At 39.3% G+C, this 72089-nt stretch overlaps 1 protein-coding gene across 2 annotated transcripts; it reads left to right on the top strand.

The window, feature by feature from the left end:
* Positions 1 to 36013: 36013 nt before the first annotated feature.
* LOC134227190 (uncharacterized) lies at positions 36014 to 67186 on the top strand. 2 transcript variants are annotated; one of them, XM_062708514.1, is made up of 5 exons: positions 36017 to 36207; positions 50957 to 51061; positions 66610 to 66698; positions 66765 to 66954; positions 67019 to 67186. In XM_062708514.1, the coding sequence occupies exons 1-5, from the start codon at positions 36102 to 36104 to the stop codon at positions 67117 to 67119; spliced, it is 591 nt and encodes a 196-aa protein (XP_062564498.1). In that variant the 5' UTR covers positions 36017 to 36101; the 3' UTR covers positions 67120 to 67186. The 2 variants fall into 2 exon arrangements, with proteins under 2 accessions (XP_062564499.1, XP_062564498.1); XM_062708515.1 differs by lacking the exon at positions 50957 to 51061 and having other exon boundaries at positions 36014 to 36207.
* The last annotated feature ends 4903 nt before the right edge of the window (positions 67187 to 72089 follow it).

Genomic DNA, 72089 nt, shown 5'->3' with positions numbered 1-72089 from the left:
GGACGCAAATGCGACTTTATTTGCTGTTTTTTATACGATATGTGGTTTACTGGGCAAGCATTAGACATCCTTCTTAACCTTTGTCCTTCTTAACCATTGGATTTCACATTTATCTGATCTACCGCACAGTGGAAAAAAACATTATGCTTTTTCAGTTTGAGAAAAAATCTGGATTCTAGATCTGGAAAATTTGATTTATAGGAAAATAAAGATTTGTTTTCAAGACATGCTTTTTATATTCGTGATTTATTAAGCTGTCGGAGATTATAACGAACAAAACTGCTGGAGCAATGAAAAAAAACATGCATTCATGCGGAACTAAATTTACTTAAAGCCGGACATAACGCCGTTGAATAACGTTGGAAAATTATTGAATCTTTGAGTGTGGAATCCCAATATTATCGCATGGATGTTGATCTTTATTGCGGCGAAATTGGAATAATCTTACCATTTGACAATCATATCGCAACCGTTTATCAAGAGATTCTGAGGAAGGTCGAATATACATTGATTTTATTTTCATAAATTCATAAATAGCATTGGGGACGGATTTTATTTTATCATTTATCGACATTATTTTTACGTATTTTCCTAGTGTGCGATGGTTATGACTGCCTGAACAATGGTTGAAATAAAAATCTTGTACAGTTATTAACAAACTGTAGTTTGACAGATTGACTTATTGAATAAGAGTCCAATTATGATTCATATTCAGCAATAAGATTATTTATGTTATGCATTGAGTGAGCCATATCTAACAAATCAAGGATGGCGCGGATGGCAACGTTACCGGCGGTTACCGGCGTTACCGGTGATCAAATGACAGCAGTTAGAGACCCGATATAGGAAAATTTTAAAATGATTATATGAAAATAGCAATTGCTTCAAAATACGTTCATTTGGAGATCTTGATGATGTTACCTTCTATGCGTTATTATTTTCGAAGAATTCACATGTAGCTGAATTGAGGCTTAATAAAATGCTTATTAAAGGTTTAACGAATCAGTTAATAAAGTTGTTTTTCAAAATGAGATGTTGTAGTTGTATAACTTCGCCAAAATTGTGTGAACAAAGCTTGAACAGAAGTTGTGATAATAAATAGTAAGACATTCAACACATCGCTGAATTAAATCATCACACTGATGTTAGTTCAATTAGTGAATGTTTGTTGGGATGCCATTCTCCTCTCGGGCCAACAGCGAGCCAAATGAACATTAATTTTTACTGCCGAAAAGTATCCGCGGCACCACCTAATCTGACCACCTTGCCCACAGCCAAGTTCCAACCTAGGTTGGTCATTCGTTGCACGCAGCAGGAGAGCCAGGCTGCTTTTGTTTGTTGAAAACTAATTCAAGAAAAGTGCTGGTCGAACACTTTTCCGTCACGATAACTCGATGCGGGCAGACAACAGGTTTTTCCACGGACGGACCGTGACGACACCGTGTTCGTGCCACTTGGTTCTGAACGACGATGATGCGGCGACATACAGGCAGGCAGGCTACTCACCTCCGCCTTTCAGGAGGAATCAATTATTTTAATTAGTTCAAGCAGAGTACCGTAGCGATGGTGCGCGCAGATCTGTCCAGTGGCAATAGAGGGAGTTCATTTTGTTAAGTGATTTTCCGCATGTTTGACTGCGAAATGACGCACGGCGAAACTTGCACAGAGAGTGAAACTGTTTTGTAAACTTTGTGCTCAGCAGTTTACGAGAAATAAAGCAAAGCGTTGGCAAGTTCAGATCTTAAATGAAGGAGTCGAAGCAAATAAAAATAAACATTCTTTTCCAGTTAGACGCTTTACCATCGTCTCATACGAAGGACAGACCTGTGATATTCGTAGCATAGTACACTTTGGAATAAAACTCGCTTAACTTTTCAAACGGACCTAAGTAACATTTTTTCATGAATTAATTTGAATAGCGCAATCAAGAGAACAACATGAAAGCATTTTATTGCAGTACTCAAATTAATTCATGAAAATATGTTACTTAGGTCCTTTTGAAAAGTTAAGCGAGAAATCTACATGCTATCCGCGTTTCTCCTGGTTGACCCTAGGTTCGTTCCTCTCTGTACAAATTTTTTATCTTAGATAGATTACTTTTCAAAGCTAGCCTAGTATAAACTTTGAAAATATGAATAATGATTTGTTTGAATGTTATTACAAGTTTGGTCTATTTCTAAGCACAAGACGACAAAAAAACTATTTCAAGGGTATCTGTGATGAAGACAGTAATTGGCTCTGGTCAAGAATGTGATAAAATAAATTATATGCTCCGTTTTCCTTCTCACTGATCATATATTTATCTCATCGCGAAACAAATAAATACGGCACCAATTTCGTCGCTTCTTTTTGCTCACATGCGAGCCACTACTGAAAAAAAAAATCACCAAATACCTTCTCACTGCTTTGTTCTTCGTAGTATGAAAATCGGAGATGAAGTCCAGGAGCAGTTACCCTAGAAAACCACCAAATTCAACACACAAAACAATGTGTAGCGGTTATAATTAGTAGCAAACCATATTGAACATTTCTCGACTCACTAAACAAGGATAGTCTTTATCAAATGAGTGCATAAATAGAAATGCATATTGCTTTGTGTTCTTTTTACGAATCCCCACAAGACAGTCGAAAAGGCGCTTGTTTCGGTTTAGTAAAATCCCGATCAATTATCAAATTCGTAAATTGCGTAACGCTGTAGAGGGAGGTAGGGTGCAATCGTCACGCTTTATTATAAAAATGTGTATACCATGCCTTCAATAGAACACTGATTTAAAAAGCGGGGTCAGTTTCATTTGGATCGTAGAGAAGAATGTTAAGAAGAAGAAAAAGTTATTCATGCGAGAAGGTATTTACGAATAAATTCTTGCAGAACTAATTGATGTTTAGTGTTATGTCGCTTATACATAAACTGAAATACCAGGTACTATGCATATGTGATGCAGAATTACAAAAGGAGCTTCTTCTTCTATGGTTCTACATTCCATCAGGAACTTGGCCTGCTTTTCAACTTAATGTTCTTGTGTGTCCCTAAATGGCCGGAACGAACTTATGACAGGAACTCTCTGTGGATGCGTGTGCACACCACGGAGATCTAACTAGAAAAGGCAGAGTCATGGCTTGCTGCTCGCCGATTGACACGCTGAGCTGTGAAGCTATAAACACGCGCTGAAGGCATTTTACTCAAACCCCACAGTTCTATTAGCATTTCCTCAGTTCTTATTTGAAAGCCATTTTCTAAGCACGGCATTGTATGAGTACGTATCTTGTGTGGCAGTACAATGGATACACCATTCAAAGGGAGTCGAGAATGTTTCCCACTCGAAGAAATCATAGACCGGAAAATCGAACTCGCCATCTTCGGATTGGCAATCCTACGGCTTTGCTCGCAAGGGTAACTGAGCGATTCCAAGCAACAGCATCAAAATTTAAGAAAATTTTTAATTCATGATTTTCTATTGAGTTGAAACTTTGCACAGTTTTTCAATTTCATCTAAATCGTCATTTTTCGATATCAAATCTTCATATTGAGTCACGACTAACTTTTCAAAAGGGTGTATGTGAAAATGGTTCAAAAATATTCAAAAAGCTGCACAGCAAAAACGGATTGTTCGATTGTTATGATTTTTTCAGCAAAGTTAGACAACTAAATGGTGATTCTTAAGAAAATGTAAACCGTATTTTTTTTTTTGCGTTGAAAAATATCATTTTGTTACAAAAACTCAAATATCTCAAAATCCTATATTTTTACGAATGTATTTTTTTAAGGAAACCGGTCAATTATACTAGCTATCTACCAAAAAAAATTGATGATGGTAAACTAAACAAAAAAGTTATGACATTTCAAACATTTCACAATTTTCACATCTAATAAAAAAAAAAAAATTTCCGTGTATTTTTTTTTTTCAAGAATCGCAGTTTGATGCTGATTTTATTGCTAAGGGCCTTGCGTGAGTTAAACAAGTTGTTTGTATGATATTCCATATTTATGTATTCATCGATATTATGTATATTATATGTATAAATATTATATGTATAAATAAATACAAATGAATTAATATTATCCTAAGTATTAAATTAAATGTGGCAGTTACACAATGTTGTTATAGAAACTCTAAGAGTTTTGGGTTTGAATTTTGGTATGGGTTATGATATCATGAAAACAGTTTATTAATACTTATTTTTTATTTATTTTTATTCAAATTTTTTAAAATATCGAACACTTTTGAATTATTATCAGCACAGTTTGAGTATAGTTTTGATTTAATTTTATTTTCCGACAATGGAATGAAACAGTGAAATTTTTGGGTTCCTTGGATCGTTTTCGCGTTATTAAATTGCTCGCTGAGCTCTGAAGCCTTTATTTCGTACTCTTCAGTAGTAGTAAAACAAAATGATAATTTGGTTAAATCTTTTCTTTTCTACGATTTGCCCAATCAAAAAGTTCTTTCGCAGTTTTAATTGGATGCTCACGTTCTTTGGCTAAACTTGCTCTTGTGGCCATGCGCTTTATTGTTCCTCCAATAGCATCACAAGGACCTTTGCCATGTGATGTAGCAAAAAAATGCCATTCTGCATCAATTCCGTACATTGATTTAAATTGACATAGGCTCGAAAAATTCTTACGATTTTTGTACTGCGACGCTGCTCCATCAGACATGAAATATATCTTTTTGACTTCTTTATGCTTATCAACGCGTAAAAAGTTTTTTCAATGAACAAGTTTACGGATACTGAATCGTGTCTTAAATCTTCGGAAATTATAATAAAACTTAAGTGTTCAATTTGCGTACTTCCATTAAAATAAATAACGAATGGATGAATTGTAGCTTGTTGTACGTTCCAGTGATGGGACTGCACTTCATCTTGCAATACAAAGCTGTAATTTTCAGAAAAATCACAAATGACTAAAAATTCACCATTTTGTAATGTATTTTTCGTATTTTTTAAAAAGCTGGATTGTTCTGTTTTAATGAAATCGTGAGGGATTAAACTTTCTTATTTCAAGCAAAAATATGACACAAACTCATCTACAGGTTTTACAATAGTTTCTATGTCACACCTATCCGTGGTCACCCATTGCTCAAATGATAACTGATCAATATATTTTTCTTCAAACTCAGCGAATAAAGTATTTTCCAATGATGAAGAATCTGGACAATCCGAACAAGATCGTAGATAGCAATTTGATGTTGTATTTTCACACAAAAGACTACCAGTTAACATTTTAATATCCTTTGTTAAATTGATTCTTTTCAAACTATGTAAAATAAGATTAATATTCTCATGGGTTGTGCACACACACATTATGTGTTCCTGAATTGGAAAGAAGCTTACATTGCCTTGGCCGAAGGCTTGCAAATGAGGAAAAACCTATTTTAATATTATCGTGAATTTCCTTGAAGCGTGTGTACGCTTCTTTCAAAGTCGTCATCATTAATCGTTTTTAGATTGCTTGACGCTTTCCATCTTTTTTACTGATACATAATCTTTTTGACCAGGCATAGCTCGACTTACTTCATCATCTTCAAAATATTGAACTACTATTTCTTTTGTCTCATCTGTTAATGCAGTACTAGACCTAGTATTGTTGGTTGAAAGACAGTTATTCTTCAATTGTTTTGCCTCTTTTACTGTATTTCTATTGGTTTTGAACTCATCAATGGCATCCTGAATAGACCACGAACTTGGCAGCATCGACAAAATCAATAATTTTTCTTTCCTTGTCGTGGCTGCATTCGAGAACCTTTCCTTCACATTTATAATTACCTCATCGTAGTCTGTATTTTCCACATCATCAGGTCCTAATTTGAAGAGGTTTCTTCGTACAGCTTCGTTTATTTCACGGTATTTTTTCTCCGGGTAATAAACGTAGTCCATCTTACTCCATTTAATCGGAGTCACTTTTATCCCAGCTATGCCCTCGTTAAAGCGTTCGATGTTGACCTTTTGGATACACTCATCTTCCGATTGATTTGTTGAAACAGATTTCGCTGATGGTACGGTGGCAAGGCTCTCAGCACTTAATACTTCTGGTAATTCCTCAGTTGTTGTCGATACATCTGGCAATTCCTCAGTTGCTGTCGTTTTCGAACTTCCTGCGCTCTGCTCAACCGATGATATACAGATTGCTCTTTTGTCAACGTTTAGACGGCAGGACGTGCAAATGCGTAAATTTGTATTCAATGTGGACATTGGAGCATAACCAGTCGCTTTCAGTTTATCTATGGTGCTTTCGGTGAGATTTCGTAACTCTTTTGAACACTTTTTTCCATCAAACGGCCTACAACAGTTGAGAAAGCGGCTACTCATGTTGTTCGTAATATTTCAATAAACAAAATCACTTTTAAGTTTTTACTGACTAGTTTGGTGTCATTTGCTTGACTGAAGAAAAAAATTACTATAAGATCTTTAACAACCTTAGTAGTAGTAATTTTTTTGCTTTTTCGTGAGCATTGTCGTGGTATGTACCTATCATGCATTTGTTGTTGTTGAAGATACCCGTTTCCTCCCGATCATAAAGTCTATTCTCTAAGAGGTATATTTTTGCAGGTAAACTATAGACGTACACGTGTATATAAATCTTTGATTTTGCAGCTTTTGTCTTAAAAATAACATTTCTGATATGTTTCTATCAACGTTATTATCAACAGGTTTCAACACTATTAAAAGAATTTTTCGCCAGTCACGTGCAATGAAAATTATGACACTATCAATACTTTTGATCACAACACTGGATCGTGTCTAAGTTTCTTATAGATGCTATGAATAATTAAATCAAAATATCATGAAAACAACTTGTTTAAATCACGTCCCTTAACAATAAAATCTGCATCAAACTGCAATTCTCGAAATAACTTACACAGAAAAAAAATTTTTTTACTAAATGTGAGAATTGTGAAATGTTTGAAATGTCATAACTTTTTGTTTATTAGTTTACCATCACCAAATTTTTATGGTAGATAGCTAATAAAATGGACCGTTCTCCCTAAAAAATTACGTTCGAAAAAGATAGGGTTTTGAGATATTTGAGTTTTTGTGACAAAATGATATTTTTAAAGGCAAAAAAATTTTTTTTACTGTGCACATTTTCTTAAGAATCACCATTTAGTTGTCTAACTTTGCTGAAAAAATCATAACAATCGAACATTCCGTTTTTGCTGTGCAGCTTTTTAAATATTTTTGAACCATTTTCACATACACCCTTTTGAAAAGTTAGTCGTGACTCAATATGAAGATTTGATATCGAAAAATGACGATTTAGATGAAATTGAAAAACTGTGCAGAGTTTCAAATATTTTCGAAATGGTCGCTCAGGATCGACTGACATGCCCCCGTGGAATGCCTCAACTGAAGACCCAGAAGCATATATTATATGATATTTGTTTTTAAAATGTTTCGTGCTATTATGAATACTAACTGATTTTTTTTATCACGTAGGCCAATTTTCAATGTATAAAGCGATCTACCAAACCATTACCATGTTTTGCAACGCGTGAACATAAATCTCATCATAATTCAATTGTTATCGCTTAATCGGTTCACAAGTATCTTAAATGAAAGACTTTATACACATGAAAATTTTATCGCTGCAACATGCTATCCACTTATGAAATATTACTCATCCCACCCATCCCCAATAACAAGCCGAAAATTGCAAAGCCACAATTTGATAATATTCGACTCCTCTGGAATTTATCCATTCTTCAAGAACCCACATAGTAACTACACATTCCGCCAAGCATGAGATTTTGCCACAAACTCACATCGATTTTCCACTCGAAAACAAAAAAAAAAACTCGGTTAAGAACATTTGCATAGAGTAAAACGGGCCATAACAATAATTTATGGCATGCCTAATAGTACCGTCTCGGTTTGGATTATCAAACCATTCACATCCATCCATCATATTCGGGAACTCCCCACCATTACTTTCCATTTTGAATTGGATGCTTTCGTGGAACGCAAACATCCGGGAAATGTCGCAGTTGAGGGATGAAAAGCCTGAAAACGGAGACAAACTTCCGGGAGAACGGGCTGGTAGTAACCGCATGCGTTCGTTAACTGGATGGAATGTTCGGTTTCTGGAACTGCCTCTGCTCTGCTCGCAGCACGAAAGCAAACCACCTGTGCTCGTCAGCCGTTCCCATTCGGATGACTTTATAGTTTGCGGAACGGCACCTGTTATATCATGAAAATGGATCAAATCTTACATCCGCCACTCAATCGGAAGCAGATTTTGGTGGCTGGCTAGAATTTATTCGGAAATAAAGCTGGCTGTTATTAATATAGACTATAGAGTAACATGTTCAATATAGAGGACCTGGTGGTAGAATGACCTATCAACTTCAGGAAGTATCTAACCACAAGTTCTGCATCTCCCTGACACTCAAAAACACGACATTTTGTTTTAAAGTCTAACAGTAGAGCCTCTCAAGCTTCGTCTTCTTTTTATTGGTATTACATTCCCACACTGGGGCAGAGCCGCCTCTCAGCTTAGTGTTCATTAAGCAGTTCCACAATTTGTTACTGCGAAGTTTATTATTTCCAATCCGGGGGCATTCTCGAGTCCCTTCGTAACGCGCAGAGGGTTACGGCAAGGTCTTTCGTGTCTGCTATTCAACATCGCTTTGGAGGGAGTGACACGAGTGGTACGATTTTCACGAAGTCCGTCCAGTTATTTGGTTTCGCCGATGACATTGATATCATGGCACGTAACTTTGAGAGGATGGAGGAAGCCTACATCAGACTGAAAAGCGAAGCTAAACGGATTGGACTAGTCATCAACACGTCGAAGACGAAGTACATGATAGGAAGAAATTCGGAGACGCATAGTGGCTGGAAATCGTACATACTTTGGACTCCGCAAGACGCTCCGATCGAACAGAGTTCGCCGCCGTACCAAACTGACTATCTACAAAACGCTTATAAGACCGTTAGTTCTCTACGGACACGAGACCTGGACGATGCTCGTGGAGGACCAACGCGCACTTGGAGTTTTCGAAAGGAAAGTGTTGCGTACCATATATGGTGGTGTACAGATGGCGGACGGTACGTGGAGGAAGCGAATGAACCACAAGTTGCATCAGCTGTTGGGAGAACCTTCCATCGTTCACACCACGAAAATCGGAAGACTGCGGTGGGCCGGGCACATAGCCAGAATGTCGGACAGTAATCCTGTGAAAATGGTTCTTGACAACGATCCGACGGGAACATGAAGGCGAGGTGCACAGCGGGCAAGGTGGATCGATCAGGTGGAAGACGATTTGCGGACCCTCCGCAGACTGCGTGGCTGGCGAAGTGCAGCCATGGACCGAGCTGAATGGAGAAGACTTTTATGTGCAGCACAGGCCACTCCGGCCTTAGTCCGGGAATACAATAAATACTTAGCATTTCTCCATTGTAAGCTGCGGCAACTGACTGCCCAGGTGTTGACGAAACTGCAGAGCACATACTGTTCGTATGTCCTCGTTTCGACGTCGAAAGAAGAGCAATGCTAGACGTTTGCGGCCGGGACACAACTCCGGATAATCTTATCCAAAGGATGTGTCAAGCGGTGGAGAAGTGGAACGCAGTCTCGACTGCAACCACTCAGATTGCCTGCAGCTTGCAGAGAATCTGGCGCGCCGAGCAACAATCGACAAGCATGACTAACTTGTGATTGGTTAGTTAGAGCGAAAGTGCCGAACGCGAAGAAATGTGTGAATGGTCTGCCCATGCAGAGGTAATGGCGCAGCGGGTGGCAACCGAGATCGTCACCTCGAAGCATGGCAGAAGGGTGAATGAATAGGTGTATGTATGGACTGCACACGCCGCGCTGGGAGTAGCGCAGGAATGTTGGTTCCTACGACTACTGATACCCCGCGGCGTGGCAGAGGAGTGTGGGGGAGCATCCAAGTCAGTCTCACATGGTACGAAAGGAATGAGTTGAGTCGAGTTGAGCTAGTCTCATATGGCATGAACGAGGTGATTCAGACTCACATGGTATGTCAGAAGTGGGAACCTAAGCGAAACGTCCCACAAGGGATGCCAGAGGGAGTGTTAGGTCGAATGACTCGAGTAGTATGTGTCAGCGCGAACTGAATGAAAGAGGTGAGCAGTCTCACATATGGTACGATAAAGGTGGGCATACAAATTAGTCCCACATGGCATGAGAAGGGTGGGCACAAAAGTTAGACCCGCACGGCATGAGAAGGGTGGGCACACAAGTCAGACCCATAGGAGCGTTAGCGTGTGTGCAAGCATGGAGTGTATGAGCATGAATCAAGGGTTTGGGTGGGCATACAAGTTAGACCCACATGGCATGAGAAGGGTGAGCACACAAGTTAGACCCGCACGGCATGACAGAGGTGCAACAGAGTATGTAGGGTGTGTTTGAGGGTGCGATAGAGCGAGCACCCAAGTCAGTCTCGCACGGGACGGGTGCCTGTGCGAGCGAGAATGAGCGAGTACGTTTAGTACTGCCATCTCCCAGAAGGTAGTTCCCGGGGGAATCGATGGTGGAGCCCAAGAGAGTTTAGTCGGTATTACCAGTATGGTAAGTGTGGGTTAGTGTGTAAATGCATTCTTCCTTGTAAAAAAAAAAGCTGCGGCAACAGGGAAATGCTGCAAATAATCTAGGAATTCACCGGACTCCCGAGATTCCTGTCGCTTTGAAAAGGTTGTTTTCCACAACTCAATTACGTGGTTCTTACTGGTTGGATTGGGTGCGATGTATTGCAACTCAAGTATCTGTGAACAAAAATATCGTATCTTTATACTTACTAATTCGTCGATGTTAGAAGGAAGTTCCATTTTTGGATGAGAGCCTTCGATTGCAAGTGGATCAGTATATGTTTCTTCTATACGGCGCCGTTTTATGACGCGTTCTCCAGAAGTTCTTGCCAAATATTCCATGCGATAGTGGATACGTCCAGCATGACGATTCGGTCCCCGAGCGTGAGCATGAAACAACAGGAAAAAATGACTGCATAACATATTGAGCTTTTATTTTACACATATTTAACCCTTAAATGCGCAATGTTGTTTTAAAACAACAAACCGAAAATACGTTTAATGTTAATGATTTCAATGGTTGTTTACGTTAAAAATAATTTCGACTATTTCTAAAAAAATCGCCTTGCGCCTTTAAGGGTTAAAACTTCTATGTGTCTATTTGTATGTGCATTTTCGAAAACATCATCATTCAATAAGAATAGATACGATACAAAATTGAGGAAATCATTGCAAAAACATTGTAGGGTAAAATGCCCAATAGTGGACCCCCTAGTAGCGAAATTTTGCTCTTCCTGGCATAAGGAGTGGACATTTTCAAAATATTAATTTTGCGTGATATCTAATGTCAAGCTCTGCGTCTCCTCTTCACGATACATACATGAAACACTCAAATTCTCGACGTTATTCGTTGAAATTAACATTTTAAAGTCTGACTGAATTCGCCCTATAGTAGACCCCCTGGGGGTCCATAATAGGAAATTGCTTCCCTATAGTCGACACTTCATTTGATTTGTATGTTCCGTTTCGGTACGTTCTTCTTTCCTATTATGGACCCCCCAAAATATTCCTATAATGGACACTCTCGTGTTTATTTTTTATAGAATTGTGAAAAATCATCTAGTTTTACTTTCCATAGCATTTCCAATGCATGTAATCAAATCATAGGACTGTAGGGTAGGTTCTCCCGATGGAATTTCATAGCAAAATGTTTACATTGTGCTGTAATAATGCAAACATGGCTGGAGGGTCCACTATTAGTTGGGGGTCCACTATTGGGCACTTTACCCTATGTCGTTCGTCGTACGCCATCATGCGCACTGATGTGTACCAGAGTCTATTATATATAGAGTTACGCAAAGAGTGAAGCCAAATCTACCTATTGAACTGTCAAACCGTCTACCTATCGAGCAAAGTAAACAAATGATTGTTGGTAAGGCGGAAGTATTGTTATCGCCTGATGATTATTATGGCGAATTAAAACTCATGAATTGAAATGTATTAGATTTGTTCTAGAAACAGCTTCAAAAAACTTCAATACACCCCCCAATAAAGTTGCAACAAGAAACTCACGTGTTTGAGCTCTGTAGGTGACTTTGGTTATCGAATTAAATAGCTTTAGAAATGATCACTCCCGTGAAGTCACTTGTAGGGTTGAACAAAAATGAAAGTTTTCAACATAATAACAAGAGCATCATTCATAATAAGAGTAAGAAGATCCTCTTTGCGCAACTCTATATAATAGACTCTGACCGATACCATTCTAATAAATGGTCCGGCGACTGTTGGCCTCTTTCAACACGAACCACCAAGCGAGTAACATCCTTTTTACAACAGCTCCGTATTATTATATCTCTATTAATCAATCGTTCCTCCGCGAGTATTCTCCGTTCGGTTCCGTCTACCTCAATCGCTCTTGCCGGTTATAATACGCACTATTAGCTATGCATCTGGGGACGGGAAAGATTGGACTGTCACTCATCAACCATGCACTGATTTCAAGCAATCGCACAGGATGTCGTAAAAATAGATTCCTTCGGGCGCGATCCTTCCTTCAGTAATTCCATTTTGGTGATGCCTTCAGTGGTTCGTGCGAAGATGTTTTTTTTTTCCAATTTCGTTTATTTGGTAGGCTCAGGCGTGTATAACACTTTACGGAGCCATTGTTCTTTGTGATATATACAATCAATATCATTTTATTATACGGTTAGTAAGAGGAGGGGTAGAAGCCAGCGTACTCGTGGTGACTCGAGGTTAGCTTACAATGTTTAAGGATGGACGGGGCTTAGGATTTGGGATCAGGAAATTTCAGCTTCTCATCCGGGCATTTGGCGTCAGTGACGATGTGGCGTGTCGTCGTGCTCGAGGAATGGTTCGACTGGGAGCATCTTCCGGATGGCAAGAGCTATGGAGCTCTACGGAACAAAAAGGCAGAGACAGAACAAAAAAAAAACTTTGAAGAAAGAATAAAAAAACAAAATGTTAGATTTTGATGTCAGAAGCACAAAGAAAACTATAAATGGCTTGCATATAGACAACATCACGATCTCCCAAAACACCGCGAACTTCCCTGAAGGGTTGTTTACCTCGGGCCACAAGGGTATCCAATAATTGCTCTCTGGAGGCGTCATTTTCCGAGCAGGACCAAACTACATGATCGATGTCATCATAACCGTTTACGTTTACTACATAAGCCACCGTCCAAGTTCGTTGTGTGTCCAATTTCTTTGCCAACTTTGAAGAGTACTCTGACGGACTAATGGGAGAAACTCGTTGCTCGAGTAATGTCTATCATAAACCTCACCTTCCTGTGCGCCCACCTTTGCCAGCGAGTCTGCCTTCTCATTGCCGTAGATTGAGCAGTGAGATGGGACCCAAACAAAGGTAATCTTGATTGATCTTTCGACCAAAACACGCATCTGCTCTCTTATGTTTGTAAGAAAGTAAGATGCGTGCTTAACAGGTTTCATCGACCGGAGTGCCTCGATAGAACTAAGACTATCCGAGAAGATGAAATAATGGTCTACGGGCTGATTGGAAATTATCCCCAAAGCGAAGTTAATTGCTGCCAGCTCAGCAACATAAATCGAGCACGGTTCCTGAAGTTTTCGGAAGGTGGTTGAAGTTACATTGAAAACACCGAAGCCAGTGGATCCGTTAATGCGAGAACCATCAGTGAAATATCTGTTGTTGCAATTGACATGTTCATATTTTTCTGAAAAAAGGAAGGGAATAGATATTTGTCGAAGATGATCTGGTATTCCTTGAATAGCGTATTTCATGGACAGATCGTATTCAATTCAGGAACTGTCGTTGGTGAAGTGAACTCGAGGTGGATTATAACACGGATGACAAAGATCTGAAGAAATGTAGTTGAGATAGACTCTAAGGAATCTTGAACGACAAGTCAGTTCAAGCATTTTATCGAAGTTATCTAAGACAAGTGTGTTACTTGTTCCACATTTGACGAGTATTCTAAGAGCACCTCCACGGGAGTCTCCATCTGGGGCCCTATCGCTATTTCCGGGCCCTATATAGGGCCCCACTTCTACACCGATGGTATCCAAACGGGAATGTAAAATAAGAACGCAACTCAAAATTAGCCGTGGGTTTCCAAATTTAGCGCCCCAGATTGGGTTGCTAAAGTTCCATACGAAACGTCACTTTGTTATTGATAAAAAATTGCAGAAAATTTTGTTTTCTTTTTCTGAACAATTTCGATGAAATTAAATAGCAAGGGAAATTTGTTCTTATCTATAGTGCCACAGTTGAACTTCGCGAAAATAATTGTAGTTCTAGTTGATCAGCTATAATGAGGAGCGATGCGCACCGGGCGGCGCCCGCTAGAGCTCGAAATATTCATGGATTTTTTTGCAAAAGAAAATTCTACTGTTTTTTTTACAGGTTATTCCAAGAAGGAGGTCTTCCAGGAATCCCTCAGAATGTTCCCATAATGTTAGTAATTATTCAGTATGTTCTCCAGCGAGTTCCTCCAGGAAATCTCCCGCAAGTTTCTCTTTTCTGTCGTTCATTTAAACATTTCTTGGTTTGGGAATTCATGTAGGATCTCTGGCAGATTTCTCCGGGAGTTCTCCAGCAATCTTTGTGTTCTTTTAAGAATTTTTAGCAGTTCTCCCAGAATAGTTTAAGGATTTCTCCCAGAATCTTTCGGGATTTTTGTTATTGGAATTGCCCAATAATATCTTTGGTGGTTTCAATTGAAAACCTAATTTTTTCAAGAGAATTGTTAAGATTCTCTCGGATGTTGTTACAACTTTTTTCTCCGCGACATCCTTCAGAGAAAACAAAAACTGTGGAAGCATTTCTGCAGGATTTTGTCAAGAGTTTCCTGTAGGAAAACTGATGGGAATTTCAGGAGTTTTTTTTTCGACTTCCTACTACTTTTCGACGAGTTTTTTTTCCGACTTCGGTGAAAAAATGTACTACGACGGATCTCCAGCTACCGCTGCGAGCAAAAGCGTAGAATTGCCTTCCGGAGATGGCGAGTTCTATTCCCGATTCGGTCAAGGATGTTTTCGAGTGGGCTCCTTGGGCATAGTTGTCACACAAAATACATACTCATGCAATGGCGGGCACAGAAAAGTTTTCAATTAATAACTGAGAAAATGCTAATAGAATACTAAGTTGAGCAGCTAGCCAAGTTCCAGTTGGAATGTAGAGCCATTGAAGAAAAAAGACTACTTTTAGCAACGCGCGGTGAGAACTCAATATGTTTACAAAGTCGCTATACCTAAAACAGAAACCACCGGTGGGAAGATGTGGCGCTATCCTAAAATAGCACTCGGAAGGGAGCGCTATAATAAGAATAGCGATGAGGACTCCCGTGGAGGTGCTCTAAGTGAGAGCTTCCAGTAACCGTGCTTTAAAGGAGTGACTCCAGTAAGCACCTCCAGGCTCATGTTATGCGTTGAATGCATGCAGCCAAGGGCAATACGCAAACAACGGTACTGAATTCGTTCCAATTTGATCAGGTGGCAATCAGCTGCTGAGAGGAAGCAGAAGGAGCCATACTCTAAAACAGAGAGAATAGTCGTTCTATAGAGTTTGATGAGGTCTTTCGGGTGAGCACCCCACCAGGCTCCGGAGATAGAACGTAGAAAATGGATCCTTTTCCGTCATTTTTGTATCAAATACTCAAAATGGATTTTCTAAGTACATTTAGAATCAAACACGACCCCAAGGTATTTAGAAGATAAAGATTGGTTGATGTCATCTTTCAACAGTTTTAGTTTCAGTTGAGCTGGGTACCGCTTCCTAGTAAACACAACCAACTGAGTTTTTTGCGGTTAAAACTCGATCCCTAAATGTCTGGCCCAAACAGTCAGATTATCTAAGGTACTTTGCAATGGTCCTTGTAAGACAGCTGCACATGGACCTCTTAGAGAGACCACGGCATCATCTGCAAGTTGTCTGAGCGTGCATTGTCCTTCCAAACAATTGTCAATATCTTTAACATAGAAATTATAAAGCAAGGGACTTAAACATGATCCTTGGGGAAGGTCCATGTAGCTATTTCTGGAAGTTGTCAGAGTGCCGAGTGTGAAGTTCATTTATTTTTCTGACAACAAATTATACAAGAAATTGTTCAAAATAACGGGTAATCCACTACTGTGCAGATTGTCTGACAGTACTTCTATGGAAACTGAATCAAAAGTGCCCTTAATATCCAAGAATACTGAAGCCAATTGCTCCTTGTGCGCAAAGGCCAGTTGTATATCTGAAGAAAGCAACGCTAGACAATCGTTTGTTCCTTTCCCTTTTCGAAATCCAAACAAGCAATGCATTTTCTTCGACCCAATGGTCGACTCTTGAAAGGATCATTTTCTCCAATAATTTTCTCATGCATGACAGCATGGCAATCGGTCGGTATGAATTGTGATTAGACGCTGGTTTCCCAGGCTTTTGAATAGCTATTACTTTGACCTGTCGCCATTCAGGTGGCACAATGTTGTACTCCATGAAACAGTTGTACAGGTCAAGTAATCGTCTTTTTGCGATATCTGGGAGGTTTTTAAGAAGATTGAATTTGATGTTATCGCATCCCAGAGCAGAGTTATTCGATGAAAGAAGAGACATAGAAAGTTCCAGCATTGAGAATGGTCCACCCAAAGAACCGGGATCAGTGACTGATTCTCGAAATAGCGGTTCTGCTGGTACGGAATCTGGGCAGACCTTTTTTGCGAAGTTGAATATCCATCGATTGGAGTATTCTTCACTCTCATTGGTGGAAATGCGGTTCCGCATGTTGCGAGCCGTTTTCCAAAGTGTTGTCATTGAGGTTTCTCGTGATAGTCCCTCGACAGAACGTCGCCAGTACCTACGTTTTTTTTGCCTTGAGAAGATTTTTTAGTTTTCTTTCGAGCCTCAAATACTCTTCAAAAAGCTCTGACCTTCCGTGTTTACGGAAGGCCTTGAAGGCATCAGATTTCTCAGAATACAACTTAGTACATTCATCATCCCATCCAGGAGTGGCTGGTCTTCTTATGACAGATGTACTTGGAACGCGTCGTTTCTGAGCTTCTAGTGCGCTTTTTTGAATCAACTCAATAAGGAATCGGTATTCATCCAAAGGTGGAAGAGTATCAGTTGAGTCAATACCAATTTTTACCGCCGATGCAAATTTTTGCCAGTCAATGTTCTTCGTGAGATCGAAAGGAACATTAACTGGCTCAAATTGTTGATAGCCACTCTTAATTGTGGTGACTATCGGCATATGGTCACTACCATGGGGATCTTGAATTACCTTCCACGTGCAATCTAATGATAGTGAATTTGAACATAAAGACAGATCAATACGGCTTTGTTGACCATTTGGTCCCAGAGTGTAAAATAATCGAATTTTTTTAGTGAGGTGTACTTATGGTCACCTCACCAGTCCATTTTTCTTCATTTGTCAGTTCACTTCCGACACATTCATAGTCGGCTCTGGACAGTCAATATTCAGTTGAATATTAGTCATTGAATATTTATGCACATTTTACAAATTGATAAATTTTCTGAAATCTGAACACGTTTCAAAAGAGTAAAGTGATTTATCACACAGGACTGTATCTGATTTTTATCCGCGAGGCACTTTCAGCGGTAAACATCAACATAAACAATGCTAATTATGTTTTTTTCTGCACATAGTAAACACATTCAGTGACAGTCGAATGAATGAATTCGTGGAGTAGTCGTCTGACTATGTCATTCTATGTTTTGAATATTCATGCGATGTTTGTCAAAATTCGGGCCGAAGTTGCTTCATGAAGATGAATATTTTAAGCTCTGTTTGGTCCTATTCGAGTTACTTCACCAGTGTTCAAAATATTCAAATTGAAATCGTCACACAAATCATAGAAAATAGGCGCTCTATAATCGTCATACGTTTCGCCCCATCCAATACCATGTGCGTTCATATCACCCAATATCAATACTGGAGATGATAGGAGGGAGACTGCGCTCCAAAAATGTCGACGATTAATAGAGGCATTTGGAGGAATGTACACTGAAGCTATGCAAAGATCTTTATTCTTCACATTTACTTGGCATGCGACGATTTCTAAGCCGGGAACAGTCGGAATGGGAATTTTGTAGAAGGAGTAGCATTTTTTGATCCCCAAAAGAACGCCACCATAATGATCATCCCGATCTTGGCGAATAATATTAAAATCGTGGAAGTTGATTTCATCTTCAGAAGAAAGCCATGTTCCACAGAGTGCAAATATATCGCAATCGGAATTGCGAATCAAAAACTTGAACACGTCTAATTTATTTTTCAGACTTTGACAGTTCCACTGCAGCACAGTGATTGTATCTTCGGTATTGGCCTTATTATCCATCGAAAGATACAATTTCTGCAATAAGGGGCCATGAAACAGTCAATTGCTTCAAATAACTTTCCACTGTTGGTATAAAAAGGTCAATGATAGGCCTCAATGAATTCGGAATATTGAATAAATTCAAAAAACGGTCCACAAGGTCCTTAAAGGAGATCAATCCTCGCTTGGACGGAATACTTTTACTAGAAGTGCGAATTATTTTTTTTCTTTCGTTGATTCTCCTAGCCGGATGTTTCTTCGAAACATCGGATTTTGGCAATGGCGGGAATGCCTTACTGCAACTAGGATCAAAAGAAGCAGTAGGGACAGGTTGCTTCGGAATTTTTAATAAACCCCCATTACCTTCAGATTTTGCCAAGCTTTTATGGATGATTTTTGTTCTCTTGCGGCGCGATCTAGGGGAAGACGGTTGCTTCCTCTTTTCGGGCACGTGTACCTCCGCAGGATCATCCATATCGGCTGCGTCAGAGTCCAATTCATCAATGGATATGGAATCATAATAATCACTTACACGAACGGCTGAAATAGCAGTCGATGCAGTGGCTGTGGCGGATGTGTCTTGCGACTTAACCATTTCCGCATACGACTGCTTGGAGCGCTGTACCAACGAGCGCTTCACTTTTTGGGTGCGCTTTTTGTACACCGGGCATTCCTGCAAACCATGGGGAGGATTCAAACCACAATAAGCACATTTTGTTGCCTGTTGCTGGCAGGACTCCTACCGATGCCTTCCAGAACATTTGCCACAACGTGGTTTGTTGTCACAAAACTCGGCAGTGTGACCGAGTTGTTTGCAATTGGTACAATTAAATACCCTTGGCACAAAAAGACGCACCGGAAATAGCATGTTTTCAATATCAACATATTTTGGGAGCATCGAACCGGCGAACGTCACCCGAAGCGAACCTGACTTGGAATATACCTACTTTCCATCTACCGTGGCTGCTGAATGCAATTCCTTGCAGTCCAGAATATCCACGGTAGACTCCATTGCATTCTTTAGGCGGCCTTTTCCCGCAAGTACATCCTTGCAAGTCAGGCTCGCTGCGTTGATCACACCTTCAATTTCGACCTCCCGCGAGGGGACATAAACCATATATTCAACATTGTACGCCCTATCGCCAGCAATTTCATTCGCCACCTGGTATGTAGGTGCGGTGATGCGTAGTTTGTTCCTGTTGATCTGGCTAAAATCAATCTTCGGAAAACGACGCGTCAAATCTCGTTTAATGCCGAGAAAATCTAGGCTTTTTACTTTCTGCCGAAAGTAAACAACCCAAGGCCCAGGCGAAGCCGCATGGTACAATCGAGTGCGCCCTCCATCTTTAGCAGGCACATTGCCTTCTCCAGTCTCCTCCTCCATTCTCACCCCGCAAGGTGGAAGGATAATTTTGCTTATACTAACTTAAAACTAATAGCAAATTAGAAAAAAAAACTTTAAAAAAAACTAATTCGATTAATTCTAAGCAGTCCCACTCTGTATCAAACAGAAGGGAGAACAATAAAAAGTTTTGCCACTTATCTGCCCCTGCTGCTGTAGGTAGCAGCAGTAACAATAGCCTGCTTCACTGGCGTCGCCAGAAGCAGCTACTTCACTCGCCGACAGCGATCGCCTTGGATCCGTAGGGGAAGTGGGGGTAGCACGCCCATAGGAGTTAAAACGCGCCACCCCTGAATAAGGTTAAATATCCCCATTTTGATTATTTTCAATAGTCTATACGATAAAGCAATGAAAAATATTGCCATTGGATACATATATTTCATGATTTTTCTCTAGTTATACATGAAAAACTCGAAAAAACGATTTTTGCGTGTTTTGATGCAATTCTAGCTCGGTGGAATTTGGTCTTTCTGTCGCTGTTATACATTGATAAATTAATAATTGAGCCATGAGCCATGCTGCTTACTCGTGTTCTTTATGTTCCACACGAAATCGTCGTCAAAAATGGTTTTAAAACGATTTTATGGGCCTTCAAACTTCTGAGGTCGGTGTGGGGCATTACGCCCATGCTCATTTCGTATGACCGAAACAGCTGAAACATTCGATTAATTGCCTTAATGTAGGCAATTAAAATGAAAATCAGTACGATGAGCACATGCGCGTTTTAACCCATCCACTGGCGCATCTCAACCCGCATGGTTTCAAAATCATTTTATTTAGCGGGTGCTTTTTAAAAATCAAATTTCTGTACAATAAAATGATAAATTAGCTAAGTGTCATCGGAAATCATTAGCAGATAAGTTGTTCTTCAGTTTGCGCTGATGAAAACTGGCTGAACTGGTGGTTTTCATTGATAAAAACGACATTTTCCTTGACGTGGACGTCCTACCCCCGGTTCCCCTACTATCATACTCAATACTCACATTGTCCAAGCTTATGCCTTTGTACGGATTCTCAGGGCTGGGTCATCAATTTTGTCATTTCGTGATTTGGTTGGCGACACTTCAACCTCTTCGACGATCCATTTTTCTGGGTTTTTTGAATTTTCTGAATAATTTTAATCATTTTCGTCGTCAAATCTCAAGAAGTCTTTTTCGTTCAGGGAAAGGAACGTATCCATATTGTTGATTTCTTCTGTCCCTAAGACATAATATATAGTTGTTATTTATGTTTTATTAGAGTATTGTAGTGATATTTACAGATGTCAGCTAATAATAGCGATAATAGAACCATCGCGAAATGAACTTTGCGGTATTTCCGTACGAAGACCAAAATGAAAATACTACATGTGTGAAACATTTTTCAACACTTATAAGGGGAAGTGCGGGTAGCACGCCCATAAGGGTCAAAACGCGCCACCCTTGAATAAGGCTAAATATCCTCATTGTGATTATTTCCAATAGTCTATACGATAAAGCAATGGAAAATATTGCCATTGGATACATACATTTTATGATTTAACTCTAATTATAAATGAAAAACTCGATAAAACGATTTTTGCATGTTTTGATGCAATTTTGGCTCGGTGGCATTTAGTCTTTTTATCACTGTTATACATTGACGAATTAAAAATTAAGCCATGAGCTGCTTACTCGTATTATTTATGTTCCTCGCGAAATTGTCGTCAAAATTGGTCTTGATACGATTTTATGGGCCCTCAAACTTCTGAAGTCGGTGTGGGGCAGTACGCCCATGCTCATTTCGTATGACCGAAACAGCTGAAACATTCGATTAATTCTAATTTATGATTTGAGTACTTCTAAGTGAAGTTAAACGATTTACAATGATGCTAATATCATCTTCCAAACTTAGACGTACATGCGATGAATCGTGTATTCTGCCATTATCCTCGATTTTGAATAATAATAAACAGTAAAAGTACAGACAACAACAGTCTGTGGTAAAAGTGTTGATAAAGTACAATTATTGATCAAATTTCATTGTTGGGTCTTTCTTTTCTAATAAGCAAATAAATCATCACAGCAGGCTCTTGAATTTTGAGTTTTTTAACAAAGTTCATCGAAATTAGGTGACAAACAACTTCTCTGAATAAAGGTGAGCGAGCCAAGGACGGAAAACCTCTTTAATAAAGACGATAATAATAACTTCTCTGAAGAAACCGCTAAAAATTGTTAATATTGACCAAAACGTCGGCATTAATGTATATTGAAACTTCGCTGAAGACACCTATGGTCTAAAGTATCATAAAGTATGTACCAAAGTATGTACGATTTCCACACACTATGCGTCTCCGAATTTCTCTGCTGGTATCATTTTCGGCAGTCACCAGAGAGCCCAACTACACAAATTCTTCTTCCACCTCGATTTCGTCACCACCGATGCAAACTCGCGGTGGGTGGCTAACATTGTCTTCTCTTGAACCTCTTCCTATCATGTACTTCGTCTTCGACGTGTTGATGACTAGTCCGATCCGCTTAGCTCCCCTCTTGCCCTCTCCGTCCACTCAAAGTTACGTGCCCTAATATCTATGTTGTCGGCGAGGCCAAATAGCTGGACGGACTGAAAACTGTACCTCTCGTGTATTCGCGGCATTTCTGCAGTACTTGGAGAATGGCGAACACCTGGTCTGTGGTGGAGCGCTCCCCCATAAAACGTGCCTGGTACTGCCACACAAACCCTCTTGAAATTGGTGCTAGTCGATGGCATGAAATTTGGGAGAGTACCTTGTAGACGGCGTTCAGCAATGTGATTGCGCGGTAGTTGCTACAATCTAGCTTATCGCTCTTTTTGTAAATGGGACACACGACACCTCCCATCCACTCCTGCGGCAATACTTCCTCCTCCCAAATCTTGGTAATTACCCAGTGCAGCGCTTTAGCCAGTGCCTCATCACCGTGTTTAAATAGCTCTCCTGGTAGTTGGTCACCCCAGGGGCCTTGTTGGTCTTCAGCCGGCCAATCTCCACCTGGATTTCCTGGAGCCGGTAAAATTATATCCTGCGCGCGTTCTCCCGGGTGCATCACCATACCGCCATCTTCATCTGCCACATCGCCTTTCAGGTGTTCTTCGTAGTGCTGCCGCCACCTTTGGATTACCTCACGCTCATTCGTAAGAAGGTTCCCGTTTATGTCACATATCAGGCTGTGGCACGTGGCCCTTACGCGAACAGTTCAACTTCTCATAGAACTTTCGTGTGTTATTAGCGCGGTACAGTTGCTCCGTCTTTTCACGGTCTCGGTCTTCCTGCTGGCACTTTTTCCTCCGGAAAATCAAGTTTTGTCTGTTCCACGCCCGTTTATATCGTGCCTCGTTCGCCCTCGTGCGGTGTCGCAGCACTTCCAGCTGCTGCGCGTATCCTTGGGCTAGTCTACCATCTTGTAGCCGCCCAATATTGAGCCGCAGCGTTCGACTACTACGTCGAGAGTTTTGAGCGCAGGCATACTGCAACGAGGTAGTGGTCGGATTCAATATTCGCACTGCGGTGAGTGCGGACGTTCGTGATGTCGGAGAAGAATTTACCGTCGATTAGAACGTGGTCGATTTGGTTTGCCGTTTCTTGGTTAGGTCGCCTAGGTCTTTTCCGATTATAGCAAGTCGTATTATCTCTTATGTTGCTCGTAATTATTGGTTTTCCAGGAGGCTTATTTGTCCTGCGCAAACCTCCTGTCTCGTCGGAGGGCCGTCGTGTCAGGTCAGTTTTGTGTCTCACCTGACACCAGGACTTGGGCTTGTGCGCTTTGAGCGGCACACGGTCGCTTTGGTGGAGCCTACTTGTGGATACATGCAACTTTTTATGGGAGTTTAACAGGGCCCACTGTCAAACCCCACTACATCCTAGGCAAGCCCCACAACTCGCAGACCGTCGATTATGGAATTCCACAATACGCCAGGTATAGGTGAATCGACACTGTATCCAACCAGGTAGGTAGTTACCAGACATAGCTTAGAGTGCTGAAAAAATGTTTAGGTTTGGTAAAAAACATGTAAAAAAATATTTATAGATTTCAGCACAATTTATTTATTTATTTATCATCAGACTAAGGCCGGAGTGGCCTGTGCTGCACATAAAAGACTTCTCCATTCAGCTCGGTTCATGGCTGCACTTCGCCAACCACGCAGTCTGCGGAGGGTCCGCAAGTCGTCCTCCACCTGATCGATCCACCTTGCCCGCTGTGCACCTCGCCTTCTTGTTCCCGTCGGATCGTTGTCGAGAACCATTTTTACCGGATTACTGTCCGACATTCTGGCTACGTGCCCGGCCCACCGCAGTCTTCCGATTTTCGCGGTGTGAACGATGGATGGTTCTCCCAACAGCTGATGCAACTCGTGGTTCATTCGCCTCCTCCACGTACCGTTCGCCATCTGCAACCCACCATAGATGGTACGCAACACTTTCCTTTCGAAGACTCCCAGTGCGCGTTGGTCCTCCACGAGCATCGTCCAGGTCTCGTGTCCGTAGAGAACTACCGGTCTTATAAGCGTTTTGTAGATAGTCAGTTTGGTACGGCGGCGAACTCTATTCGATCGAAGCGTCTTGCGGAGTCCAAAGTACGAACGATTTCCAGCCACTATGCGTCTCCGAATTTCTCTGCTGGTATCGTTATCGGCGGTCACCAGTGAGCCCAAGTACACGAATTCTTCAACCACCTCGATTTCGTCACCACCGATAGAAACTCGTGGTGGGTGGCTCACATTGACCTCTCTTGAGCCTCTTCCTATCATGTACTTCGTCTTCGACGTGTTGATGACTAGTCCAATCCGTTTAGCTTCGCTTTTCAGTCTGATGTAGGCTTCCTCCATCCTCTCAAAGTTTCGTGCCATGATATCAATGTCGTCGGCGAAACCAAATAACTGGACGGACTTCGTGAAAATCGTACCACTCGTGTCAATCCCTGCCCTTCGTATTACTCCCTCCAAAGCGATGTTGAATAGCAGACACGAAAGACCGCCTTGCCGTAACCCTCTACGGGTTTCGAAGGGACTCGAGAATGCCCCTGAAACTCGAACTACGCACATCACCCGATCCATCGTCGCCTTGATCAACCGTATCAGTTTATCCGGAAATCCGTTTTCGTGCATTAGCTGCCATAGCTGGTCCCGATCGATTGTATCATATGCGGCTTTGAAGTCGATAAATAGATGATGTGTGGGCACGTTGTATTCGCGGCATTTCTGCAATACCTGACGTATGGCAAACACCTGGTCTGTGGTAGAGCGTTCACCCATAAATCCCGCCTGGTACTGCCCCACGAACTCTCTTGCAATTGGTGTTAGTCGACGGCATAAAATTTGGGAGAGTACCTTGTAGGCGGCGTTCAGCAATGTGATTGCGCGGTAGTTGCTACAATCCAACTTATCGCCCTTTTTGTAGATGGGACACACGACACCTTCCATCCAATCCTGCGGCAGAACCTCATCCTCCCAAACCTTGGTAATCACCCAGTGCAGCGCTCGAGCCAGTGCTTCACCACCGTGTTTAAACAGCTCTCCTGGTAGTTGGTCAACTCCAGGGGCTTTGTTGTTTTTCAGCCGGCCGATCTCCTCCTGGATTTCCTGGAGATTCGGAGCCGGAAGTCGCATGTCCTGCGCGCGTGCTCCTAGGTTCATTACCATACCGCCACCGTTGTCTGCCATATCGCCATTCAGGTGCTCTTCGTAGTGCTGCCGCCACCTTTGGATCACCTCACGCTCGTTCGTAAGAAGGTTCCCGTTTATGTCCTTACACATATCGGGCTGTGGCACGTGGCCCTTACGTGAACGGTTCAACTTCTCATAGAACTTTCGTGCGTTATTAGCGCGGTACAGTTCCTCCGTCTCTTCACGGTCTCGATCTTCCTGCTGGCGCTTTTCCTCCGGAAAATCGAGTTTTGTCTGTTCCGCGCCCGTTTGTATCGTGCCTCGTTCGCCCTCGTGCGGTGTTGCAGCAATCTCGCCCATGCTGCATTCTTCTCCTCAACTAACTGCTCACATTCGCCGTCATACCAGTCGTTTCTCTGATCCGGAGCCACCGTGCCTAGTGCAGCGGTTGCGGTGCTTCCAATGGCGGATCGAATATCTCTCCAGCCATCTTCAAGAGATGCTGCGCCTAGCTGCTCTTCCGTTGGGAGTGCCACTTCCAGCTGCTGCGCGTAGTCTTGGGCTAGTCTACCGTCTTGTAGCCGCCCAATGTTAAGCCGCGGCGGACGACTCCGACGCGTGTTGATCACCGTCGAGAGTTTTGAGCGCAGACATACTGCGACGAGGTAGTGGTCGGATTCAATATTCGCACTGCGGTAAGTGCGTACGTTCGTGATGTCGGAGAAGAATTTACCGTCGATTAGAACGTGGTCGATTTGGTTTTCCGTTACTTGATTAGGTGATTTCCATGTGGCCTTGTGGATATTCTTGCGGGGAAAGAAAGTGCTTCGGACTACCATTCCGCGGGAGGCTGCAAAGTTTATGCATCGTTGGCCGTTGTCGTTCGATACGGTATGCAGACTATCCGGTCCGATGACCGGTCTATACATTTCCTCCCTTCCTACCTGAGCGTTCATGTCACCGATGACGATTTTGACGTCCCGCAGTGGGCATCCATCGTATGTCTGCTCCAGCTGCGCATAGAACGCTTCTTTCTCGTCGTCGGATCTCCCTTCGTGTGGGCAGTGCACGTTGATGATGCTATAGTTGAAGAAACGGCCTTTTATCCTCAGCTTGCACATCCTTGCGTTGATTGGCTGCCACCCAATCACGCGTTGGCGCATCTTACCCAGAACTATGAAGCCGGTTCCCAGCTCGTTGGTGGTGCCACAGCTTTGGTAGAAGGTAGCCGCTCGATGCCCGCTTTTCCACACTTTCTGTCCTGTCCAGCAGATTTCCTGCAGCGCTACGACATCGAAGTTGCGGGGATGTAATTCATCGTAGATTATCCTGTCGCAACCTGGGAAGCCTAGCGACTTGCAGTTCCATGTTCCAAGCTTCCAATCGTGATCCTTTATTCGTCGCCTAGGTCGTTGCCGATTGTATCGAGTCGTATTATCTTCTATGTCGTTCGTAATGGTTGGTTTTAAAGACGGCTTATTGGGCCTGCGCAAACCTCCTGTCTCGTCGGAGGGCCGTCGTGTCAGGGCTGTTTAGCGTCCCACCTAACACCAGGACTTGGGCTTGTGCGCTTTGAGCGGCACACGGTCGCTTTGGCGGAGCCTACTTGCGGATACATGCAGCTTTTTATAGAGGTTTAACAGGGCCCACTGTCAAACCCCACCACATCCTAGGCAGGCGCCACAACTCGCAGATGGCCTGGGGAGGGATCGTCAAGCCCTTGGACATAGTCCCTGCTGCCCCAGATTTCAGATTTCAGCACAAGTAGGTTATATTTTAATTTTAATTATCGTCCAGTTGTTCAATATAGGTGCTAAGATTCCAAATTCAATGGCCATCATAAACACAATCAACAAACAAGCTAAGCGTACCATTTATGTACCTAACTTAGGATTTGATTCATTACTATCGAACAGCGCTCTATGAGTGTTAAAAATAGGAAAACAGAAATGGGATGTAGAAATGAGAAGATGGGTTGATTTCCTCAACTGGTCATGACTCTTTTGTAAACTCGATAGATTGTGAGGTCCTATTTGGAGCCTATTTGGAGCATGATCCATCAATTACATTTCAGACCCGCGTTAGACACACCGTCAGTTACGGTTGCTATAGCGCACACTATCCCGAATAAACATCGTTTTTCGAGTGTTTTAGTGATCTTCACGATCCAGTCGCAAACGGATCAGTTAGTCTGGTGGCAAAGAAGACATAAGCAATCAAAGTTTGGTGAAAATCGGTGACAAAACAGCTGAAAACTGTGAATTTTTGAGTGCTTTAGTGCAACAAACAACAAGACAAACTGACGTTGCCGGGTCGACCGGCTGATTTCATTCATCCATTCGGTGGTGTGGGTCGCGGTACACCTACATGTGAAGCTTTTAGAACAATAAAAGTGACGAAAAGTTTCGAAAAGATTCGATCATTTGAAATTTTATCAGAAATTCAAAAATTCGCCTGTAACACCCGGAGTATACTACAGTACGTTCCGTTAGTGTATAACTACAGTTTAGACCAAAATTCTATAAACAGCTTTTGAGAAAAGAGTAGGGCTTTAGTTTCTACGATTAATTTGAGAATTTGGGGTAGGTGACGGGTGACCGTTGCCACTGTGAGAATAGCGTAGCACAATATGGCGGCCGCTAGTAGCGGCGACCCGGGAGGGTCCGTAGGACGTAGAATACCGGCATACATGGACCCTACGAATAAATTCGGCGAATTGATATTCCTTCAACTAACCGGAAAATACGGTGACGCTCTTCCGTCAAACCCGTTCATCATTGGAAAATCAGAGGAAATGTGCGCAGGTAGACCAATTGATTCCGCCAAATCTGAAGCCCAAGGTACAAAGTATACCCTGAGACTCAGGGATACTACTCAAGATGCCAAGTTGCTCAAGCTTACAAAACTTATCGATGAGACGGATGTCGAAGTTATTCCCCACCCGAGTTTAAACGTCAGCAGATGCGTGATCTCCTGTTATGAGCTAATGAGAATGGACGAGAAAGACATACTAGCGGAGATGACAAGAGATGGGGTAATTCGTGTACAACGAATCACCAGAAACGAAGGTGGTCAGAGAGTAAACACGCCGGCTCTTATCCTAACGTTCTGCAAAACAACATATCCAGAGTTCGTCAAAATCGGTCTACTGCATGTAGCCACCCGGCCATATTTCCCAAATCCAATGCTGTGCTATAGTTGCTTCAGCTATGGCCATACTCGAACCCGATGTCCTGGACCACAAAGATGCCACAATTGTTCCGGCAACCCTCATGGCGAGGAGGAATGTGGCGAAGCGTCACTTTGCCGAAACTGCAAAGGTAACCATCGTCCCACTAGTCGTCAATGCCCAGTCTACCAGAAGGAGGTAGAGGTAATTAAAATAAAGGTTCGAGATAATGTTACATTCCCGGAGGCAAGAAAGCGTGCTGAGCTACAAGCAGGAAGCAATTATGCGCAGGTAGCGGCACGACAAAATGAGTTCGAGAAAAAGCTGAAAGATCTGGAAGCTGCGATGGAATCGAAGGACAAGGAGATTACAAGGCTGCGGGAAGAAAGCAAACGCAAGGACGATAAGATGAAAATTATGTCAAACATCAGGAAAATTTGCACTGTAGACCGGAAACTTTGGATAGACGACAGGGAGAAGGGGTAGCCATTCTTTTCCCTAGCCGCCGCTCTACAAATATTATACAATCAGCCACGATGCCCGACAAACAACATAACACCGAACGTGCCAACGATACTACACAAAGTCTTTCCACAGTGTCGGCTGTTGCCGATGGAAATGGAAACAATCGTGTAGTAGTTTCGGCAACGGCCGGCACTGTGGGGCAAGAAGTCCCACAGCCCAAGTAACAATTTCCATGCTTCTTGGATTTATCTAATTCTTATTGCAGACTTATGACAGCAATCACCTAGCTAATTGCTCAGTTTTATTGGCGCTCTTATCGCTATCAATAAACCTATCATAAATCTGCTCAAAAAAGCTTCAAACGTCAAATGCTCGTTGACCATATGAACAGATCTATGGTTGTGATAAAGAGCGTAATAAATCTAATTCTCAACGCTCGGATAAAGCTCCAATTTTTGGTCATAATGTGGTCAAATGAATTACCCCCATAAGAATGTTTGCATTGCGAAGAGTTTATGACGGTGTTCAAAAAAATCGAAAATTTTCTTATCAAATTCCATGATGGCCATATTGAAAATGGAAATGCATTTCAAATTTCAGTGAAAATTATGATTAAACGTAATTTTCACCGCGTATCTAGAGATGTCGTAAAATCCCGATCAATCGATTAATTACTAATCGATTACTCTTGATCCTTGTCGATTATTGAATTAATTAATCATTGTATAGTAATCGATTCAAAATTAATCGATTATCACAACGATGAATCGATCAATCGAAATAATCAATTAATTTTCGACATCCTTATGATGTCGTAAAATTCTGATCAATCGATTAGTAACTAATCGATTACTCATGATTCATCTCGATTATTGAATCGATTAATCGTTGGGTAATAATCGATTCAAAATTAATCGATTATCACAACGATGAATCGATTAATCGAAGTAATCGATTAATTTGCGACATCTCTACGCGTATCATGCCTTTTCTGACAACAAATTTTATTTACTAATAATTTCGGTAAAAGTACTAATCAATTTAGTAGACATCTTAGACAATGTGGTAATAAATATTTTCAATTTATTTCCCTGAGGTACGTTATATTGCCGGCGCGTGGTGTTCAAACTTATTTTTTCACCAGCTTTGACCATGAAATCGAACGCGCATCTCATTTTCATAGCAGGAAATCGAAGAACAAACCTGAAAGCAAATATTTTTTTGTTGTCATCATCATAAGTTCCACCAAAAATCCATTTTGTTATTATTTTTCTGCAAAGTTTTGTTTCTCTTTTTTTAAAGCAACATTTTGACAGCTGCCGCAGCCAAATTCCCTTTTTTGCGGGTGGTTTAAATAAGGTTTCTAAATGCTCTTATGATAGGTTTATAGTGGTTATCTGGAGTGGGCCACTTGGCAATATCTTACTCTTATAGAGGTCATCCGAAGGTTGCCGTGTATTATTCGGTTTTATTGTTAGATCTTATAAATTGATCTTGAAAACCTTTCCTAGAGCGGAATAAAACTTGAAATGTTACTTGGGAGGTCAGTTATCCCTATATCGTACCTCAACCAGGTACTGCTTCGCCCAATTCTTTTTCAGATGACCCCCAATGCACAATACTGCTCTCACCAGGAGAAGGCCCTTCAAAAATCCGTCGAAAGAACATTACACAAAGCGCTTCCCCAGTGCCGGCTGTTGTCGGTATTGGAAAAACTAGTGTAATGGTTTCGACATCAGCTGGCACTGTGGGGCAAAGCGTCCCACAGGCAAGTTCTCAATCTCTAAACACATTAGCAAAGGCTACTGCTGCATCTTCCTCCTTTACAGCCGGTTGCTCTATTCGCAAGTTTCCGATACGGCACTCTTCAGCATCCTCTTCGTCGTCCACCATACTGTCAACTCTAGATAGTCACTCTGGCGGCTGTTTCGCACTACAGTGGAATCTGCGTGGACTCAGGGCCAACATCAGCGAGTTGAAGCTCCTAATTTCCAACCTCGAACCTTGTGCCATTGCACTTCAAGAAACCAAGGTAAATCGAGCCACTACACCTCCGAATTTCATCGGCAGGAGCTATACGCTACTCCTGGAGTTGAATAGCGTACACTATTGGCAACACGGAGTAGGCCTTGTCATCCGTGAAGGCATACCGTTCGAACGACTACAAATAGACACTACGCTGCATCTAGTCGCTGCACGCATCCTTGCACCGATTCAGGTAACTGTTGTTCCAATTTATATTCCGCCGAGTTCAACCCAGTGCCAAGCTGATTTGTGCGCATTATGGCGCATTATTTCATGAGTTGGAAGGTCCGATTATATTTCTGGGTGACTTCAACGCTCATCACCTTGCCTGGGGTTCGCCATCGTCGACCGCGTTGGGTAGGTTCATCGGCGAAACGACTTTGGAAAGTAAACTTGTGATCCTTAATAACAGCTCTCCGACTCGCATCGACCCGACTACGGGTAACACTTCGGCAATCGACCTGACCTTATGCTCCGAGAGCCTAGCCGCCAAGTTCATTTGGCGAACGCTGTCGGATACGCACAACAGTGACCACTTTCCGATAACGTTGTCCATACCCGGATGGTCATAATCGCGAACAATGCAACAAAAATGGATATATGACCGTGCAGACTGGCCACTGTATGAACGCGTCACCGCCGAAACCATCCGTCCAGAAATCGAGTGGGACGTCAACGACTTCACTGAAAAGATAATTGCAGCAGAGACTCTTGCCATACCGCGATCCAGCGGCCGCGTCGGCCCAAAAGCGGTACCATGGTGGTGCCCCGAAGCAAAAGCGGCAATTCGTCAGCGACGGAAGTGTCTTCGATCTTTACGGCGGTTGCGAAAGAAAAATCCAGCCGAAGCCGAAGCTCTCGCGATGTTTCAGCAAGCGAGAGCAGCGGCAAGAAAGGCGATTAAGCAGGCGAAGGAGCAATCATGGGAAAAATTTGTTGCAAAAATCTCACCGAGTAGTACTACGACCGAACTGTGGCGAACTGTGAACACCCTACGAGGTAGCCGACAACAACGCTCCGTCGTAATTAAGTGTACGGATGGATAACTGATAACCCGGAAGAAGCAGCAAAAGCACTAGCAGAACTCTACAGCGAGAGATCAGCAACTTCCAACTATCCCTTATCTTTTCAGAAGGTAAAGGCAGCAGCTGAACGAAAACCTATAGATCTTTCGCCAAACACCAATGACGTCTACAACATTGACATTACCCTTAACGAACTTTTGTGGGCTATCGACAAAGGCCGAAGCGCTTCGACAGGACCTGATATGATAGGGTATCCCTTGCTTCAGCATCTTCCTTTAACTGTAAAAACGACACTTCTCGGGCTTCTCAACAAAATTTGGTGCAATGGCGAATTTCCTGCCAGCTGGCGGAATGCAATAATCGTACCCATCCCAAAACCGAACTGCCACGAACTACTTGAACGAATAATTAACCGCTGATTAGTCACCGAGCTGGAGTCTAAAGGAAGACTTGATGACCGTCAACATGCTTTCCGTGCGGGACAAGGTGTCGATTCTTACTTCGCTGAGCTGGAACAATCACTGCACACCGTGGACGAGCATGCATTAATAGCTTCCTTGGATGTTTCGAAAGCATATGACACTGCCTGGAGATATGGTATTTTGCGCACTCTTAAGTCATGGCACATACGTGGTCGTATGATGAATTTGCTGCAAAGCTTCCTCACGGAGAGAACTTTCCAAGTATCTGTAGGAAAATATATATCTCGCGAATATCCTCTGGAAAAATGGAGTACCACAGGGGTCCGTTCTATCCGTGACGCTATTTCTTGTCGCAATGCAGCCCATTTTCCAGAAACTACCAAGTGTAGTCAACATTCTCCTGTATGCTGACGACATACTTCTTGTAGTACACGGTGCGAAAAGCGAGAGTTTACACCGGAAACTGCAAATCGCAGTCAAAGCTGTCGACAAATGGGCAAAAAGCGTGGGGTTCGTAATATCCACGTCGAAGTCGCACATCTTCTACTGCAGCCCAAACGCACGTCGAGAATCCTCGTTACAAATCGCCATTGACCGAGTCCCCATCCCAAAAACCAACCGGCTGAGGATCTTGGGTGTTATCATGGATCGAACCTTGACGTTCAAGCCCCATTGTCGAACGGTGAAGGAAGCCTGCCAATCTCGGTTGCGAATTCTGCAGATGATTGGGTCCAAACTTCCTCGTGGCAATCGAACATCCCTGCTGCAGGTTGGATCTGCCCTAGTTACTGCTAAACTTACCCATGGGATTGGACTAGTGAGTCGAATAGGACCAACTACTTTACAAAACCTCGCCCCCGCTTACAATAAAATGGTCCGTTTAGCTCCCGGAGCCTTCGTTACTAGCCCTATTGATTCGGTTATGGCCGAGGCAGGTACATTACCTTTTGACCTACTTGTTGCTCAAGCCGTAGCGCGGTCAGCCATCCGACTACAGGCAAAAATCGAAACAATCACATCTTACCGATAACTCAACGAGCATCAAATCACCTCCATGAATTGACGGATTCAACGCTTCCCGCTGTTGCCCAGCTTGTTCGACTAAGCGATCGTGTATGGAATGCTAAGAAACCGTCTGTTGTCTGGGATGTAAAGAAGAACGTGCGCGCCGGAGATCCACCATGGAAAGTCCAGCCAATTGTCAGACAACTACTGAAGACACGGTTTCAACGATCAACTGTCGTCTACACCGACGGTTCTAAACATGATGAAACGGTAGGGGCCGCAGTCTTCAACAACGCGATTACAGGAACCTACAGTCTCCCAAAAGAACAGTGGTTACAGGAAGTGGAAAGACTAGCTCAAAACAGGCCAATTACATTTTGCTGGATTCCTGGACACACTGGGATCAGAGGAAACACCGAGGCTGATCGGCTAGCCAACGAGGCGAGAAGACAACCCGTAATAAACGTTCCAATACCTGCAGAGGATGCAGTGAAAACCGTGAAACAGGCGATATGCTCTCTATGGGACTGATGCGGAACGGTGTTGGACGTCCGGCATTTAATACTTGAATGCAGAAAATATGAAGAAGCAAGAAAGAACAATAACATCAGTACCAGTTTACGCGATGCTCTAGGAAATACTGAGGAAACAACAACGAAAATGCGGAACTTTTTACGCGATACAGATCTATATAACCAACTTTAAAGAAAGAGGCAAGAACAGAGAAGCGGCAGCGCAGAAGCCAACGATACTACACAAAGTCTTTCACCAGTGCCGGCTGTTGCCGGTAGTCCTGGAAACAAATGTGTAGTAGTTTCGGCAATGGCTGGCACTGTGGGGCAAGGCGTCCCATAGAGCGTCAATACCGCTGCTAACGTATGATTTGCCCTGGCATTTATTCTGACGGCTGTAAAGCTACAGTACCAACGAATCGTCACTAAGTAGAGGAGGAGGAGAGCAGAAAGGACAAAATAAGAGTCATGAAAAACATGAAATTCAGATATTAAACTAGAAGTAAAAAAATAAGGATACTAAGCTCAAGAAGAACAAGAAGACACGAATGCACCATATTCTGGTGTGAAGTGTCCCAAATAAAAATAATAATAATAATAAATAATCAATTACATTTGGTGAATACGATAAGTAAAGTAACGTATTGAGTATATTCGTTTCGAATTGCATTCTTCATGTTACGTTCTGCATAGCTTTTCCAGTCTTCAGAAATCCATCACTTCCACAATACGCATCGATATTAACGGTAGTCGGAAATTCATCATTGATATTAGGAACTACTGCTCTTTAGTGCTAGTTGAGAGAACCAAAGCTTATTTTATCTGACTAGCTCTTGATGATTTTCTTCCTCGCTCTACCCTAGTCCCGGTTTAGACGATGTGTCATTGTGATCAATTTCTTGCCATATCACACAATTATTGTTTTCCTCTGGGTTCGCATGACCGGTTTTTCCCCCACGTCCATCCATGCAACCACGATGCCATTGACGAGCTCTGGAGACCGATTACCACCTACTACAAATGATAGCACCCCGGTACCGGAAGGAAAACTCACTCTCTCTTCTGGTCTAGTGGTGGCGACAAAGCATTTATCTCTGCAGATAATGTGGGATAATGTATTATCATTATCAGAATCACATGATGGTGCCGTTTTTCCGCTTCGGAACTATGCTCTGCCAGGGTAAGTGGAAAAGGGATCAAGCACCCGGGCAAGATTTCTCGCTTTGTCGGATAGGATGACGGAGATTATGTAAAAGAGAAGATTACACGAATAGAATTGAATAGGACATCATTGTAATGGTCATATATTAATATCAGTCTACGGAGATCATCTCCGGCAGCCGCAACCAAGGAAGGGGCAAGATTGTGTTGTTCATCGAAATCGATTAGATTAGGAGCTGTTGTTCCGATTTCTTGATTGAACAGTGTATCATTCGTACGATCGAATCATGGAACCGTATTGGAGGATTGAATGAGACGAATCGAAAGAGATAATTTTCGATTGATTCTGCTGAATGGAGAATAATTTCTTATTTTTTCTTGTTATCTTATTAAATGCACTGGTTGATTTCATAAAATCAATAAGCAAATAATTCCATATTTTTTCCGCAATACTGAAAATTTCATGACAATTGGTTGCAATTTATTGTTAACGATTTAATAATATGATGCAATTTAACTATCGACGGGACACCCTTTCCCCAATGACAAAATTACTTCATTTTCATTTTATCTGTATTTGTTGCTAAATCAGGAAACACCCGTCAACTTTAGAAAAGTTTTGGAACAATTCCAATTCCTAAAATTATTCGTCATGTTACGGTGTTTCAGCATTGTATATCAATGATGTCATAACGGAATCAACGGAATCAACAATCCATTTATGTCGCACCCTGGCCACATGGAACGCCACTTCAAATTTTATCATAAACAAATGGAAAGCAAAACAAGAAAACTGATTGTTTATCCTTTTTATGCTTCCCTCATGCATATGGCCAAATAACGAGTACCAGCTTCAAACCACTTTAGTTCTGCTTCAACATAAGACGAATCATCGATAGCTTCGTTCCAGCTTAGAATTCAGTTGAAGTCGAGGCGTGGGTGTAAGAAGTAAAGGATAAAAAGTGCTCGTAGCAGTGCGGTTCGTGGGAAAGAAGCAGGAACAAAAATGGTTTTACACAGCACATCCAGGCAGTTGGGATATCTGTACGCCGGTTTGTGTTTAACCTGTTCGGTACTTTTGCTGATAAATGCTTGCCAAATATTAAGCAATGGTAAGTATAGAATTTTGCAAGTAGGTAAGCCTAATGATACTTTGATACATTCAATCTTGCATTTAAAAAACATTAAGAATTAAATTTAACATGAACCGACAATCGATATCTAATAAAAGATCGTTAATTCAAGGAATATTAGTGATATTTGTTTTGTTTAGTGAGTGGAAAATATTAGGTTATTAAATTAACTAAAATTAATCAATTCAGAAAATATATTACTTACTGATTTGGGTTGTTGCAACGGATTTTCCCAGCCTCGAATGAACGATAGAATTAATTATTGTAATCCGGGGAAAATTGAACACCGGGGTAACATTGATCAGTTTCACCATTTTCAAAAACTAAACTAAACTAAATATTATTTCCTGTTATCACAATTACTTATTGTGAGTTAGGTATTTTAATCTTGACTAAATTTGCTGCTGAATGGTATAACCTTCGGATGAATTTGAATTTATTTTTCGCTAAAATTTGAACAATAAAATCAACATTAATATGTGAACTCATAGCAAGCTGCTAAACAAGTATAATAACAAAAAAATAAGCTCGTACCTATAGTTATGCAGGGTTGCTACGACTACGCGGATTTCGAGATTCTTGCGGTTTTTGTAGATTTGGCGCGGATTTAGTGTTTGGTGTAAATTTAATAAATCAAATGCTAGATTCAAGGATGTTTATTCGAAAATTAGGTTTATTACTATCCAGATGGGCTTTGTTTTTCATTAGCAAATGTTATTGAGAACAAAACTTACGTTTGAAGGCTATTAAAATTATTTTTATATCCAAGCCCTAGAAGAATGGCATTTATTCATTACACGCTTAAGCATTCTTTAAACAGATATTATGAGGATAGGGACGACACTTTTTTTTTTCTTTTTACCCTCCATCGACCCCCGCACCAAAAAGCTCGCATTGAGAGCCCCCTGGTGTGGACTCAAACTAATATAATACTAAAACGCGGGAGACATTTAAGCTAAAACTAATTAAACTTTATGAAATCCCAGTGGAACCAGGTTCCTTTGAAGGAATTCACAAATGAAAAACTAAATCTAAGTTATTACAACATACAATAGTGATAACGTTTCGTGGCTACAAGGAAAATAATATTTATAGGAGAAAAACTAGCAGGAGCCAGAAAAACCTACAGCAATACAAATTGAAATGGTTGACGTTTTTTTAGAGAAGATATTCATTTACGTTCCTCATCATATGCCTCTTTAGTTTACTTTTAAATGACATTTTATTCAAAATTATTAAACTTCTTTGAACCGTAAATTGTTATGCGTGATAGTCCTAAATTTGTGGATGCACTACTTCTCAATAGTTCATTAGTGTTTCTTGTGAGCAAGGGAATATCTATAATTGGAAAGGCAATATTGTGATTGAATTCACGATTATGCAAACAATTGGGTACAAATAAAATTAAGCATATGCGGTATTTCGAAAAATTTCGTTTCAGGTAGTTCGAAACGAAATTCCGCGGAATTTCGCGGAATTTGCGCATGGCGAAATCTGATTTCTTGATTTCGTTTCGTTCCGTAAAATTACAAATATTTCGCTAGAAAAAACTAGCTTCTAACGAAATTTAACGGAATTCCGCTGAATTTCGAAACAAATTTAAACTTAAACCATACTTTATATTATCAAAAATTTTGGCTGCGCCGCTGAACATAATCGTAAAGTTGTTTTCAAAACTTTAGGTTATACAATATTCCTATTAACGCTTACTACATAAACTCATTCTTAGTCGACAAATTCGTATGTAGTTTTCTTCTATATGAATGCGGAAACGATCATGTGTATGCTGATCATGGGACGGCAGCTAGTCCGGTAGAACGCGAAGTGAAAAAAAAATCTACCTCGCGTAGCAGAAATTTATTTAACCAATGTGTAATCGATCGTGTTGATGCTGATCACGCCAACTAGTGTGGGAAAACGTGAAGTGATAAAACTAATGCCTGCATCGAAGAGCACAAAATTATTTAGTGCGGGATCGATCGTGTTGTAGAAGATTATTAATCGAAACACATTGATCTTATGTTGGATTGATTTGAAACACAGTTTTCGTCTTCTTGTTTTCAAAATAACTTCGTAATACATATTTTGTCGCTTACCAAGGGGTTTCACACGAATTACCTTCTCAACTAACCAACGATTCCTTTCCAGTAGCGCTCACGGAGATGCAGAGCATTCCTTGGTCTCTTATAACAATGAGTGTTGAACTAATTTTCCTCTCCTTATCCTAAATTGACTATAAGCACGTGACCAGCATAATTATTGGTCATGAATTGGAAACACCGAAGCTAGTATACAATAAGAATAACTTTTTTGTATCCCAAGAATATTATTTAATTGGTGAGCTGTGCATATTTGCTGTTTCTCGGCCAATCATGATTAGCAACTACGATGTGTACAGTTAATCAAGCTAATAAGCTCTTCTTTGACTATTTGCACAATATATAAGCAGAGCCGTAGCGTGGACTGCTAGTGCCCTTGGTGAAACCATGATTTGGCGCCGCTCTTTGATTATAAAAATTGGAAAATTCAACAACAATTTGACAATTTGAAATGCATCAACAGTAAAATTAGAAGGTTTAGTGATTTAAAGATGCTATAAACATCATTCAATACTGTAAAGAGAACAAGAACTTTTGTTCCTGAAGTTCATTTGAACTGCAGAATGTCCATCTAAGATTTGTTTCCATTTGGTGATACTTTTTTTTTGATTATTTCACAAGTTATTTAAGCGAAGTTCATTAAAAATGTTAAGGTTTTTCTTAGAGCCTACGCACTACTGCGTCTAGTTGGGTCAATAAAATCCAGCTCTGAAATGCGTCGGTCGATTATCGGAATCGTTATCGGACCTATTCGCGTCAAGGAAAATCCAATTCTGGAGTGGGTCTGACGGTGTTTCGAAACCACTTCTGGACCTAACAGAGTTTATAAAATTTCACTCTGGGGTGAGATGTTTGAAGGTCAGATTTTCTACCGGATCAAGTCGAATCAGGGGAAACCATTTTTTGGAGTGGGTTTGTTGGTGGCCGGGAGTTGCCATCGAACCTATTTGGATCAAGTAAAATGTAGCTTTGGACCACTGAACCCAGTTAGGACAAATTAAATAAAAAATAACTGTATTGTGTGTAGATTGGTTGGTGGTCGAAATCGCCAACGGATCTGCTTGGATCAAGAAAAATTTAACTCAGGACTGTGTCTGTCGATAGTCAGTGGGTTGTTCAATAGTCGGAATTGCCGTCCACCTCAGGACCAATATACATTTGATCATAATAAGAAGAAATGAAAAAAAAAAACAAAATTTACCTGAACTATAAATTACACAAAAATCCATACCACTACTTCCGGATATAAGAACAAAAGGCACTTCTAAATTTTGTCAATCGGTTTATTATGAATGTAACCTTTTAAAGATGTCCACTTAAATAAGCTGAATAAATTCAAACCAATTTGAGTGTGAATTGTCCTTTTTTTTAGTTAATTAAGTTATTTATTTATCTTATATATTATTCATGGTATAGTGTCCTACAGGGTTACCCAATAATCGGACCACAATACAATAAAGTTTTAACGCTTAGCATTGCTGCTAGTTTTGGATAATCCTTTTGAATTGCGAAAGCTCCATAAAAATGACAACTTCGTTGTAGCCCTCGTTGTAAGTCTGGCATAAACGAGAAAGAGGTGCAGCTTTTCCCAGGTTTGTTCTTGATCTAGGGATGTAGAATAGATCCAACTGACGTAGGCCATGCGTGGGAAACCAAAACTGGAGGTTGCTTTGTAGCCGCGCGTCTTACCGCACCGCTAAGGAGGGCCCCTAATCATAATCCATGATTGTCAAATAAATTTGTTAAATATTATATTTTTGTTTTTCTCTTTTTTCTACTGACCTCTTGTAACCGGTTTCGGAAGTCCTTGAGAAATCGGATTAGCAGTCAAAACTAAAACAAATCCATATAACATGTTGACGTGGAAAAACTGCAATATGCTTGGCTTGCTCTAGATTCTCTAGAGTTCTAGAATCCCACAATTTCTTTATTTTTATATACTTACTGATATAAAACTGATATAAAATTGATCAGTTTCGGGAGCATACGCTCCACGATGAATTTCTTTGAAAGCGCAAAATAGGAAAAAAGGAGGTATTTATGGCCAAAATTATGAACCCTGCGATAAACAATGGTATTCATCATAAAAACATAGACAGAAAATAAAAATATTTTTTCTGAGCCTTCAATGGGATATGGGACCAATTTTCGACAAAGTATCGATTTTCGTCATATTCTACAAAAACAATGGAATTTGGTCACTTTTTGGCTACCAATAAGCCTGTTTGATGCTGGATAAAAAACTAATGGTCATATAAACTGTATATTCGTGTCACAGAGAAATGGACGCAACACAGATTTCCTAAAATGATAAAAAAAAAACACTATCAGCCTCTGCTGTTGAAAATTCACTGAGTGGAACTTATTAAACCAACAAAGGAGGGTAGAACAGATACAATTAGCGTCATATTGTGGCATCAACGAAATGGAATTTCATTTATTTTATATTAAGATTTCTTTCATAATTATAAAAAGGTATTGTGGCAAGGAGTTATTCAACACACTACTCATCCAACACGTTATGGTTGAATCTACAATTCGCTCCTATAATGTAGAAATGTCAAAATTGTAACAACTTCCCTTCTCACTGCGTAACGCTTTTTATAGAGTAACTCAGATTAAAATTGAAAAATGAGAAGTTTACCAAAAAACCTGATTAATCCCCCTAGCGGTAATATTGTCTTTCTCGTACATTATAAGAAAATGTATTTTGCCCATAACTTTTGAGCCCATAGTCCGATCCAGGCTATTTGTAATAAGGAACAATGGACAAACGTTCTCTGACGAATGAAACTTGTTGCGTGTAAGTCGGTTTAGAGTAAGTGCTTAAAAAAGAGTTAAGACATTTTTGCTTACACACATACAGACATTCACACACACGTACACACAGACATCACCTCAATTCTTCGAACTGAGTTGATCGGTATACAGTGTTTGGGCTTTTTTTGAATGCTTTTAGAGCGATCATATTGCTTCTACGTATTCTTAGTACACGAGAAAGGCAAAAATGAGCAATTTTTAAAATTCATGTATCTTACAAAATGGTGAATTTGGGCAGAATTTTATTCATGGTCCTCAAACCTTATGAGCTCAATAGTGTAGTGTATGATGTTTTATTGCGGGGTACCAAACTGTTTTGTTCGCTAAATATTGCATAAAATATGCTTTTACAAAACTACTAAAAACTAAGTTCTGGACGGAGCTATTATTACATTATTAAGTCTATAAATATGTTACTTTTGAGACGAAAATATGGCAAAGCTGTCCGTTCTCCCAAAAAAACGTAAAAATATCATTTCTAGGAGGGGCTAGTTTGAACGCCCCCCACCCCTCCCTAAAAAATCTTAAAAATAAAAACCGTCCTGATTCTAGAAATATGGGTTATAAGCTGTGTATTCATCACATTTTACTCGCCCAAATCGAAAATTGGCCTTTTGGTAGTTTTGGCCACACCTTTATATGGGGCTGTCCTATTGTGAACCGGCACAAATGATGGGGTATTGTCTTATTGCCAATGGTATATGCGGCGAGAATGTGGCGATTTATCTTTGCGATTTAGATTGCCTTTTCTGTTATTGTAACTCTTTTGGTCGCAAAACAGTTATTCGACTTCGAAAAAGTGAAATCAGAATTGCGTACATAATGTAAAAACAATTTAATAAAAATTCCGCGGAAAAAAAGTAAATTTCGTTTCGTATCGAAAAATTTCGAATTAAATGAACCTTGATTTCGTATCGTTTCGATGTATCGAAAGAAATCTTTATTTCGTTTCGTTTCGATCCGAATCAACATAAACATTTTAAATTTCGTTTCGTTTCGTTTCGTTAGGAAAAAGAGTGTTATCGCATACCCTTAAATAAAATAGATTGGATGTCACGTAAACCCACAATGGGAATAATTCGATGAGGTAAACTAGTGTAAAGCAGAAACGTGGAAAATAGCAAAGGCAGATTGAATACTATTTTTCAAAAACATCTGTTCTGTAACGTTTGAATTTTTTTCAATCTTGATTTGGCGGCATGACCCCAAACAATGATTAAGTACTGAAGTGTTGAATGTATGCATGCATAATAAAATGTTAGCAGTGCATCATTGGACACGAAACCTCGCACCCTTTTCATAATACCACATAATCTAGTAACTTCACTTACTACATGTTGATTATAAATATCCCATGAAAGACCAGAATCGAAGTGAAGTCCCAAATATTTAAATGTTGAGACTTTTTCAATATGTAAATTATCAACAAATGGATGGCAGTGTTGCTGTACTTTCTTCCGTAGTGGATGAAAAAGCCTGTATTTTGTTTTCGAAATATTCATAGACAGTTGATTTCCATTGAAGTATTCAATCAGGCAAACTAAATCATGTTCAATATCTTCAATAATTGACTGGACATTAGAATGAGGATAAAACAAGGCTGCATCATCAGCAAAAAGTCCTGGAGTTCCTTTGAGCTTAAAGTTTCCTCGGTCATTGATGAAAATCAAAAATAATACTTCCCTGGGGACTCCAATATCAACCCTTTGGAAGCTACTACGTACATCATTAATAGTGATAAATTGAGTGCGAACGGAGATATAGCTTCGTATTAAATCTTTAGCAATACCCCTTATTCCATTTCGATCAAGTTTGTTCAACAGGATTTTATGGTGTGTAGTAACGAAAGCATTTTTTCGATTGTATAACATTTCACCGAAAACTATTTCGCGGAATTCAGTTTCGCGGTTGAACATTTCGCGGAATAACATTTGGCGGTTTGTAACTTTTCGCGGTACGACATTTGGCGGTTTGTACCTTTTCGCCGAATGACTTTTGGCGGAATGTACCATTTCGCGGAATATTAATAATAACAGCCTTTGTTCATTCAGCATTCCTAGAATTATTACTTGCGAGGTTTCTAAGCCAGGTTACTATTTTTTTAATTCGTTGAGCACGAGATTAACACGTTAAATCTTTTCTACCTAAAAAGCCGAAACAAATTTTTCGATAAATTTCCTAGACCGGGCCAGATATTGAACCAAGCCTCCTTCAGGATAGTCTTGCTTGGCAGCCACGCATCTTCCCGCACGGCTAAGGAAGGCCTCCCAGAATACTTAGAAGCACTTTTAAAAATTTCAATTGTACCTTATACCGGGCAGATACATCCATTTAAAGAAGACGTTACCCCTTCTTTCGCCTTATACCGGGCACACGCGTTCATTTAAAGAAGGCATTATCAACTCATTTCGCCTTATACCGGACAGATGCATCCATTTAAAGAAGGCGTTACCTCTGCCTTTGCCTTATACCGGGCAGACGCATTCTTTTAAAGAAGGCATTATCAGCTCCCATCGTCTTATACCATTTAAAGAAGGCGTTACCTATGCCTTCGCCTTAAACCGGGCAGACGCATTCTTTTAAAGAAGGCATTATCAACTCCTTTCACATTATACCGGGCAGATGCTTCAATTTAAAGAAGGCGTTACACCGCACTTCGCCTTATACCGGGCAGACGCGTTCTTTTAAAGAAGCCATTATCAACTCCTTTCGCCTTATACTAGGCAGATGCATCTATTTAAAGAAGGCATTGCCCCTCCCTTCGCCTTATACCAGGCAGATGCATCCATTTAAAGAAGGCGTTACTTCTCCCTTCGCCTTATACCGGGAAGACGTGTTCTTTGGAAGAAGACATTAGCAACTCCTTTCGCCTTATACCGGGCAGTAGATATGGTGGGGTTTCAGGTTTTGAAACTCGCAACCCGAATCGAACCCGAACCCGATTTGATTGAAGTTTGAAAAATTAGTACAATACCGGGTTCGGGTCCGGTACGGGTTTAAAAAATAAAATACTGAAAATTATTTTATTCAGTTTTGTTAATTGTGAGGTTAGTTCTTTGTTTGGGCTGAAATTTTTTTTTCAATTTGAAGACAACCAGAAAATATCTAGTTTGAATTTTCCGGGGAAAACTTTTGTGCGGGCTTAAATAATTAAATTATGTTGGGTTCGGGTCGAGTACGGGTTTACAAATGCAAAAAATCTCGGGTACGAGTCGGGTTTGGGTTTGTATAAGATCAAAAAAAAAATGGCCTGCATTTCATGTAATTAAGCAGAAATCGTTAAATATTTGAATGATAATTATTCTAACTGAATTCCGCCAAATGGCATTCCGCGGAATGATTTTCCATTGTTTTTGCATTCGTTGAACACGAGATTAACACGTTGAAACTTTTATACCTAAAAAGCCGAAATTGTTTTTTTCGATGAATTTCCTAGACCGGGCCAGAAGTTGAACCCAACCTCCTTCATCATAGTCTTGCTTGGCAACATCGCATCTTCCCGCACAGCTAAGGAAGGCCTCCCAGAATATTTAGTTGTTTTCAAAATTTCAATTGCCCCTTATACCGCGCATATACATCCATTTAAAGAAGGCGTTACCCCTCCCTTCGCCTTATACCGGGCAGACGTGTTCTTTTAAAGAAGGCATTATTAACTTCTTTCGCCTTATACCGGTCAGATGCATCCAGCTTAAATAATTAAATTAGGGTATCTGTTCCCATATTAATAACAGCCTGTATATTAATCTCAACCGTCGATAAACCAAATAAAAAATCAATTTGATTACAATTTCTCACATCGTATGTACACAATAGTGAATAGACCACCTCCTCCAATGTTTGGAATATTATTTAAAATTCCGTTTGAGTAATGTTTTAGTTCACAAGACTCAAATTATTAAAAACAAAATTATAAAACACATTTATTTTCATTTTCCTACCTCTGAACTGTTGATTTGATGCACTGCTCGATTGCTACTAGCAGATTCATCTCATTTCACGCCGTTGTTTTCCACTCAATTTCAAGCTAAAACGAATGAATCCTTTCAAAATGCACTTCACAACACATAGAGCACATCACAATTTCACTATAAATATAATCATATTTGAAAAACTAACGCGATTTCCTATAGTTTGATATAGGTTTATTTCGAACAACGTCTAAATTATTCTTGTCCGTATTCCAAACTATTTACATGGCTTGCAGCATCGACCTAGATTTTTATTTAAAAAATGCTTGAATGAACTTTTACTGTGAAATTCAACTCTTATGTTTGTTAAACAAGGTATATCGAAGAGATAAGCTATGACAAACATAAAGTTAGACTGATAAGTTGGAAAACTATAAGGAAAACTGGAATTTTGTAATTATATTTCAACTGAAATACAAAACATTGAAGAATTCGGCACCACTGCAATCATATCGTTACGTATACACACAAGTAATAGTGTGCGTATTTTATGTTGGAAACAGTATTATTGATATAGGTACAGGCATAGGATTAACTTTTTTTGAATGTTATTGAAATAGGTGCATGGCAGTGATGATGTTTTTTTGCTAAATACTTCTATATTGTGATAACAATTTCATTTTAGAAGTTAACAAATTGTTATCAATTAAAAATGACGTGAGCCGAGCATAATTATTCTCATGTTTCTTGATTATTGAGTGAGAAATAAATGCATTTTATATGCGCATTGGCTTATTGTTATTGATATAGGAACAGATACCCTATGTCGGGTTCGGATCGAGTACGGGTTTACGAATGCAAAAATTCTCGGGTACGGGTCGGACTGGGTTTGCATTAAATCCGAAAAAATAAATAGCCCAGATTTCTGTAATTAAGCAGAAATCGTTAAATATTTTAATAATAATTATTCTAACAGAATTCCGTCAAATGGCATGATTTTCGGTGAAAAGGTACATTTCGCGAAATGTCTTTCGGAAAAAAGGTTCATTCCGCGAAATGTGTTTCGGAGAGTTGATACACTCCGCGGAATGTCGTACCGCGAAAAAAAATTCCGCGAAATGTTTTTAGGCGAAATAGTATACAACCGTAAATTACTATCAAATCGGGTGTCTTGTTGATAGTTGGATGTTAACTTTCTGAAAATCCAAAATCCAAAGTAGCCCTTGAAGTCAAAAGAAGCCCCGCACGACGGTACTTGCAGGGCGTGTTTGAAAATTATTACTGCAAACGTAACCATAAGATGCTAGAAGGTTTATATATCGAATTACAACATTGTTGTTATGTATGTTAACTGGGACATTGACGTACACAACAATAAACAACGGCTTTGAAGAAACAGCCTTAGATAACCAACTTTTCAGAACATTTTGGTAATCGTTGTAGTCGAAAGACGGAGGACGATACACACCTATAATATTATAATGGTGACCAAAAGCTTTAATTTTTAATTGAATATAATGTAGGCCATCGATTTTTTTATTCTATATTAACCTTCGGGCATGCCGCCGCCGCCGGTATTTTTGCATCGGCGCGCCGCTGTTTAAAATTTTGTCACACCTTTGTCATTTTCCGTGGAAATTTCGAAGATTCAGTCGAATATCCGTAGAATTTCTCGAATGATTCCCACATCATCACGTTGGAGCCCCAGAGAATTTTTCGTGAAAATACCAATGATTTCCTTGAGAATTACCGTTGGTCATTCAATCAAAAATTCCTTCAGGTATTCCTTCGAAAATTCCTCCAGGAAATGAAATTGGAAATTCCTTCAAAGAGACATTGCTTCGAAAACAATTTCCTCATGAATTCCTTCGGAACTTCCTCCAGAATTCCATAAAACAATTCTTTAAGGTATCCTTCGTAAAATACTTTGGAGATTTTTGCAGATATTCTTATGTAATTTCTTCGAAAATTCGATCGATTTTATTTAATAATTTCTTTAGAGGAACTTGTTTGGGACTTTCTTCGGGAATTCCTTCAGAACTTCGTACGGATATTCCTTTAGAAAATCATTTGACGATTCCTTTGTAAATTTTTTTTACGAGTTCCTTTGGCACATTCCTCAGAAATTTTAATATATTTATTAATAAGATTTCCATTTCCAGGAAATGTTTTAAGAAATTCCTTTAGAAATTCGTTCAAAAATACAGATGTCGTTCCAGTTCATGTGACCAATATCTATCCTGCACTCATATTAGTCCCATGCCGTTTTTTACATACTGAGATAATAGCTATTGAAGTTCCAAATCGCATCTTCCTTATTAAACTTTTAAAAATCTAATAAATTGAAACATCATCATATCTTTCTGAAATTTTGCTAAGTTGTTCATCATTCGCTGGATCACCGTAAAGCGATTTAGTTTCATCGAAACATTGATAGACAGCATATGCCAAGTTAAGCTTTTTGAAGCTAAATTATTTTGAATGGTAAAATAATGTTAATGGTTACAGCGCCACTAGCGTTACTTATGCTCTACTGGGAATACATTCGGAAAAGGCTTGGGATTTTTTTGAAATCCTTGGGGATTTTTAAGGAATTCATTCGAAAATTTATTTACGAAAATTTTAGAATAGACCTTAAGGAATTGTTCTGGATATTCTTAGGAAAATTCCTTTGGAGGTTCCTTCGCAAATTCCTTTACAAATTTCTTTGGAAATTTTAATAAATTCCATCAGGATTTTTTTTGGAAATTATTTCTAGAATTCCTAGAGGAGTATATTTTCGGTATTTGTTCTGAGGAATTCCTCGAGTAAATTCTCCGGAAATTTTTTCGGTCATTTCTAGAGAGTTCTCTTCTACAAATTCCATTGAACATTCGGAAATTCTCTTAAAATTTCCATAGAAATTGATTTCGAAATTCCTTCGGGAAACTATTCATAAGTTCATTTTTTAATCCTTCTGAGGATTTTTTTGGAAAATCTATCGAAAATTCCTTTAGCAGATATCCTTCACAATTTCCTATAGATTTTTTTTCTTGAAAATCTCTTCATGTTCTACCGCTAGAATTCTTTAAACAATCCTTTCGGAAATTCCTCTTGAATTACCTTTAGAAATTCCTCCAGGAATTCATCCGGAGAAACTCCCCCAGAAATAATTTAGAAAATTACGTTTATAATTCCTAGGACACGTGATTCCTTTGTAAAACCATCTGAAAATTCTTTTGAAAATTGATCCAGAAATTTCTTTGAAAGTTCTTCCAGGAACTGCCTTGAAATCCTTAATTATTATAAATGTTTTTATACATTCATCAAAGATTCTCAGAAGATTTTACAAGTAAATCCTAATTGATTTCCCGAATAAATACTTAGCTCTCTTTAGGTATTGCTTCGGGAATTATTATGAAGCTGCCTTTGAAGCATTCGAAGCTGGATAAACGATCCATACGTGTTCAATTCTTAAATTTGTTATTTTTTTTTCATTTTTGAAAGTTCCCTGATTGTGTCAGAAATTCTCTGATAATTCCAGCATTTTTCCAGGATTTCCAGGTAGTAGTCACCCTGTGGAAATCCTAGAAAATTCCGAAGAACTTTTCATGGCAATTAAAAAAAAAATCTCACGCCAATTAGAAAAAATATGCTATGAAAACTCCTAACAATTTCAATTGAAATCGATTTTTTTTTCATTTTGAAAAATTTCCCGCTGAAAATTTCTCGAAAAACTTCAGCGAGTTTCCCGTGAAAACTCTTTAGAGTCTCCCGTGGATGTTCCGAAAAATGTTCACTATAAATTTGACAAAATATTTTGTTGAGTATTCTGGAGTACAAAAATTAGACCAATTTTTCATGAAAGTTCTGAAAAGTTTCTCATGCAAATTTTGAATTATTTTCTCCTGAAATTTCAAACAATTATTCCTTGGGAATTACAAAGAGCTGCAAAGTAGTTCCTGTGGAAAATTCGAAAATAATTTCCAATAATGAATATTTTGGAGAAAAAAATCTGGAAGAGATGCTCCCGTTGATGTCTTGAAAATATCCTGAAAAAATGAAAAAAAAAATCTTCGGGAACGTTATTAAAAAAATTACCACGCCGAATCACGCCGCCGCCGGTTAAAATGGCTTTCGGCATGAGGCCGAAAACGCTGCCGCCGCCGACCAATATTCTGACAAACGCAGACGCCGTCGATTTTCGGACCGGCGCACACCTCTACTTCTAAGTGAAACTTATTTTGAGTGTTTCTATAATGTCTAAACTATTTGAATCGACGGTAGCGGATGTTCGGATATCAGCCTGGATACCTGTTACAGAGGGATGTTTGAATTCTTTATATGTGTCGGGTCAGCAAGGAGACCCAGTTGCCTTGCGAGTAAAGGTGTAGAATTGCCAATCCGCCAGCTGTCATCAAGAAAAAAAAGTAATATCCTGGAAATTTCACACGGTGTGATATGAAGTATATTTTTGTTATAAGCAGGGAATCAATATTTGAACAACGCCTAACAATGTACCCTTTGTCATCAACAGTATTTGTTACTTACAAACGCACTTACACTTCACAACAAGCCTTTATCAGAACCCGGACACAATATGACAAGAATCATTTCCCTTGCATACTCTGATATTTCCGAGAATATGATGCTATTTCCGTAATCAGAGTTAGATTCTCGAATATTTCCATAAAAGTAGAAACTACAATAGCATAAAACCGGAATTTGCTGTACACATAATGAAAAATAACGGGATGAAAAGTTAGCAATAAAATTGTCTTATTTTTTGTTTCTGACAAAAAATTTCGGATCTTTGTCATTATTATCTCCGACAAAAACAAAGTTTTGTCTTTGGTTCTCCTTTGTCGCTTGTTTCGCAAGCGCATCCAACAAAAATTGATTCCCTGGTTATAAGATAAAAAGTTAAGATGTTTTGCCTTTCTTGTACAACGAAGTTGTACCGAAAGGCTATATGAACGCTCTAAAAAATTTGCTAGATCGGACCATGGGATCAAAAATTATGGCCGAAATACTATTTTTATGCTTAAAACCAGAGCGTTAATGAATAAAGCTTCCAATGAATGATTAAATTTGTTATGATTAAATCATTTAACCCTGTGATTAAAGATTATGATTGTTGATTAATCAGTTGTCGACGATGACTAATGATTAAGATTAACGATTAAATACCATTTTGACAATGATTAACGATTATGATTAATGAATAAAAAGTTTCGAGAATGAATAACGATTAACGTTCATGATTAAATATCGACTCAATATGTGTATGATTAATGATTAATTATCTATATGATTAACGATTAATACTTATGATTAATCAAATTTAATGATTTGCATAGTGATCAATAATCAAGAAATCATACCCACTGAAAAAATAAGAAATATTACGTACAACGAAAACATTTCCAGATTTTAGATTCAGCATTTTTTAAAGGTACTTTCAAAGGTATGATTATGATTAATGATAAATGAATAAACACGATGAATATTGTGATTAAGATTGACGATAAATGATTAAACGCTACAAAATAATGAATATGATTATTGAATAATGATTAAATGTAAAAGTTTCTGATTAATGATTAGTGATTAATGATAAAATCTCATTTTTGGGTAACGTAACTGGGGGCGTAACTGTATTGATCGATTTCTTTTCGTCGATGTTTTCTTTTTATTATTGTGGCGAATTGTGCTAGTTTGTCGATGATTTAATGGTTTGGTGCGATAGAGGATAAATGTATCTTGCACCAGAATTGATAATCACGGTTGTAGCTTTTGAAACAATTGAGTTATAACCAAAATATAAAATCGATTAAGAAAAATCGATCAATACAGTTACGCCCCTATGAAACTAAGCGCGAGATATCATTAATCGAACATTACTTTAAATGTTTATTGCAGATAATAAATCCCATCCATATCCAATGGTTCACTACTCATATAGTTCAGGGATGTACAACCGAGCCGAGGAGGCAGGCCCTGGGACAGGAATCTCAATCCGCAGGGGTAAGTGGCCTACTGTGTTTCAATCTGAAATGCTATCTATTTTAGAATGCTCCAATTTGTGTTTGCGACTAAATACCTATTTAAGTATCTGAATTTAGTCTGTCGGGCTGTCCGATAGTAAAGCCGTTCTGAATTCCTTGAAGTCAGCGACATGCTTTTCTTAACATGTCTGGGAATGTCTTATGAATTCCTTACGACATTTGTCTCGTTATAACCAAGTCAATTTACATTGGGTTCCTAGGCACTGTTGAGCTATAATTAATTAGTGTTACTTCTGCGTGAAATTAAACGCTTTTAGAATGATATGGAAATGCTAATATCATCTTCCAAACTTAGACGTACATGATAGAATCAGAGGTTAAAGTACTGATTAGATAATTCCGTTAGGCATGAAGATTTTTGAACAAAGGTGGATTTGAAAGCGAAAGATATAATGAATGGATAAAGAAGGAACATATTTCATGCCATTGCCCGACAATTTACAAAAACAGAACAAAGCTCATCAACAAAAGGGTTAGTATAACGCTATGAGCTGTGGAAAACAACTTGTGATGCAGTTCATTAGAATTTATTTCCAGATTGGAAATAGGCTACCGAATAGTTACTTGAACCGTAATATTGCCATGATAAAATGAGAATACATCAAAATAGATTTAAAAAACTGGTCGCAGTGATAATGCTACCCAACACTGAAAAAATCCCTATTGATACATTCACACTTAAAATAAATCGCAGATTTCTGTGAAATTTCACCGAAATCTCAACAGCAGAACTGTTCGGTAAAAATTTTACCGATTTTTTGGTAGTTTTGACAGTTGAACAAAGGAAAATACCGCAGAAAATCGGTGAAATTATTACCGAACAAATCTGCTGTTGAGATTTCGGTGAATTGAAGAAAAATTCACCGAAATCTGTGAAATGATTTAAGTGTGTTATTTAGTGGCAACATAGAAGATCTCCATTTTGGGCGACTGCTTACTTTAACCTTGATCTGGGACCATATCAGACTCCTTTCGACTTCATTGTTGAGGCTTTGACGTCGTCAGGCCTGGGTTTTCCCCTTGGAGTTTTTCCAAGAACACATCTGGCCTTCTTAACCTTCTTAAGAGGTCCTTGATGATGATGGCCGTGATGATGATGTTGCTTTGCCAGCGCTATGGCTGACTGACCGAATACTCTTCTACGGCGTCATAGCCGAATACTCTTCAACATCAACGTCAACAAGACCAAATCGATGGCTGTCTACACGAACAACCCCCCCTAGCAGCACAATTCACGTTGATTTGGTGCCTTCAAATGTACGGTAGTTGACCAAACAGTGGAGCAGGTCGAAAACTTTCAATATTTTGGCGACCAGTTAGCGTCACACGTGTGCCACTCCAAATGGCCGGAAACGAAATGATATGACAGCGGTACTCCGTGGATGCGTGTTCACGCCGCGGAGATCTGACAAGAAGAGGTAGAGTCATGGATTGCTGCTCGCCGATTGACACACTGAGGTATGAACACATGCTGAAGGTATTTTACTCGAGCCCCTCATTCCCCTTCTTCTCCCAATAAACGAAAAAAAACCTTCAACATGAGGTTATTTAACGAGACGAAGGGTAGAATTTGTTACATTTTAGATACCGATTAATTCCTTCGAAAAATGTACACCAAAATAAACTTGTCTCAACATCATGGTCTTTATAGCAATAATGTAGAAGTCCATAACTTTATAGTTCTTAAAGATTGAGATATATCGAACATCTGGTAAGCTTCATGTGCACAAGCGACGCCACTCGTTTAAATGTTAAACATTTATTCCATCTTTTAGTCTCGCGTATAGTGCACCATCAACATGTCGATGTTGACCTTCCGAGAAAACGCATAGAAAATAATATTTACCTTAAATTTCACAAAGCCTGAGATATTATCACCGACGATCTTCCAGACGCGTCTGTGATCTTGCAAACTAAAAATCATTTTCTGACGATCTTTCAGATGCGTTTTGTGATTTTCCAAACCATAAAACGATTTTCCAGCGGTACTCCAGACGTGCCATGTGATTTTTCAAACCAAAATAATATCATTCTTCACAATTTAACCACTTGAATTCAACTCATCTTATGAAATCAGCGACAGGATCCAAAAAATAGATAAGCCCAAGGAATTCCTACCCTAAAAAGCCGCAAATGAAATGATATGACAACGACTCTCTGTGGATGCGTGTGCGTGCACGCCACGTAGATCTGCCAAGAAGAGAGAGCCATGGCTTGCTGCTCGCCGATTGGCACGCTGAGGTATGAATCTATGAACACATGCTAAAGGTATTTTACTCAAACCCCACAGCACGATGGAACCAAGATCAACATAGGAACACGGATTAATGAAGCTAGAGCTGCTTCTCAAAGTATACGAAACATATGGAGATCTCTCAAGATTAGTCAATGCTTCCAATAACTGGAACTGGATGGCTGAGCTCTATCGACGATGGCATCAATAACCGATCTTCTTCTTCTTCAATGGCTCCACATTCCAACTGGGATTAATTGAAAGCTTTTTGCATGCGTATGTATCTTGTGTGGCAAGTACAATAAATACACTATGCCAGTGATCCCCAAAGTGCGGCCTTGAAGGATTTCAGAATATATACTACATATGGCCCGTTGATAAGCATTAGATGACATGACATGCTCAGTTTGTTGTTATATTCAGGGAATCTGTAAAGTTCATAACATTACGATGTTCAAGCACCAGCATGATTAAATAAATTCATCACTTCATAGATGTTACGTAGGCCAACAGCAAGCAACTTCGATGGTATTGTCCTGGGGTAAATGTTGAGCTTCTGGTCAAACTAATGTTGTCATATACTGCTCTGAAATGAGGAAACCTTCAATACAAGTTAGGGTTTGGCAAAATTTAAATTTGCTTTAATTTTAACTCCGGAACATAAGCTGAATATCAACGTACTTTACGCTTCCGTCGTGCATGGCTTCTTTTGACTCCGGGGGATACTATGGATTTTTTATTTTCTAAAAAAAAAATAACAGAACACGATACCCGAATGATCATAATTTAAGAGTAATTTAAGAGTAATATACGTTATAATTCTTGTTCCAAAATGTCCAAAGTAGCCCCCGATTTGTCAAAAGAACCCTCGAACGATGGTATCTAAAATATTGAACAAAGTCAAGAATTTCCCGATTACCTGATGAATGATCAGAAATCTGAACGCATGTAAATAGTGCGGAATTCAGATTTATTCGATTTATATTCAAAACTACTGGCAAGTTCATCTGACTTTGAAAACATGTTTGTTGTTATTTGACACTGTGGGAAATAAAGTGAGCCTGAAAAACAGCATTTCCAGTTTTTGGTTACATTGATAAATAAAATAGAATTTAAATAAAACAAAATGATAACGATTTTGAAATTCTATCGTAGTAGGCATTCGAAATGCCAGAATACTGAGAAGAAATTTGAAATTGAATCTCAGTAGGCTGACATGGAATTCTAGATTGTTGGAAAGGGACAAAGAAAATAAATGAAGATCATTCAGTGTTCGTTTCTTGAGGCGTGAACACGTCATTTGTTTGCAAGTGTCCAACGCTTATTTTCTATAGCCCTCCCTAGAGAAAAATTAGCCCCCCCTAGGATTTGATAAGTTAGTTAGCAGTGATATCAGTTTTCAACATATAGCATAATGAATTACATATAGCAACATATAGCATAATGAATGAAAGACTAAAGAGTTATCTCTCATATTCACTCTATCATACTTAATGAAATGAGTGGAAGAAAAATTAGCTTGTTTCTGAATTCTGAGAAAGATTCCCATCAGCATCGGAGAAGGATTCTCATCAGAATTCGAGAAGAATTCTCACTTCAATCTCTTAAGAATTCTTTTCGGATTCATCGAAGTATTCCAATCGTAATCCTGAAGAATTCCTACTGGATTCTTTCCAGTATTGTTAAGCAATACCCTTGGGAATCTGTGAAAAATACCCTTCCATGGAGGATTTGCTTTAGAATCTCTCGTTGATTTGCTCCGGAATATCTCCAGATTCGTTTTAAGATTGGTTTAGGAATTCCTTGACAAATCAGAATCGAAGCGATTTGCTTCGTAATCCTTTGAAGATTTAATTCGGAGTCTCTCGACGTTTTGCAAATGATCTGCGTTGGGATCTCTAGCACGGTGCTTCATTTACCGTTATTATGAAAATAAATATACCATTCAATATGCAGTCGCCATTCGATTCCTACTATAATTCTACGTTTCTGGACAAATTTTCAAAAAAACCGTTGGCTAGATTTTTGAGTTATGCCATTTTTAAGTTTTTTGATGAAAAATGCCTTGTAAATCAATTAAAAATCCATAGCACAACGTAATAAATTGCAAACGAGTTTTTTTTTTAATGCAAAATCAATTAAATATCTATCTGCCTGTATATAATGGTCGTACACTCCATGTTATCCGGAGCAAAACCGACTGTAATATCTTGTTCTAGGTCGCTCGTTCTAGGGCCGCCAGTCACAGATCCCCCGGCACGCCTACAACACACGCATTTTACGCGCATCTTCCAGGATTGCACACAGCCAGCGAGTGCATGGTCTACCCTGGAGCCAATGTCCTCTTCCAGGTTCTATGCTAAACATGACTTTTGCTGGTCTCTCTTTCGGCATACGTGCATTATGTCCACCCCACTGTAATATGCCGTATTTTAAAAGCCTGCCAATGTCTGCATGTTTGTACACTTGGCGCAATTGATTCAAGCGTCTGAGCCATTCTTAATTTTCCACCGCATTGCCAAGTATTTTCCACTCAAATACTCCTAAAATTCGATGTTCTGTATCTTTGAACGACCATGCTTCATGGTCGTACATGGCTACTGGACGAATCAACGATGTATACAGAGCTAGCTTTGTCCGTGTTTGTAGGCTAGTTCTACTTGCAGCTGCAACACGTGACAGCTGCAACAGGTGAAAACCTCGCGGATAACGTCATTATCACATATAATGAGTGTTCCAAGATATATGAATTCGTCGACAACCTCAAATTGCATCCAACCCATTCAACCTCGGGACTAACTCAGTTTGGGCTGCAACGCTCACTGCCAGCCACCAGGTACATAGTTTTGACAAAATTCATGATCAGTCAGTCCTATTATTCCACTCTTCCGTTTAAAAGATTCTTCCATTGCACTGCAATCTACACCAATGATGTCGATGTCATACGCAAAACCAAGGAACATGTAAGACTTATTGTAAGACTTTGCACACAAGATCTTCGAATTGCACCTTCCAGAGCTACGCACAGTTGTTCCACTATAGGGACAGGGGAGTAAATTTCATTGAGAAACATCATTTGGTTTCAATCGAAATTTTATGAAAAGTTGTAATTAACATCATATTTTTACCATAATGTATCAACTGAAACTATAGTAGAGTGTATAATTACAAAACAAAATCATACTACCTCCACTATTGGTGCTACCACCACTAAAGGCGCGGTTACCCTATTGCTCCAAAGGAAAATGTTTTTTTTTTGTGGGTATAGAGATTTAATTGATTTTGCACAATAAAAAACTTGTTTGTTTTTAAGTTATTACGTTGTGCTATGGATTTTTAATCGGTTTATGGGGCGTTTTTCCTCGAAAAATTTAAAAATGGCGTAACTCAAAAATCCCTGCAAACGATTTTTTTGAAAATTTGTCCAGAAGCGTAGAATTATAGTAGGAATCAAATGGCGGCTGTCGATTGAATGGTATATTTATTTTTATAATAACGGTAAATAAAGCACCGTGAATCCGGCTGACGATTAGCTTCGGAATCCCGCGAAGAATTGCTTCAAAATCATTCGACGTTTCGACGTCAACATCCTTGGAGGATTCCCTTCGGGATCGCTGGAGGGTTCTTTTCGAAATAACTGAAGGATTAATTCGGAGTCGCTCGACGATTTGCTTCGAAGTCCTTCGACGGATTGCTTCGGAATTCTTCGACGATATGCGTCATCATCCCTGGAACATTGCTCATGAAATACATGGAACCATCATATTGGAATTCCTGGAGGGTTTTCGACGAAATCCCTGGAATATTCCCCTTCAAATTCCTGAAATATTCACGTCGAAATTCCTGGAGGGTGAAGGATCCCTGATACATTCTCGTCGGAATCCTTGAAATTTTTCTTTTGGAATTCCTGAAACATTCCTTCCAAAATCTCTGGTGGATTCCCTTCATGATCCCTGGAGGCTCCCATCGATATTCTCGTCGAAATATCTAGAGATTCCCGTCGGAGTCCCTGGAACATTCCAATCAGGATTACTAAAGGATTCTCATCAGAATTCTTGGAAGATTCTCGGCGGAATCCACGGAAAGTTGCACTATTTTTTTTTTCATTTGAGATAGATTGAATATTCATGAAGTATGCAAATATATCCACTGCCTGACGCTAGTCGAGCGCAATTAAACATAGACTGTGTGTTGTTGCTCACACGTGCACACGTGCACGTGTTTGGACTGCATTTGTCACATTACCGCTGATAACTTGATGAGATGTTAAAATGTTCGAGAATTTTCAAAAAGAGGGTCAATTTCGAAAAAAAAAATATAAAGGGGCTATAGACCACCCACCCCCCCCCCCAGGGCTTCCGAGGTAGTTACGCCAATGTTAATATTTATGTAATTCTTTTACGTGTTAAATTGATTTTCCCACGATTCGATATTTCGCGAGTATGTTCTGCACCGAGATTTTTTCCTTCTACTACCCATTTTAATTCCTTGATCTCTCCTTATCTCGATGGTCCCTTCAATATGGAGATGTGGAAAGGCGACTGTAATTAACTTTTTGCAATTCCTGATCATAATATCTGGTTTACAGCACTGTTGAGTCATAAAACGGCCTACTTTTCCATACCAACGAAATGGGTGCTTTAATGAACGTTGTCAAATCAAATGGGTTGCATAATATTCATTATAACACTCATTTGGCTAACATTAGAACAGTAGTTACATGACTACATTTAGCTGAATTAGCTTGGGTAAGTGTTCAAATAGTGTATTCTCTGCGTCGCGTAATAAATGAAATAGTTCGATGGACATGACATCAAAAATTTCCAAAAGCAAGTAGGGGAGAATGGTCCAAAATGCACCCCTGGGGCAAAATGGCCTCACTCATAAAATCACTCTTATAATCTGTTGTAGTGCATTTATGAACGAATATTACCATTACAATTCATAATTAGTTATCCATCATTGAGCTCCATTGGAAAAGTTCAGCAAAATCCCTTCATATTCACTTAAATTTAACGATTTGCTATTTTTCCACCACATCCGTAAGATTGTAGTTCAATCCATTAAGAAAAAACAAACAACCATGCGTTCACCATCATTTTACATGCAATTGAGTCGTTTTAGACCACCATTCGGGCGTTTTGCCCCAGACCTATTTTCAAAACAAACTTATTGTTGTGAATAGGAGATCATTGTGAAATGTAGCTGGGTTTGCACCTATACGTTGAAATGGTTGGGTATTTTTGTTTATATGGGCGAAAACATCGAAAAAGCTTAAGGGGTGCATTTTAGACCGTTCTCCCCTACATCTATCGCTTCACGGTTTATCGAACTATGCAATGTGGCACGGCAACATGGAATCTCTGCTGATGTTACTGATTTCGAACAAAATTGACGTAATTCAAAATATGAAAAAAATTGAATGCGACAATTTAAAATTTTCACTCAAAAAAAAAACCCGAATTCATTCCCCAGTGGTGATGATGCCTTTCTTCGACTATTACCTATTCGACTTAGAGTGGTTAATGCATCTCAAAGGTAATTGCCTAAGAAATGGTCCTCAATTTTGAAACAGGGTTACGGCAGGCATTTTCGTCTTTTCGTCATAGTCTCGAAAACCAATAAAAGAGACATTTTTTTGCCGAACTCATCCGTACCGAATCGTAAGCTCAGGAGAAACGTTCTGCTAAAGTGTAGTTCCAGCAAATGGACGTTGCTTTCATAGGTTTCGACCCATACGACGAAGGACGAAAATACCTGCCGTGTCCCTATTGTACAAATTGTATCCCAGTCTTCCCCTTAGACGCAGTTTACATCAAAATTGGCTTTATAATGTTAGTCTACGATTGCCTTTTAACATAAACCTGTTTATGCATTTAGAGGGATTACAATGAAAATTTGAAGTATAATTATGTCCATCAGTGTAAGCTTTAAATAATTATTAGCAAGGGCGAACATGTCCAGCACCTAAAGCACTTTTTCATAAACATTACTCTTTTGCTTCGACCGCGGTCATGGCTCTTTTGTTCTAGTTTTTGAGCGAATCACCGCACAAAAGTAGAGCGCAAGAACCAACCGCACCATATGGCGGCCGTAACGAAACCCTGAAATTTTACTGGGTTTCTAAAGAATTGGGATTTTCAATGTTTTTACGCTAATATTCAATAGTTCCAATGGGCATAAAAAATTGCTGGAGAGTTTCCGATTCGATTGATAATAAAATCTCGAAAATCCATCGTAAGATAAAGGAGCTATTAGCGATTGAAATCTATCCTAATTTCGTGACGGTCTCGAATTTGGAAATTTCCGTTTTACACCCTGTATCCGAGTCTTCCCGTTAGACGTAGTTTACGTCAAAAAGTAAGTTGATTAACGGATTTGCGTGGCTACGACAGACACGACAAGTTATGCTCAATGGTATCTCGAAATCTTAATTTGTGTCTGATCAATGACACAGAATTAAGAGATTTCAATATTTTGACTGCCCAAAAAAGATACACGCATAAGTTTTGCAGGGGCCCTCCTTAGCCGTGCGGTAAGACGCGCAGCTACAAAGCAAGACCATGCTGAGGGTGGCTGGGTTCGATTTCCGGTGCCGGTCTAGGCAATTTTCGGATTGGAAATTGAATCGACTTCCCTGGGCATAAAAGTATCATCGTGTTAGCCTCATGATATACGAATGCAAAAATGGTAACCTGGCTAAGAAACCTCGCAGTTAATAACTGTGGAAGTGCTTAATGAACACTAAGCTGCGTTTGCATATTTAAAGTTCTTGATAGCCGATAGAATGGGGTTAAGGAATCGTTATTGTTGTGTGTAGTGAACAATACTTCTTCAACAAAAATTCAGAATCTTAGAATCGGACAATATGATCAATTGGGAAAATAGATTAATATATATTCTGCAAACTATGCTAAAAACATGTTGATGCGAAAATATTTTTCTCGTGTCAAGTCCGCTACCACAAAAGTATCTGTTAGCATCAACTAAAAGTCAGCTACGGTGATAAAACCCGTAGAATAAAATGTTCTTATGTATGTTATTTAAATAGATTCATCGCAACAAAATTTTATTGAAATGTGAAATAGATATTTAAAATCATTTTGATTAAGCTGTGAAATTCTGCATGAAATTAAAAACAAATCATGCAAATGTACTGTGGCCCGCTTTCACAATGCAAAATTTCTATGCGACCCTAGATAGTAAGCATGCTGGGGACCACTGCACTATGCCCAGTGTGTCGAGACAGTTTCCAACCCAAAAGCATCCTAGAACGGAACGAGAATCTAATTCGCTATCTCTGGATTGGCAATCCAAAAATTTATCCTAGATTTTTTTCTTAAACATTAACTCCCGCATGAATTTGTGCTGAACTTTCTCGAATACTTTATATTCCTTGAAAATATAAAAATTTTGCCATTTTGATTATCCTCAGATTGAAAAAGCCACATCCGTGAAACAATTAGGGAGTGAGTGCTAGTAATGGACCCCGTGCGTATAATGGACCCCTTGAACAAAAACCGGCAACAGGAACATGTGGAAATGGAACATGTAAATCAAATGGGGGGACCATAATACGTATGTAAACAAACTCGATGTTGCGGCCATAATAGACAACCTGGCTACATAAGTTTAAAATACATATTTTTGTAGTAAAAATGAATGTTTTACAATGTGTTATGTACGAAATGCGATGCTGATACCTGTTCCTTGTCATCTACGGCTGCAGAATGGCAATTTGTTCATTCTGTGTGGTGATGGTGGACATCATAGTTTGTTTGCCTCTGTGCGGAAAGAAAAGTTAATTTTTACGTGTGAAAGTGAACTTGTGCCGCGGGAAAAATATTTCTATCGTGTGCCCTTTTCGTGATTATAACAGGATAAGTAGGAGGCATTAAGCCTCCGTGCCAAATTTTCGTTTAATTTAACATTTATTACTCAACACAGCATCCCGTGAAGCCATAGTTCTACCTATAGCTTCGCGCGGCAAGCTGTTGTTGTTCATTTGCTTGCCCCATTTCTTTTATTCTCTGTGGATAGTGTAGTGTGTTGTTGCATGTTTGAGTCCACTGCTGTGTAGAGGATGGAGTGCGAAAAGGGTAAAGTGGGATCGCAATCAACGATCTCACACTGTGTTGTTTTCAATGTGGGAATTTTTTTCCTGCCCGCTGCTCTCCTATTGAAGCGAAGGCAGCGGCTAGATTGATTACGGAGAATGCAAATGTTTTTTCAAGTGTTGTGACTGTCTATCTAGTCGATCTTGCGACGGACAGAATGTACAGGTTCCGAATACCATTCGTTTCGATGAAGAGATGAAGAAACTTTCTTCTCTTTCTGATTCGATCGGTGATATTCGGAATCACATTACTGCCCAAATAGACAGCGCGTTGTTAATCGGTATTGAGAAATTGCAGAAAAATGTATCTGAGGTTTTGAACGAGGCTGTTAATGGTCTCAAAAATTCGATCAGCAAAGAAATGGAAAATATGAAATGTTCATTTTTCAATTTAACCTGAGTAGAAATGTAACTGGAATGAATGAAATGCAAGGTACATCGCGAAAGGCTACGGGGCCTAATTTGACTCCCAAAACGAAAAAGCGTAAGGTACAAGATGTTGACGACACATCTGATATTGCAATGCCAGAAAATGTTAGTTTCGCGGATATTGTTAAAAGTAATGTTGGGAAAAATAACGTCAAAGTAATGAAAAAAGTCACTGCGCCTAAGGAAGTAAAGGTCCCTCGTAAGGCTCGTCCGGTCATTGTGATTAAACCGAAAGAGTCCAACCAGAGTAGCGATGATACTCGTAAATTTTTGAATAGTAAACTGGATCCGAAAACACACAGGATCAGTAACTTTAGAAACGGGAAAATGGCTCTATTATTGCTGAGTGTGCAACAGGATTTAATGTTGATGTTGTGAAAAATGGCATTCAAAGCGATCTGGGTGAAAACTATAATGCTGTTGTTCCCTCATCGGTGCCAAGACTAAAAGTGATGGGAATGTGCGATAAGTTTTCTTCCGATGAATTCATTCAGATTTTGAAAGATCAGAATGAAGACATCGCAATAAATGATGTTAAAGTAATAAGAATGTATGAAAATCCACGTTTTAAGTATAACAAGAACAATGTTGTTATTGAAGTCGATAAAGAGACTTATAGTTGTTTGTTGACCGCGAGAAAAGTTAACATAAGGTTTGATCGGTGCCTTGTTGTTCCCGAAATTAGTGTTTTGAGATGTTTTCAATGTGGAGAATTTGGGCACATGAGTACGGATTGCAAAAACAGCATTGCGTGCTCAAAGTGCAGCGATCGTCACAAGACATCCGAATGCACGTCAACTGTATTGAAATGTGTCAATTGTAATAAAATGAATTCCGAACGTAAAATGAAATTGGACGTGAACCACAGTGCCTTCAGTACTGAGTGTAGTGTTTATAAGCGATTAGTTGAACGGAAAAGAGCAGCTTACGTTTCAATGAATAGCAACCAAGTTCTAGTAGAAATGTGAGCAGATTCGATATTTTGTATTTGAATATTGCGGGTTTGTCTACAAACTACGTTGCATTACGTAAGATTGTAGAAGATAAACGTCCATTTTTAGTGTTTTTCTCTGAAACTCATATAGTCGACATTGAAGCATTTGATCAGTATAGCATTCCGGGTTATAGTGTAGCTGCTTGTTTATCACATTCTAGACACACTGGCGGTGTTGCTATTTATGTCAAAGAATCAGTTCAGTTCAAGCTTCAATTAAACGAAGTTTGTGATGGAAACTGGTTCTTAGGCATTGCAGTTGTACGTGGCATGAAGATGGGTAATTATGGTGTTTTATATCACTCTCCCAGTGCAAGTGACCAGCGTTTTATTGAAATTTTGGAAAACTGGTTTGAGTCATTTATAGATCCTAGTAAATTAAATGTAATTGCTGGTGATTTTAATATCAATTGGTGTGACGATTCCAATTCGAATCATTTGAAACATTTAGCGGATTTTTTTAATTTGAAACAAAAAGTAAATTCTTATACGCGTATTTCCCAGCACAGTAGAACTTTGATTGATCATGTGTATACAAATTTTGATTCTGTAACTAGCGAAACGAGTGATGATTTAAAAGTAACTGATCATGAAACGCTAGTCATTAACGTTACCGACAATAATAGTAATGATAGTAATTTAATTAAAATGAAGTGCTGGAGAAAATATTCTAAACAAGCAATTTCGGGTCTTGTCGAAAGAAACGTGGATTTTCAAGAAAATTCCGGTAATATAGATGAAAGATCAGCTGTTCTTACAAACGTTTTGAAATCCTGTACCAATCAATTAGTAGAACAGAAGTTAGTAACTTTGCATAATTCTAACAGCTGGTATAATTTAGATCTTTTGCGCCTGAAACGTAAAAGAGATAAATTGTATAAAAAGTTTCGTAGAACTAATAATGAAAATCATTGGAATAGGTATCAGGTAGCGCGGAACAAATATTCGCAATCTTTGACACGTACACGTTGCGAGTATATTCAGAGGAAAATTTATCAGCATCAAAACAACAGCAAAGAGTTATGGAAAATATTGAAATCATTATTAAAGCCTAGTAGTTGCAAGCCGCGGTCCATAACTTTCAATGGCACATTAGAACAGTCAGAACAAGAAATTGCATCTAAATTCAACGATTATTTCGTCAATAGTGTCTTATCCATTAACCGATCTATCGAGTTAGTGGATGAGCCTGATGAAATAAAACAGCCGATAAATATTAACTGTAGATTTGATTGTTTTCACCCGATTACTTTTGAAGAACTTAAAACATTTGCTTTTCTTTAGGTAAAACGGCTGGAGTTGATAATGTTAATGCTAGAGTTATTCAAGATTGCTTTCATGTCATTGGACGCAACTTGCTGGACCTTATAAATGAATCGTTACAAACTGGGCACGTGCCGCATGTTTGGAAGGAATCACTAGTGATTCCAATACAAAAAGTTGCTGGAACGATTAAAGCCGAAGAGTTTCGTCCCATCAACATGTTGCACACATTAGAGAAAATTTTAGAACTTGTAGTTAAAGGCCAGCTAATTACATATTTAAATAGTAATAACTTGTTAATACCGGAACAATCAGGTTACAGGGAAGGTCATTCCTGTGAAACTGCATTGAACCTGGTATTATCTAAATGGAAGGAAAATATGGAGCGTAAAGATACTATTCTAGCTGTGTTTTGGATCTCAAACGCGCTTTTGAGACAATTTCTCGGCCCTTATTGTTGAAAACTGTTAAGCGCTTTGGAATTTCGGGTTCTGCATACAAATGGTTTGAAAGCTATTTGTCTGACAGATCCCAACGGACTGCTTTCAATGATTATGTGTCGTGTCCCGTGGAGAATGACCTTGGTGTACCACAGGGAAGTGTATTAGGGTTCATTATGTACATTAATGACATGCGACGGGTCTTACGTTATTGTGATATTAATTTGTTTGCTGATGATACTGTAATATTCATTGCAGCTCAAAATCTGGAGGAAGCGATTGAACACTTGAATGAAGATTTGCATTCTTTAAGTAGATGGTTGAAGTACAAACAATTAAAATTGAATATTAGTAAAACAAAGTATATGGTTATTTCGCGAAATCGTTCAATTGATAATGTCTCTGTGAAAATTGATGACGAGACTCTTGATCGCGTACGGGAAATTAAATATCTTGGCGTGATTATTGATGATAAATTGAAATTTGACCAACATATTGACAATGTCATCAAGAAAATAGCCAAGAAGTATGGAATCCTATGTCGACTGAAAAACGAATTAAATACAGCTAGTAAAATACAGTTGTACAAATCAATCATCTCTCCTCACTTGGACTTTTGCCCTTCCATTTTGTTTTTAGCAAATCAAACACAAATATCGAGATTGCAGCGCTTGCAGAATAAGATTATGCGTTTGATTTTAAGATGTAACAGATTCACTTCCTCAACTTTTTTGTTGGATGCATTGCAGTGGCTCTCGGTGAAGCAAAGAATTGTGTATTTAACAATGGTGTTCATTTTTAAAGTAGTAAATGGTTTGCTGCCTCGATATTTGTGTGATCGAATTGAAAGAGGAAGTGACATTCATAGATATAACACTAGAAACGCGGAGGATGTAAGAACACCCAACTTTTTGCATGGAGCTTCACAAAATTCTTTGTTTTTTAAAGGTATCAATGATTTCAATTCGATGCCTACACATATCAAACGTGCAACGACATTATCACAATTCAAGAGACTTTGTGTTTCACACGTAAAAGCTGTATTTTAAGCAGCTACTTAGTTGACTTTTTAAAAATCATTAATTATTGTATCTTGACGAAGTTTGACCTACGGATATTTTGTTTGGACAATTGTGTTTTTCAATTATTGAGGCACTAATAAACTATTTTGTTCGCCTCGATGATGATGATGGATTTTATATTTATTGACGTAATTGTAATTTGACCTTTTTTTGTGTAGTCTACAAAAGTTTGAGCCTCGCGCGCGTAAAGCAGATATGAATGATTTTTAAATTTATGTACAGACTTGCGCTTTTTCAGCTGTTTCAATGATTCTGCGGATTAGTAATAGGCTATCTAGTAGAGTTTGGTTTCCGCGGTTGATAACAAAACTTTTGATATCGACGGAGCGGTAACACAAGTTTTGATTTTGTTGACAACGACATAGTTTATTAGATTATTATTGATGCTTTCGAGTGGCTAACGTTACTTGTAATAACATGAAACGCGATTCTTGGTGGAACTTTTGAAATCTGTGCGAGAGGTATCACAAGTTTTGCATTTTTATGAACTCGAAGCATCACTACTGATACTTATGAGAATCTGTAGATGAATTAAACAGTTTTTACATTTATTATTTTTGCTGGATAGTAATGGAAAGTTATGAAATTTATATCTGTGATGGTAATCAGATCGTTTTGTTTTGTTTTGCAAATTTGATTAAATTGTTGAAAATTAAATTCAATCAATTATCTTAAAGATAAATCGTCTAGCTCAAACCTTTGTAGGGGTATGTGGCGGGACCATCATCATCATCATCATCATCATCAGCGAAGCGATTGAAGTAAGTTTCCGTCGTTAAGGGGTCCATTACTAGCACTCACTCCCTATATTCATTATTAACTGGATTATGTTCACTTTTGAAACCAACCTATTCACGTCTGCTGATACACTGTTACTAGTGTTGTGCCATCCGAGAATGTTACAATACCCAAAAATTCACCAAAAGCCATTAACCGTTTATTTATTGTAGATGATCACTCAATTGTGGGATTGCTTGGAGTCATTTTTGCGACTATTTCCTGTATATTCGATGTATACCTGATTGCAGGAATCGTGCTGGTAAGCTTGTTTGGATTTTATCATTTTTCATGAAGGTAGTTATTGTTTGTCATTTGTCTTCCCCAGCGTCGTTTGAAATATGTCGAATACCATCTAAAGTTTGTTTCGTTCGTTTACGTGATTCTATTGATTGGAATATTTGGAGGATGTATTGTTATGGGTATTTTGTTAGCTCCTGAGTGGAATAAAGAGTTCGAACAAGGATTACTTTTGGTCGCCTCTTTACTTTTCTCTTTTGGATTGGTAACATCAGTTGGTAAGTATTTGACATGACCCCGGAAAAAAATCATTAAATTATTCTTTATTTTTTACTACTACAGTACTTTATACTTTAACTCTCTGGATCATTAGAGGTATAATGGATTTCATCAAATATGAAAATGTTCGTTTCGTTACACCGGAGCAAGGAGAAATGGTGTAGTAGGACACAAATGGTTGAACACGTATGTCACATCTCATTCCGTTGCAATAACGCAACAAAATTTCTATTTCGATGTATTAATTGCGAAAAATATCACATCCATAATCGAGCTGATGGTTCGGTCACACAGGGTCACCCATCAATCCAAATCCAATCCAAATCCAATCCAAATCCAATCCAAATCCAATCCAAATCCAATCCAAATCCAATCCAAATCCAATCCAAATCCAATCCAAATCCAATCCAATCCAAATCCAATCCAAATCCAATCCAAATCCAATCAAAATCCAATCAAAATCCAATCAAAATCCAATCCAAATCCAATCAAAATCCAATCCAAATCCAATCCAAATCCAATCCAAATCCAATCCAAATCCAATCCAAATCCAATCCAAATCTAATCCAAATTAAATCCAAATTAAATCCAAATTAAATCCAAATCCAATCCAAATCCAATCCAAATCCAATCCAATCCAAATCCAATCCAAATCCAATCCAAATCCAATCCAAATCCAATCCAAATCCAATCCAAATCCAATCCAAATCCAATCCAAATCCAATCCAAATCCAATCCAAATCCAATCCAAACCAATCAAACCAATCAAAATCCAATCAAACCAATCCAAACCAATCAAAATCCAATCCAAATCCAATTCAAATCCAATCCAAACCAATCCAAACCAATCCAAACCAATCCAAACCAATCCAAACCAATCCAAACCAATCCAAATCTAATCCAAATTAAACCAAATTAAATCCAAATTAAATCCAAACCAATCCAAACCAATCCAAACCAACCAATCCAACCAACCAATCCAATCCAAACCAATCCAACCAATCCAAACCAATCCAAACCAATCCAAACCAATCCAAACCAACCAAACCAATCCAAACCAATCCAAACCAACCAAACCAATCCAAACCAATCCAAACCAATCCAAACCAATCCAAACCAATCCAAACCAATCCAAACCAATCCAAACCAATCCAAACCAACCAAACCAATCCAAACCAATCCAAACCAATCCAAACCAACCAAACCAATCCAACCAATCCAAACCAATCCAAACCAACCAAACCAATCCAAACCAACCAAACCAATCCAAACCAATCCAAACCAATCCAAACCAATCCAACCAATCCAAACCAATCCAAACCAATCCAAACCAATCCAAATCCAATCCAAACCAATCCAAATCCAATCCAAACCAATCCAAACCAATCAAATCCAATCAAAACCAATCAAACCAATCCAAATCCAATCAAAACCAATCCAAACCAATCCAAACCAACCAAATCCAATCCAAACCAATCCAAACCAATCCAAACCAATCCAAACCAATCCAAACCAACCAAACCAACCAACCAATCCAAACCAACCAAACCAATCCAAACCAATCCAAACCAATCCAATCCAAACCAATCCAACCAATCCAAACCAATCCAAACCAACCAAACCAATCCAAACCAATCCAAACCAATCCAAACCAATCCAAACCAATCCAAACCAATCCAAACCAACCAAACCAATCCAAACCAATCCAATCCAACCAAACCAATCCAAATCCAATCCAAACCAATCCAAACCAATCCAAACCAATCCAAACCAATCCAAACCAATCCAAATCCAACCAAACCAATCCAAACCAACCAAACCAATCCAAACCAATCCAAACCAATCCAAACCAATCCAAACCAACCAAACCAATCCAAACCAATCCAAACCAATCCAAACCAATCCAAACCAACCAAACCAATCCAAACCAATCCAAACCAACCAAACCAATCCAAACCAATCCAAACCAATCCAAACCAATCCAAACCAATCCAAACCAATCCAAACCAATCCAAACCAATCCAAACCAACCAATCCAACCAATCCAAACCAACCAAACCAACCAAACCAATCCAAACCAATCCAAACCAATCCAAACCAATCCAAACCAATCCAAACCAATCCAAACCAATCCAAACCAATCCAAACCAATCCAAACCAATCCAAACCAATCCAAACCAATCCAAACCAATCCAAACCAAACCAAACCAATCCAAACCAATCCAAACCAATCCAAACCAACCAAACCAATCCAAACCAATCCAAACCAATCCAAACCAATCCAAACCAATCCAAACCAATCCAAACCAATCCAAACCAATCCAAACCAATCCAAACCAATCCAAACCAATCCAAACCAATCCAAACCAATCCAAACCAATCCAACCAATCCAACCAACCAACCAACCAAACCAATCCAAACCAATCCAAACCAATCCAAACCAATCCAAACCAACCAAACCAATCCAACCAATCCAAACCAATCCAAACCAATCCAAACCAACCAAACCAATCCAAACCAATCCAAACCAATCCAAACCAATCCAAACCAACCAAACCAATCCAAACCAATCCAAACCAATCCAAACCAATCCAAATCCAATCCAAACCAATCCAAACCAATCCAAACCAATCCAAACCAACCAAACCAATCCAAACCAATCCAAACCAATCCAAACCAATCCAAACCAATCCAAACCAAACCAATCCAACCAAACCAATCCAAACCAACCAAACCAATCCAAACCAATCCAAACCAACCAAACCAATCCAAACCAATCCAAACCAATCCAAACCAATCCAAACCAATCCAAACCAATCCAAACCAATCCAAACCAACCAAACCAATCCAAACCAATCCAAACCAATCCAAACCAATCCAAACCAACCAAACCAATCCAAACCAATCCAAACCAATCCAAACCAATCCAAACCAACCAAACCAATCCAAACCAATCCAAACCAACCAAACCAATCCAAACCAATCCAAACCAACCAAACCAATCCAAACCAATCCAAACCAATCCAAACCAATCCAAACCAATCCAAACCAATCCAAACCAACCAAACCAACCAAACCAATCCAAACCAATCCAAACCAATCCAAACCAATCCAAACCAATCCAAACCAACCAAACCAACCAAACCAATCCAAACCAATCCAAACCAATCCAAACCAATCCAAACCAATCCAAACCAACCAAACCAATCCAAACCAATCCAAACCAATCCAAACCAACCAAACCAATCCAAACCAATCCAAACCAATCCAAACCAATCCAAACCAACCAAACCAATCCAAACCAATCCAAACCAATCCAAACCAATCCAAACCAACCAAACCAATCCAAACCAATCCAAACCAATCCAAACCAATCCAAACCAATCCAAACCAATCCAAACCAATCCAAACCAATCCAAACCAATCCAAACCAATCCAAACCAATCCAAACCAATCCAAACCAATCCAAACCAATCCAAACCAATCCAAACCAATCCAAACCAATCCAAACCAATCCAAACCAATCCAAACCAATCCAAACCAATCCAAACCAACCAAACCAATCCAAACCAATCCAAACCAATCCAAACCAATCCAAACCAATCCAAACCAATCCAAACCAATCCAAACCAATCCAAACCAATCCAAACCAATCCAAATCCAATCCAAACCAATCCAAACCAATCCAAACCAATCCAAACCAATCCAAACCAATCCAAACCAATCCAACCAATCCAAACCAATCCAAACCAATCCAAACCAATCCAAACCAATCCAAACCAATCCAAACCAATCCAAACCAATCCAAACCAATCCAAACCAATCCAAACCAATCCAAACCAATCCAAACCAATCCAAACCAATCCAAACCAATCCAAACCAATCCAAACCAATCCAAACCAATCCAAACCAACCAAACCAATCCAAACCAATCCAAACCAATCCAAACCAATCCAAACCAACCAAACCAATCCAAACCAATCCAAACCAATCCAAACCAAACCAACCAATCCAAACCAATCCAAACCAATCCAAACCAATCCAAACCAACCAAACCAATCCAAACCAATCCAAACCAATCCAAACCAATCCAAACCAATCCAAACCAATCCAAACCAATCCAAACCAATCCAAACCAATCCAAACCAATCCAAACCAATCCAAACCAACCAAACCAATCCAAACCAATCCAAACCAATCCAAACCAATCCAAACCAATCCAAACCAATCCAAACCAATCCAAACCAATCCAAACCAACCAAACCAATCCAAACCAATCCAAACCAACCAAACCAATCCAACCAATCCAAACCAATCCAAACCAATCCAAACCAAACCAATCCAAACCAACCAAACCAACCAAACCAATCCAAACCAATCCAAACCAATCCAAACCAATCCAAACCAATCCAAACCAATCCAAACCAATCCAAACCAATCCAAACCAATCCAAACCAATCCAAACCAATCCAAACCAATCCAAACCAATCCAAACCAACCAAACCAATCCAAACCAATCCAAACCAATCCAAACCAATCCAAACCAATCCAAACCAATCCAAACCAATCCAAACCAATCCAAACCAACCAAACCAATCCAAACCAATCCAAACCAATCCAAACCAATCCAAACCAACCAAACCAATCCAAACCAATCCAAACCAACCAAACCAATCCAAACCAATCCAAACCAATCCAAACCAATCCAAACCAATCCAAACCAATCCAAACCAATCCAAACCAACCAAACCAATCCAAATCCAATCCAAACCAATCCAAACCAATCCAAACCAATCCAAACCAATCCAAACCAATCCAAACCAATCCAAACCAATCCAAACCAATCCAAACCAATCCAAACCAACCAACCAAACCAATCCAAACCAATCCAAACCAACCAAACCAATCCAAACCAATCCAAACCAATCCAAACCAATCCAAACCAATCCAAACCAACCAAACCAACCAAACCAATCCAAACCAACCAAACCAATCCAAACCAATCCAAACCAATCCAAACCAATCCAAACCAATCCAAACCAATCCAAACCAATCCAAACCAATCCAAACCAATCCAAACCAATCCAAACCAATCCAAACCAATCCAAACCAACCAAACCAATCCAAACCAAC

The sequence above is a fragment of the Armigeres subalbatus genome, chromosome 3 (genome assembly GCF_024139115.2).
Source record: "Armigeres subalbatus isolate Guangzhou_Male chromosome 3, GZ_Asu_2, whole genome shotgun sequence".
NCBI classification, from domain to species: domain Eukaryota; kingdom Metazoa; phylum Arthropoda; class Insecta; order Diptera; family Culicidae; genus Armigeres; species Armigeres subalbatus.
The sequence above is the reverse complement of the archived record's forward strand: the minus strand, read 5'-3'. Positions and strand labels throughout refer to the sequence as shown.

Bases quoted from the DNA above. Each gene is read 5' to 3' on its own strand.
- LOC134227190 (XM_062708514.1), top strand. From the start codon at position 36,102: ATGGTTTTACACAGCACATCCAGGCAGTTGGGATATCTGTACGCCGGT. The intron at 36,208-50,956 runs GTAAGTATAGAA...TGTTTATTGCAG, and splicing joins TTGCCAAATATTAAGCAATG to ATAATAAATCCCATCCATAT. The intron at 66,699-66,764 runs GTAAGCTTGTTT...TGTCTTCCCCAG, and splicing joins TGATTGCAGGAATCGTGCTG to CGTCGTTTGAAATATGTCGA.